General features: G+C 40.3%; 2 long non-coding RNA genes across 2 annotated transcripts; both read left to right on the forward strand.

Moving 5' to 3' along the window:
• The first annotated feature begins 12,229 nt into the window (after positions 1-12,229).
• Positions 12,230-12,892, forward strand: LOC136718803 (uncharacterized). The gene is made up of 3 exons (XR_010805323.1): positions 12,230-12,381; positions 12,473-12,662; positions 12,749-12,892. It is a non-coding gene; the product is annotated as an uncharacterized LOC136718803 (long non-coding RNA).
• A 14,266-nt stretch (positions 12,893-27,158) lies between these two features.
• Positions 27,159-33,981, forward strand: LOC136719184 (uncharacterized). Its single transcript, XR_010805373.1, has 5 exons — positions 27,159-27,244; positions 29,513-29,629; positions 30,629-30,790; positions 31,098-31,214; positions 32,060-33,981. It is a non-coding gene; the product is annotated as an uncharacterized LOC136719184 (long non-coding RNA).
• Positions 33,982-72,089: the final 38,108 nt, after the last annotated feature.

The following is a 72,089-nucleotide window of genomic DNA, read 5'->3' on the forward strand; positions in this document are numbered from 1 at the left end:
CTCGTTACAACCGAGGTATGCAGCAAAGCATTTGTGAAGCCACAACACGTACAACCTTGAGGCGGATGGGCTACAACAGCAGAAGACCCCACCGGGTACCACTCATCTCCACTACAAATAGGAAAAAGAGGCTACAATTTGCACAAGCTCACCAAAATTGGACAGTTGAAGACTGGAAACATGTTGCCTGGTCTGATGAGTCTCGATTTCTGTTGAGACATTCAGATGGTAGAGTCAGAATTTGGCGTAAACAGAATGAGAACATGGATCCATCATGCCTTGTTACCACTGTGCAGGCTGGTGGTGGTGGTGTAATGGTGTGGGGGATGTTTTCTTGGCACACTTTAGGCCCCTTAGTGCCAATTGGGCATCGTTTAAATGCCACGGCCTACCTGAGCATTGTTTCTGACCATGTCCATCCCTTTATGACCACCATGTACCCATCCTCTGATGGCTACATCCAGCAGGATAATGCACCATGTCACAAAGGTCGAATCATTTCAAATTGGTTTCTTGAACATGACAATGAGTTCACTGTACTAAACTGGCCCCCACAGTCACCAGATCTCAACCCAATAGAGCATCTTTGGGATGTGGTGGAATGGGAGCTTCGTGCCCTGGATGTGCATCCCACAAATCTCCATCAACTGCAAGATGCTATCCTATCAATATGGGCCAACATTTCTAAAGAATGCTTTCAGCACCTTGTTGAATCAATGCCACGTAGAATTAAGGCAGTTCTGAAGGCGAAAGGGGGTCAAACACAGTATTAGTATGGTGTTCCTAATAATCCTTTAGGTGAGTGTATGTACTATTTGATTATACAAAAGTTGGATAAAAACTGTGTGGGAAAAAGAACAATGTGCCAGGAATACCAGACAACAGTACACCTATTGAGCCACAGGAAGACCAAGTGACAAACAGTGGTGGTGTCAAACGACAGTTTCCATTAAAATTGGCTTGGGCATGTACTGTACACAAAGTACAAGGTTTAACAGTTGAAAAAGCTGTTGTATCATATATTTGCACCAGGACAAGCATATGTAGCATTAAGTCGGGTAACAGCGTTGAATGGTCTTACAATACAAGATTTCAAAGACTCAGCCATATATTGCAATGGAAAGGTTGAAACAGCCCTGACAATGATGCCAAAGTTCAATACACCAGTTGAAGGTGGCATACAATCAGATGTGTCATGTACAATAATAATGCAAAATATTCAGGGTCTTCAAGCACTTGTCCTGGATCTGGAGTCAGATAAGAGGATTATGAATGCTGATTTTATTTGTCTAACAGAAACCTGGTTAACAGCTGAGTGGCCACAAGAAGAACCAAAACTCAATGGATTTACATTTCACCACAAGCCAAGGTTACACTGCTATGATACCAGTGTGAAACTGTTTGCTGAAATGAAACAACAGTGCCATGGAGGAGTTGGTATGTATTGCAGAAATTATGCAGCATTCAATATTTCAAATCTCTCACTGCACAATTTAGAATGCTTAGTATTTAACATAGAGAATCAAAACTTGGCTGTAGCTATTATATACAGACCTCAGAGCTACACACTTGATGTATTTAGAAGAAACCTTGTACATTTGATTGAGAAAATGAACCAGCACCCAGGTGGGAAAATCATTATGGGAGACTTCAATGAAAACATACTTGTATCTTCATCTGTTCAAAAAGTTATGGAGTGCCATGGGTTCAAGCAGTATGTGAAAGGAACAACTACAGAAAGAGGAACACTCATTGACCATGTGTATGTTAAAGATATTGATAATGTTGCTGTTCAGGTGCTACCGACATATTTCAGTTTTCATGAGGCTATATCCGTCACATTGACTTAAGCAATTTGTGTGATAGAAACATCTGTCCGCAATATCAGGGGGGGTAGGGGTGTAAGCATAAAAGAGGACGGCACCCCAAATAAAGTTTTATTATAGTGGGGGTTCAGAACCAGAGCAGTGACGTTTGTTTGTTGGTATGGCATTCATATAACAGGCAAGAAACTTCTTTATTTCTTTGAATGTTGCTCTTTTTACCACATAAATTGTGATACAAATGCATGCCATATGTATTTATTCATTTTTTGCCTATTTAAGTTACTGTGAAGTGACTTTATATTGTATTTTATATTATTTTGCTTCTGATTGTATGTCTGGCATGAACTATGTCATCATATTTTTTATTTTATTGTTATAGTCCTATGTCCCTCTGTACTATGTCATTATATTATGTGATTTTATGTATGCACACTAACTGCAAAAACGATTTCCCCTCAGGGATAATAATAAAGTTAATCAAATCCTGTATATAAAATGAAAGCTCAATTTGAATATGTTAATATCTTGAAAATGTCACTTGCACTTCTCTGGTTCTGACCCCCTAATGGGTACCTATAGCAAATCCCAGGCCCGGTAGTATATACAGTATTGTTGACAGGAATGGGGTTTACATTTCCATTACTACCTATCCACACTGCAGATATCTGCATTGGTTTTACAACACCAAGTGATGTAATGTAACTCAGCTTCTTTGGTAACAGACAGCACCTAGGGAGAGACAGGAGCTAGATAGAGATGGTTATTTTTAGTGTAGCACAGCACAACATGTTTATTTTGTAAGTTTATGTATTGTTGTTTTTTTCTATTTTGGGTGATTTAGTTGTTTATATGGGGGAAGAATTGTATTCATGTTTTTAATTGTTTTGATACGCCTCAGTGAGTAGGTCTGTTTTTTCGAGTGTAGCTCGCACAGTAAATGTCTTATGTTCACCCTTTCAATTCTACTGTGTAGAGCCAGAAATTGTGCATAGTTGAGTATATAACATGTCACATGTCATTAGTTACGATTTCACTGAGAGTGAGAAGAGGACAAAGTCGTGCCTCCGTGTTGCATCATTATCAATTTAAACAGGAATTGATGCAGGATCCAGCCGATCTCAGTTTGAAATGAATTTCAATTGAAAGCAATAATCCACCGCTACAGATTCGGCAGTCATTGCTGTTGTACCACTGTTAATTTTCCTGTGTGTATTTAAATATCTTGTATTGCTGTGTGTTGTTCATTACATTTAATTATTCTTTTTTGTTACACTTTCGGTTTGTCTCCGGTATTTTTTTGACTATAGCTGAAATAATCCCTGACTCGTTTGTGTACTAAAACAAAGCAAGCAAATAAAAATAAACTGTAAACAGCTCACAACTGCTGCAGATTATACATTCGTAGTTACCTTCTAAACCTCATTTAGATGTTTATTTGATGTTTCATTTGGTTGTCACATCGATTAATGATGTGTGCGTTATATATACTTACACCTGGAAAAGCAAAGTATATCACTAAGGGGCAAATAGCAGCAATTCGTTATTACTATTGCGCCTGACCGAGTATGTCCCTTTTGTGGGGTATAGCTCACACAGGAAACGTCTTATGTTCACCCTTTCAACTCTACAGCAAAGATCAAGCGATTCTGCACAGTTTGGTATATAACATGTCACCATACGTTACGATTTCACTGAGAGAGAAGAGCACAAAGTCCTGACCCCCCGGGTTGCATCGTTAATATTAAATAGGAAGTCATTCACTCGTGGTGGCACTGGATCTCAGTTTGAAATTACTTTCAAATTAAAGCAATACCCAGGTCTAAAGATTGTGCCGTTTCATTGCCGTTTTACCACTGTTAAGCTTAATATATTATTTTAATAACATGTATTCGTGTGTTGTTAATCACATTATATTTTTAGTTTCACTTTCGATTTCTCTCTCGCTTGTCTTCCAGGTTTTTCTACAGTTTAAACAATCCCTCAATATAAACAAATCTCAGGTTACAGTATTTGTATCTGCATGCAGAAATGTCTCTGTGTTTAAACTAATACTTTACATTCTATTCGTGTTGAAGTCACTGATTGTGACTGAGTCTCTTGTTGTTACGATATACATGCCAAAGACCGAGTAGGTCTGTTTTTTCGGATGTATCTCGCACAGTATACGTCTCATGTTCACCCTTTCAATCCTACAGCAAAGCCCAAACGATTCTGCACAGATCAGTATATAATGTCACCATAAGTTATGATTTCACCGAGAGAGAAGAGCACAAAGTCGTGCCCCCCTGTGTTGCATCGGTAACATGATATAAACAGGAAGTCACGCACTCGTTGTGATCTCAGTTTGAAATTACTTTAATTTGAAATCAATAACCCACCACTACAGATTTAGCAACGTCATTGCTGTTGTACCACTGTTCATGTTCATGTATTTATTTTAATACCTTGCATTACAGTGTGTTGAGAATCATATTTAAGAATATTTTTTACTTACACTTTTGGTTTCTCCCCCTCTTTTCATTGGCCCACAGCACCCATGTTTTTCACTGGGGCAACTAGTCTTTAACACCCTTGGTAGGACTCTGTACTAGTGTCATGCATGCCAATTTGTGTCACAGTGGGTATAAGTGGCATGGATTAGAAGGCACCAAATCTGGAATCAGAGAATGCTACATGGCGGACAAAGTGTATGCCCGGGGAACTGATGAACAAGCGTAATAGTGGGGCATAAGATATGCATGTGTGTGAAGTGGTATATGCATGTGCCATTAGGTTTTGGAGAAGAAGATTGCTGTTGCATTTCACAATTTAGACTCCTATCACATTATTTAGCAACACTATGACACCAGTATGTTCAGTTTTCACTGCATTTGTAGGTATAAGTGGTTTCTACAACACTTGTGAGTTTCGTGAGTTTTCATGCATGTATAAGCGTTTTATGGACATTTGAAAGTTTCAAGTTTTCTGCATTGAAGATACAGAATGCAATTTCCAAGTTTGTCCACATGATGGAGGTAGAGGTCTACATAACGAATATCATTATATGGTTGATTTTCATTGGTGTATAGCAGTCATGTTTTTTGTACAATCAACTTAGCTTTTTCAACTTTGACAGATGTTTGTACTGGGGTTAATCACTGAAAATTTAAACACCTTAGGATTCACTCTTCTGTAGATATTCACTGCTGCATGTGACATGGCCTTCAGCATCAGTACCAGTGCGCCGTTTCACCGTTGGTGACAAAACTCACCACAATCAAGCATAACATTGTAACTGATTATTGTGCAAAGTTTGGTAAGTTTTTGAATATGGCTCATGTTTTTTTTTTTTGGGTCAAAGTTCATGCTTTTATAAATATGCGTATTTTGCAAATGGCGGCACCATGTGACCGACACGTGCAGTTTTCACTGCATTTGTAGGTATAAGTTGTGTCTACAAAATCTGGAAGGAGGGCGTTAATGTATCTTCAGGCTCACCCGTCTCATTAATTTGAGTGAGCAGCACTAGATGGAGTAAGAATAGGTTAATGCAGAGAGATTCCAATGTAAATGGCCAAATAAAATAGTGAAAAGTGAAATGCAAACAAGTATTAAAGTGTATTCATCCTTGTTAAGCATTAGGGCTTTCAGAAAAATAAATGTTAATATAAATATGACCGTGTGAGACATGGGGGGGGAGTGAGCTGTGACTGCCTGACTGTTTTTGGGGGGGCGCCACCCAGAAAGTTTGGGAACTGCTGATCTATGCCATCATCTCAGTTGGCACATACTTGTAAAAGTACTCATATGGGTTCAGGGGATGAGTTTTTTCAAATGATGAGATCTCAGTGTTGACTTTTGCAAATGTCACCATTTGATTTAAGCCGGCCTGGAGCTAGAACTGAGACTGGAGCCACTCCGGAGCCGGAGCCAGCAAACCTGGAGCATTGCCTACCCTACTGCACAGGACAACATAATTAGTGTTACGTTAACTGAGATGTTTACTACAAAATGGAACCTCGCAACAAGTTACAAGAATCAGGGCAGGATGCGCTAGGAAGGCATAAAAAGTATATCCAAGATTTTTGTAAATATAGGCCCGTTCAGTTCCATCCCCACCCTCTCCCCCCACACACAAATAAAATGCAAGGTGTGTAATGAACTGTAAAAATACAAACCTTTTGAAATTCCCCTTTAAAAATCAGGTTGTGGACACATAGTTGGATGCATTTGTAATCAAACCAGTTCAAGAAAATGGAATAACAAAGATGGAAAACAAGAACCACAAAATATATATATATATATATATATATATATATATATATATATATATACTCTTTTATTAGAGATTTGATTTTCCATTTGGTTTTTCTATTTATTGCCCCAAACTGGACAATCGATCGAACGAACAAGACAATCAAGGAAATCCAAAAGGCGTCATCAAAAGAGAAAGCATGGGTTGAATACACTTGGACTTGGAAAAAGGCAGGAGGCTGCTGTCTCCCTGCACAGTGAGGTCCAGAGCCTCCAGCAGCACAGCCTCGGGGATCGAGGAGAGAGACCAGCAGATGGGCCTGGCCTTGAAGGAGAGGAGCATGAGCAGGAGGTTGCTGTCTGCCTCCACAGTGAGGTCCAGATCTTCATCTTCTCCTCCTCCGTGAAGACCTCTGGCTGAGCCTCCAGCAGCACAGCCTCGGGGACGGAGGAGGGAGGCCACCAGATGGACCTGGCCTTGAAGGAGAGGACCATGCCCAGTTAACGGTGTCAGTATGGGCGCATTCTGTGGCTCCATCTTCTCCTGGACTTGTACTTGAGTGGAATAGCCAGGGGAGCCACAGTCAACATTTCCACATCTACAGGAAATTTAAAATCAATCTCCATGGGTTCTTCCTCCATTTCATCGATGTCCATGGGTACTTCTATAGCCATCTGGGCCTGTTTTTTTTTGGAATTGGCCAAAAAAGTCTTTAACTTTCTGTGTTACAAAAACTCTACACATCTTGGCGCTCTCTTTAGGTTCTCTGTATGGTCTGGTTAACAATGAGAAGGGTTGTCTCTCTCTGTATGGACTGGTTGACTATTAGAATACATGTGAAGCATTCTAAAGTTGTTGTCATGGATACCGCATGTGTCACAATACGCCATGTTACAGTAAGGCAGTGATGTCACTCTATTTCGCTCTGACCAATCATAATACAGGATTTGGACTTTTCCTATCTTCATCTATATGGCATATTAAAACTAAACTGATTTTAACAGGTTGGGCAATATTCATCATTTTCAATGTTCCCTTTTTTAATTGTGATTTTTTCCTTAAACACCCACATTTTCAGTTGATGCTGATACGGGAATGAATCAGCTTAAGTTCCAAGTCATGTTCAATCGTTACAGAGGAGAGACTATTCACTATAACCCACTGTATTACAACAACAGGGTATGGGCCTAATTTTAGACGAAAATACCAGCCTGAATCCCAGCCCAAGCCAGTTCCAAAATATCATAATGAGCCCATATAAATCTACACCCAATTCAGTTAAACCAGCAGAAAGTTTAATGGGGACTCTAACCCTAAATAAACGTGTGCCTTATTGTCATTAACAATGTTGTGCTGCAACGCCATTAAAGAGAAGGTTGTCAACCCATCCACCACTCCTTGGCAAGCTCTGTTGCTACTTTCTGATTATGTTTCTGGCTACATTTAAAATCAAAACATATTGATCATTTAATAATTGTTGACAAAGTGCTAAAATGTTTGTTTTCAACCTCCAAATAGGTGTCCAATGATTGATAAATATATAATTGAATGCTAAATGATTGTACCCTAATTGAAGTAGCTGTTTATGATCATGATTTTGCATACCATTGCATGAATGACTGCCTGACACATAATTTATTATATTTATGATTAACAATCAAATGATTCATTACTTAACTAGTTGCTATGAATAAAGGTGCCATCAGTTGTCTTCTTATGAATGACTTGTTTGTCATTGAGTCAGTGTTGCTGATGAAAAGTAGGCCCTTCATTACCAAACACCAAGTAACTAAAATAGAATACAATTATGAGTCATTAGCAAACTGTTAGTTAAACATTAAACTGTTGGTTATTTTAAAACTAACCTTCATCTGGGTGATCACAGGGATATGTGAATATTTGATCTGTTAACTGGTTGCTTATGTCAGTTTTATCACACGACTCGTTAGGCAGAGGAAAGCTGTTGCTATCAAACATTGTCTACTTAATAAGCTGAGTCAGTTTACTGGCGAAGGGATAGATCAAATAGGCCAATAGAAGGAAGGTTTGCAAAGTGATTTCATGCTCCCTTGTAAAAGTATTTTTAGAATGTTTAAAATACAAAAATACAGTAGTTTATTTTGATACATGGTATGGCTGCTGTATTTTGTAGTTTATTTTGATGCATGGTATGGCTGCTGTATTTTGTAGTTTATTTTGATACACTTAAAATTAAGGTATTTGGTATCTTATTTTAAAATACATTTTGATGTATCTTTGCCCATCCCTGTGTATATACATGTGCTAACATTTAAACAATAATTGTATGCCGTTACAGCAAAGCATGAAGCAGCTATACCCACATATTTCAGTTTACTATAGTTGTTTGATCATGCAGTATTCATTAGGAAAAACCATGAATAAGTCATGACTTTAAAATAATTGTCTGTAAACATGAAGTGCATGCACTGTAAAACCTGATAAGTTAATTGAACTCAAAAAAATTTGAAACTGATTACATCGAAAGTATTAAGTAACATTCAATGTTATACGTTAATGCAACATTCTTTATTAAGTAGCTTTAAACCGGTAACTTTAAGTGACACTAACTAATTATTTTAAATTAAAGAAGCATTCTTTATTAAGTTGCTTTTACTAAGTGATATTTATTGACACTTACTTAATTTGATCATTTAAAGAAGCCTTCTTGTATAGTAATTTTTAGTAGGTATTTCGTGTTCATAGTACAAATTAAGTACAGGTAAAACATTTTAATTACCTTTATCAAAAAGCATTTAATTTCTCATTAACAAATTGTCCACTTTGTTTAATTGTTTTTTAAATTAAATTAAGATGTACAAACTAATGCATTAAGTAACCAACTCAAAATTGCTATAAACATTTTGAAATAAAAAAACAGGTCAACACAATTTAAATGCAAGTTACTCTTTTCTTAAGTAAACATAAAACATTAACACGTGGAAGAACGTTATTGCATGAAATTGTCAAACCGCAAACCATGCCCTCATTCCCAAACGTGCATCTGCACTTTTGAGGTAATAAAATTTCTAGGTAGGCTACCAGAAAACTTTTAAAAAGTAGATCTACACACAACTGACGCAATGAGACTAATGCTGGGGTCACACTACACGATTTATACAATCCGACCCGCTTTTGTGAACAGTGGGCGGCTCACACTTAACGACTATTTTGCACTGAATTGATGTCTTTTGCGTCGTGAAGGAGCGCACACTGCACTGATCTGACATCCTCGTCGTGGATTGCGTCACAGCCTGCAGCCCCACATCTCGCAGAAACACGCGTGATCCGCACAGAGAAAAGGTCAACACACACGGACGGACATTTACAGGACACGTTCGTGAAGTGCAGATGTCCGCAGTTATAAGCACATCTGCGCTGCTCCACCAATGGGATCAGTGGATTTCTGCAGATCTGTGCAAAACTGCGGAAATCTGCGCAACAAAAACACGACCACAAACTGCTGCTAAAGCGGAGAGAAAAGAGTGAAGACATGGCCGTGAGAGCTTCACTGTGAGAGCTGCAGCTGCACTCACAGCTCTATCCATCCCACAGTGTGAGCATCGCATTGTAGGGATCGATATTTAGCGCAGACCTGGGTCAATTAGGCCGTGTGTCCACCAAAGCGTTTTCCGCAGCTGAAAGCGCCGGCTGCGAGGGTTCAGTGCTATGATACGGAATATCCGCCGGAGTCATGTGTTGAAGTGCCTGATGTCGCAGATAGTTTGTGTTGCTAACAAATACTGACTGTACAATGTCGGCACAAGATAGATGGAAGAAGCGCGTAGAGAGAGAGGACGGTCGGTGGTGTTTGTCCCGCCCCTCCTCCGCTGTGATTGGACGGCTGGGTAAAAAGTGACAGTGACGAGCACTGCGTTTTACCCAAAGTTGAACATTTGTCAACTCTCGGCAACCGGAAAGAAACGCGCAGCGCCGCGTCCTGCTGCCGGCGTTTTAAAAACGTGGCGCTCCCTTTGCAAACAATTGAAAAAATACGCCACCCCAGGGAAAAAACCCTTTGGTGGACACACTGCCTTACAAATACTAATTGGTATTTTAAAATATTATTTTCCCTGTATTACAGTATTTTTAAACAACCTGCGCCAAACAACCATTGGTATTTGAAGTATTTTAATAAATACGTATGGAAATCTTATTCTCCTGTCATGTTTAGTCTTCTGTTTCTTTTCTCTTCTTCAGTCAGCTCAGCTCTCATTGGCTGCTGATCACGTCACTCTCCACGATCGGCGCGTTTCGAGTCGTAAATATTAAACAAGTTTAATAAAATCGTAGCGGCTCCGATAAGCTTACGATCAGATCGGAGGGCAAGCGACGCATCAGCCCGTCTCACACTAAACGACTTATCGGCAGCGGGATGCACCGACCAGGCTACTTGTCATGACAGTGCCGATTTGTCGTGAGGGTCAAATCGGGCTTAAAATCGTGTAGTGTGACCCCACTTTGAGCTCAAACAAATCTAGGCTAAATACACTGACTTCAACTATTCATTTAGAGAGCAGACCAAATTGGCACAAATCACATTCAATTTTCAAATGCATGACATACATTAAAGGCTAAAACACTAAATACATTTGATGCAGAAAATTACATAACAATAGTAAAATATGGTGCTAAATAAACAAAACTCAACAGATTAGCCTGCCTAAAGAAAAAAATCAATATAATGGCAGTCAGTGCAGTCAGCATAAGGTTCAGAAAATGTCAGCATGCCACAGCGCGTTTCACCTAAAATTTCGTCACAAAGCAATCCCACAGCGAATTTAAGAGAGAAATGTCAGCTTTTTAGCAACAACTTGTAAATATAACTAAGTTGTACTGGCAAACTTTTCTCTGCATACTTTCCTGACAGGAGCAGAGCAAAGATGGTTGAACTCGCGGCTGGGTGGAGATGGAGCTCGTAGCGCGTGCGTGACGTCAGACGGGAAAATTAATTGAAGTGATTGAGCACTGTAAACTTAAAATGGAAAATTAGTACACATGACAAAGAAAATTTGAGGCGAATACACTTTTTAATTTTTTTGAGTGATTACAACCCATATATTTGATCAAACTTTAACTGTTCGGTCTTACAGTGTGTGATTAGCTTGTAAATAAGCTTGATTCATTAATCTTCAATGCTAGTGTTGCGAGTGTCGCACACCGACCGAATGATGAGTCGGAACTCTCTCTAAAAAGCTGTGGAAGTCTTGGAGATGAGTGCTCAGTAGGTAGGGGAGCTGTGCGTTGAGAGCCGGGGCAGTGAAGTGAGCGCAGCGGGGCGCGGCGGGCTTGCCGACAGACAGTGATGTGGCATCTGACAGTGATTGTGCGGCAGCAAAGCGAGAGCTCCACCAAAGAGCCCGACTGGCCCGCTGGGGTGGCTGAAATCCTCGTGCAGCCTGCTGCGCCAGGGCCAGCCCTGAGCCAATCAGGGCGCCGGATTATTTAAGGAGCGGAGCGCCGCTTCTCGGCACTTCGTTGCCGAGTTGCACAATGGAGAGGTGTGGGATGAGCGTGCGGGTCTGGAGTCTTGTCTGTCTGCTGATGGCGGCTGCGGTGGACGTGTCTATAGCCCAGGGTCAGAACTGCTCGGTTAGTGACAACGAGAAAATGGCGTGTGGCGCCCCTGCAATCAGTAGAGCCGACTGTGAAGCGAGTAACTGCTACTTTGATCAGAGAGGAAGACTACGGTGGCCCTGAAGTGCAGCTGCTGAAAAAATAAAACCGGGGCTGCAGCATTTTCTGAGGCAATTACGGAAAGGGAGGGTGCATTGTGAAATATTTGACTGATGCCATTGGACAGCAAGCAAGTCACGTCGGCCGAGCAGCTTCTCAGAAGAGACAACAGAATCTGAGAAACGGGCGCCAACTGCGCAGAGCGCGAAGTATCATATTAATATTGTTGTGATCTGCTCTCTATCCACTTTGTGGTGACATGTTAATAGATTTATAGGGCTGTCCTAAAATCTATTCGAAATTAATGAAAGCTTATGTATCACTAATTTAACTAAACATGTATATGCTCATGTACAATTACAGTACTCCGCCTATATGTAAACTCTAAGAAGTGAAGGTTTTAATAAGAACCTTTTTGGATTCCCAGGGTTGATACTGTGATCCTCCATGTGCCAGTACCCGACTGGGTCCAATGGCTGCCTGCTTCTCCTTCCAGGCTGACCTTCCTGTGCAAGTATTCGGGCAGTGAGCTTGTTCCTGTGGAGGCTGTAGTGTACACTGCAGCCCCGCCTCCTCCTTCAGTCGTGGCCCCTGGACCTCTCAGTGTGGAGCTCAGGATTGCAACGGGTACTGTGATGAGCCCTTGTACATGACCATGCTATGAACTGGTTTCCAATGCATGCTGGCTTCCTAAAGCTCTCTGTCATTCCTCCTGTAGAAGCTGTGTATGACACCTACTACGGTGATGGGGACTACCCCGTGACCAAGGTCCTGCGGGATCCTGTGTATGTTGAGGTTCGCATCCTGAATAGGACCGACCCCAACATTGTCCTGACTCTGGAAGACTGCTGAGCAACTTCCACCACCAGCCCGCTCGGCCAGCCCCAGTGGAGCCTGCTGGTTGCTGGGTAACTGGAGCCCTGTATCTCTTGCCGGCCAGCTTGTGTTGCTGGTTTAGGCAGACCTCTTGACCCATGTGTGGTGCTCTTTCCAGGTGTCCGTACAGAGATGACCAGTACCAGACCACCTTGGTTCCCGTGGCTGGCTCCTCAGGGCTGCCATACCCAATGCACTACAAGCGCTTCATCGTGCAGCTGTTCACTTTTGTGGATGCTGGCTCCCAGCTCCCTCTGAAGGAGAAGGTAAGGGTCTATTGGCCAAGGAATGCCATCTTTTGGAAATGCCGGTTTGCCTGGGTTCGTAGCTCTGTTTTGTGATTTTGGCTCTCACCCGCTTCAAAGGGATTTATTACCTCCAGGCCCTATTCCCCAGACATTTTCACAGCAGGGATTCCAAGCTATTTGTCCTATTGTAGGTGAGCCATACTCCCAAGACCATCACTTTGATGTAGAAGAGTTCATGGGCCGATGAGCTCAGGAATTCTGGTAACTTTGGGGGAGAAGTCTTCTTTAGGTCAAAGCTTCAGCTCAGGGCTAGAATGCTCTATTCACAATACACCCCCCCTTAACGCTACACTATTGTTTGTGTTGTTCCATCTGTCTTTGTACATCTCTGTGTTTTTGAACAGCTTAGCCAAAGTAGGACCACATGCTGTACTTTTATTTCCCAAATATTTTAATGGAGCACATAAGACAGCAGAACAAAAATGCATTCAAATAAAACACACACAATAAAAACAAAAACACTGCAAGATAATCTTGCAGCTGACATCTTTCAATCAACACAAAACATTTCTGCAGAATCATACCTATATCCGCTGGAATTTAAATCACCTTACTCGTTTAGTTCTTGTCATTTTACAGGTTGTATTTTCACAGTCTTAATTATTTCATAGGATTTTTATTTTATTTTATCCCGCATTTCCTAACCCTGTACTGCACTTGCTTTAGCTTTTATCTACATAATGCCATGATATTTTACATTACTGGTTCTGTTTAAACGTGAGTTTAAACCTGAGCTGCTGGATTGGTGGAACACAGAGTAATAGCTTTAAAACCCAGGTAGAACCTGAAAATACAGTTTATATCAAACGCATGCAGAACAAGAAAAAATGAATAAGAATTGAAAAACATCTCAAATTGAATTGGGATGATTTACTTTATTTCTGTCTTTACTTAAATGTTCATACTCATGTCAAATGCAAAATTACTCCGTCAAGATAATTACAAAACCTTTTTAAAAACATGTACACCTTTCTGCTAAATATGATAAAGTGGAGATTTTGCTATACACATTGGAGTGCTGAAAACAAGAACTGCAAAATTGTTAGATAGCTCACAGAGGCTCGCAGAGGAGCCCACGTGCACACCTCCAAAATCTCACCTATGTGTCACACATACAGTTAGGTCCATAAATATTTGGACAGTGACAATTGTCATCATTTTGGCTCTGTATGCCACCACAATGCATTTCAAAGGAAACAATCAAGATGTGCTTATTACTTTTGAGCCCCTAAAATTGGGGGGACCACATACACCCATTTTTATAATTCTTACACTGTTCATCCAATTTGGATGTAACTACCCTCAAATTAAAGCTGAAAGTCTGCACTTAAAGCACATCTTGATTATTTCCTTTCAAATCCATTGTGGTGGCATACAGAGCCAAAATGATGACACTTTGATACTGTATGTGTGACACGTAGGTGAGATTTTGGAGGTGTGCACATGGGCTTCTCTGCGAGCCTCTGTGAGCTATGGTTGCCCAGAAACCAAAACAGAAACAGAAACCCAGAGCACTTACTGATCGACTCTCTTTTGGGGATATCTATGTGGTATCCAGACCCTGTGCTTCTTCAAAAATAAAAGCTTTGTTTATTTCAAATCACATTCACTGGCCAACATTCATTTGAAGGAAACTTGCAATCAAAACTGACCTTGATTTCCCAGGATCCCCTCTTCTCCTGTATCAAACTAGAGGGTGGCATAGTCAGGCACAACCCATAGGGGGAGCTACATAAGACATAAGCATGTTGTATATTTTTACATCATGTGTGTGGATGACCTGACTTTGCTGTGTTGCTGTTGTTACTGGGACATATGGCAGTGTTGTGTGGTTGTAGAGTAAGAAGACAGGAAACAGTAGTTGCATTAAACACATCTCTGTTAAAGCAAGGCAGACATTTTAACTGACTTCAACTTTCCTAGCGGACTGAAACACGGCATATGATAATAGCAGCCTCTAGTGGATACTCCCTAATATGCAAACAAATTAAAGTGAACACAACAGGCAGTTTTGCAAATGATGCGGCAACCCTGTAAAATTATTTTTGCAAAATAGGTCAAATGCTCATCTGAAATGAACCAACACATTATATTAAAGGTTTATTGTGCAATGTTTAAAATGTAAAGTAAAGCTGTCTTATAAACTAAATTCCATAATACTGCAATTTCACTAGGGTAAAATACTGAATATACTCGACATTTGAAAGAATGCAGGTCATATATTCAGAAAATACAAATATTAAGATCAGCATGTGTATAGGCATGTTGTGTGTGTACAATTATTTTCTGGTTTGTATCTGTAATTAATTTAGAGCAATTTGCAGATTGTATTTTTCACTTTGACATTATGGACATTTTCTGTGTTGATCAGTGGCAAAAACTCCTGATTAAATCCATTCTGATTTCATGTTGTAACACAATGAAATGTGGAAAAGTCCCAGGGGGGGAATACTTTTTAGAGCCACTGTACCTCAATTGATAGATTGATAATTGAGTTCTGCAAGCCACAACTAATTTCATCCTGTGTGTTTTATTCCTATTTTAACCGTTTTAACAAACTATCTTCTGTTCACTGCCTCTCTGCTTGAGACCTGTTACATCCTCATATTTTGGAGAGAACCCAACATGTATTAACACAATTATGTTATCTAACCTGAGTGGTAACACTTAAAAATACGGTTTCATGACTATGCATTTATAAATGGTTTATAAGATATTAATAAACCATTAATAACTGCTTATAAAAGCATTATTAATGCATGTATAAAGGAATGTCTAAATAGGTTTATTATTACTCAATAAATAGTCATATATACCATTGAAATACTGCTTACAAATGTTGAATACAAAGCCATAACATATTGTAACCTTGGTTATAAAGTATGTGTTAAATGAGTTTATTGACTCTCAACACAGCTTTATAAAGATCATGCAGTACATGTTTAGGTATGAATGTATGTTGATGGGTGGGATAGTGCTGCAGTGGTTAGCAATGATGCCTCATAGTACTCCGGTTTCCTCCCGCTGTCCAAAAACATAGTGGCTAAGTAGATTTGCATTTCTAAATTACTTCTTGGATTGTCCTGCAATGGACTGGCATCCTGTCCAGGTTGTGGCCGCACCTTGCACCCTGTGTCTGCTGTGTGAGGCTGTGGCTTACCACATCCTTTTTAATTGGATGAAGTGGCTATGGATAATCTATGTTTGTTTCTCAAAATTACTGTGCATTACTATGGGTACAGTATCTGTTTTTGTCTTCAGAAGTATGGGGCTTGTCTCAGAAGTTATGATTACAATAATGTGTCCAAATGTACTGTAGCTCTCCATGACACAGCAGGGGGTGTACCGTACCTCACGGTGCAATACCATCAGAGTACTTTCATCAACATCCAGGGGTGGCAATGTTCAAAATATCCACAGGGCGTACAACTTCATAATATGGTTCTTTAACATCGAGTCTGAATAGCATACTAGTATGTGCTATTATTAGGTATGAGTTATTATAATTAATATATGAGTAATACACAATTTTGTGCACCCAGACTCCAAAGTGTAACATTATCCAGCTATACTGCATTTGTTCATCAGTTATAACCATGTATTAACATCAACAAATGAGTTATAACTACATATAAATGAGTTATAAACTAGTTTGTACACCCTAAACTGAATTGTAGCACTATCACCAGCTATACCAAATTAATCAGTTATAAATCATTTGTAAACAAAACCTACAACCTGGCTTGTATCGGAGGTTAATATTGTTTCAGCTTTTACACTGGTTTGTTTATTGTGTTATCCGACACCTTATCTTAATGTTTACATAAATCTGCTTGTGAACAATGATAAATACATAGGTGTGGCCCACTGGGCATTAGAAAGTAATGTGTTTATCACTTATAGGTATGAGGAAATGATTGCTGCTTTTCCCTTTTCCCCAGGTGGATTCAGAGTATAGTGATCATGTGGTGCAGCACATTTCTTATTTTGCCTGGGTTAGGCATAGTCCACAAAAGGACTGAATGTTAAAATTGTGTAAACCTTTTGTACAAAATATATTCTGTTATATATGATAAAGCAGAGATTTTGCTTCACACATTTGAGGGGTGGAAACAAGAATTGCAAAAATGTGAGGTATTAGTACCCTATACCCATGCCTATGCACTTCCAATGAAAGTGATTGTGACAGGACGTCGTCTGTCACTGCACGGCTGCTGCTGATGTGCACTTATTAGGTGCTCATGTTCTGCAGCTGCATTGTCCATTGCCTCGCAAACAGCCTGTGAGCTCACGGCTGCAGGCAATGAGCACTGAGGCGATTGTGACATCAGCACCAGCTGTGCTTCAGCTATTTAACCTCTCTCATTCCCCTGGTAGTAGCTGTCCAATGCAAAGGAGGACTGACCCTCGTGCCTTACAACTGCCCATTTGTTTTGTTGTTTCCTTCTGTTTGTGTTTATCTTGGTTTCCCTTTTTTTCTGTGGACTGTTTGCAAAGAAAGCCACTTGTGTTAAAACGCCAATCCCTCAATAAAGCCTGGACAACGCCGGTAACCAATGTTGTTGATAATCTCCTTTGGTGGCTGAACACTGCAGATGTTGCTGGTGGCACATCCCTTCATGACTATGGTTTGGCCACCATAAGTAACTGAGAGGAACAGAGAGAGTCATCAGAGGTGGAAACAAGTGAACTGCTGGGGGTTGTAAAGGCTCTGAGGCGGGGCCTGCTTTCACTGTCCGCAGCCGCCAGCACCTGAGAAACTGCACTAATGGGATTTTAGAAGGTCAGCAGAACTGGGCCCTGTTAGTACTGGGGACCAATCTGGATAGACAGTTTGTTGCTAGAAGTTTTTTTAGTGAATGTGTAGATTGTGCTTTGTCCTTTTGAGCAGAACTTATAAAGCAACGCTCACTACATCTGAAATGTATGTTGTGGAGAATTATTATTGTTGCTGTTATTATTATTTTATTATTTTATTATTATTTATTTCTTTGCAGACACCCTTATCTAGGGTGACTTATAAATCATTATTATATTACCATTGGAAAATCTGTAATGGTAAAGTCTACAGTTTTAAGCGTCTGACACCGTTTAACGATAGGTTGCAAATGCAACCATGGTTGTCTGAGAAAAGAAGCACTGCCCAAGGGGAAGGGGTTTTCAGTGCTCATTCCCTGGAACGTATCGAAGACATTTGTCTATCAAAGCTGCCATTGGCCCTTGTGCCTGTCACTCAAACAGGACCCTTCCACTTCCTGTTTGTATAAAAGGTGATGCTAGCTGCAACAGATGCTCTACTGATGGCAATAATAAATTAACTATATTCACAGCGGGGCACAAGAGTAAACTCAAAAGCCTCCCACTGAACACAGCAGCAGCGGTCCTGAGCACAGTTGGCATAGCTAGGGCGGGCCACAGACCTGCTGACAAAGGACCTAAGTACAATGACGGGGTACAGGTGTAAAAAACACATGCACTCCCGCCTACAGAATGAACTATATACAAGTCACAGTCTGGTAGGAAGGGAAAAAAAAATTCTGCGTCGCTTCTCTCAAGCATGCTCTGCAGGGGCAAACAAGGGTAGAAAGCCAGGAGCCAGATAGGCTACTGAGGCTCAACTGAAGCCAACACCGGATTCCCAATAGAAGGAACCGGTCCTGTCATGTCCAGCCTGTAGAACCAAACAAAGGCGTGCAACCCAAGACCCAACTCGCAGCCGCACAGATGTCTGCCAGTGGGGTGCCTTGAAAAAGGGCCCACGACGTGGCTACACCTTGAGTTGAGTGGGCATAGTGCGCTCCCAATAACACCTGAGAGCCCGTACCGGGCACAACAGGTGTATCCTACTCTCCTCCTCTGAAGAGAAGGTAGGAGGACGGAAAGCCATCAACTCAATAGGCCTGTTGATATGGAAAGGAGACAGCACTTTCGGGAGGAACGCAGGATTAGGGCAAAGCGTAAACCTGGAACAATCTCCCACAAAACGGACACACGCAGGGTCTACAGACAGGGCGTGTAACTCGCTCACGTGTTTTGCTGACGTGAATGCCAACAAAAACGTAATCTTCAGTAACGTTAATCTGAGGTCAACTGATTGCACGGGTAGGCTGCAGTCTGCACGCACCTTTCAGAAACTGCGCCACCAAAAAATGAGAGCCCGGAAGCTCACCATCAATCCTGACATGACATGAGGAGATGGCGACCAAATAAACCTTAAGCGTGGATGGGGACTTGACTTGGTCCAACAGCTCCTGCAGGAATTTGCAGAATGACACCTATATGGCAATTAACTGGGTCATGAGACTTCACCTGACACCAAGTTTGAAAGTCCTCATGCTGCCCTTGAGGGCGCACTTCGCGGATCACGTGTTTCTCCAAGAGAGCAGTGATTTTGAAGCAAACTGCCACACACTGCAACGGGTCACTCACTCGCGTCCACACCATGCCTCTGAAGGGGGGTGGATGGGTCTGGAACTGTAGGGAGTAACCAACTGTTATAATTTGGAGCACGCAGGAGTCCTTGGTGTGGAGGTGCCAATTGGAGAGTTGCTGGGGGGTGTATGGGTGGGCCAGAGGGTGGGGTAAAGTCGTCTCCACAAAAAGTTATTTGCTGGAGTTCAGCCACCATTTTTAAAATGCCAGCAGAGATGCGAGCAGTGAGGAGAGTTTTGATTAAAAAATTGCGAAATCAGCAGCAAACAGTGGTCTGTCGAGGAGAGAGACACTTTAGTAAAAATAAGGTCTCACCAGGTCAACTAACTAGTTACGAGTTTTCAAATGGCAGCAATTAGAGACGATTGAGCGCACCTTCCTTGATAGGAAAGATGTGCTACAGGTATATTATGATGATGGAGAGTTAATGCAAAGATATAGATTGGATAGAAACGTTGTTTGTTAATGAACTGGTCATTCACTGGTCCTTACGGGCAGTTTCTTACGCTACTGGCAGAAATACGGTGTTAAGCCAAATCCAGTGCCCCTACGAATCATGTGTCCCTGGTTGGTTTGCGCATGATTAATAATTTATGAATAAATTCATTTCCTTAGCACAGGGCGAATTACACAAAAGAAACATACATATTTTACAGTAAGAGAAGATCAGATATACAAGAAGCACTGTTCCAGTGATGCACTTTGTGCTCACACGCCAGCAGAGTGCTGACAATGTATTATTATGATGTATTTCTTAGCAGATGCCCTTATCCAGGGCTACTTTCAAAACATAAGCATTGTTGCGGTGTCTGGCAACAGGGACAATGCAACAATGATTTGGGACCATCATCACAGACTTCATCAATAAGCAGAATTTCCCATCAAACCATTAACATCACCTGAGATGGTCTGACAGTTTATTGATTTGCCCACGACTGCGCCGCAAATACAACCGCATTCATAATCAATAAGCTAGCCTATAGTCATTGTTTTTAAATGATAAAAGTAAAAAATACTCCACAAAATGAATGAAAATGTATCCACTCATAAAGTAGTATTTATGTATTTAAGTAGTATATATAATGAACTGTATGCACAGTGACGAATGCATGTTAACTCTAACTTATAATTTATTCAGTACAGTAAAAGTGTCTGAAATAGCGAATCAGTGTAAATCCCTTAATGCATCAATACAAATACATTAAAATAATTTAATTATCTTAGCATATTCGTATAGCTGTATTTTCGTTTCTGCTTGTCTACATGTGATCTCGCGTTTTTTGTTTTGTTTTTAAAAATGTATTTGTGCTGTGTGTAGATGCTGAATGAGTTTAATTTTGATGGTTAAATAGGGTTTCAAAGACAGTAGTAAAGCTTGCAAATTAAGGATGCAGTCCACCTCGGTGCTGATTATTATTGCCGTGTGTTTCTTGACTTCTACTCGGTGCTTGGGAACACCCACATCCAGTGACATCAGCATTTGGTTCCTAAACCGGTAGAAAAGGAGGCCGGTTCACAAAAAATTTAGCTGGTTCCCAGGCCGAGCACCAGCTCCGGCACCAGCATCAGCACCATGTCGGTGGAAAAGCGCTACCTGTGTCCTGGTGTAGACCTCGCCTGCCCATGCCTGTGAGGGGCCGTTGCCGGGTGGTCCCAGGTGGAGTGTAACTCCGCCAATAGATCAGGCAGCAGTGGGAGGGACCGTGTGGGCCATTGCGACCGCTCCCCTCTCTCTGGAGGGCGGGGAGGCGGGGTCCACTGGCCAGGGGATCTGCAGGGACTCCACAGCCCACTGGGCAACTGCCCAGAACTCAGCTTGGCATCCTGCCGAACTGAGAATGAGATCCTCACTTGTGGGGGGAGGAGGGAGGGAAGCCACATCCTCCCTCAAATCCGCCTCCAAATCAGACCATCCATGAGGGCTGAGGGGGATGACATAATTTCCCTATGTCGCCTGCTGACTGTCCTCCTCCGCTGAGTGGACAGACAGGCTCCCCTCTGACTCCATGTTGTGTGGTTTTATTATAATTTCATTTAATTAGGTGATTGGGAATTATTTTTTGTCTGTTGAACGCCACCAATCAGCATTTCGATGTGGACTTACCTGAACTCATTCCCCTGATTGCTTTCACCTGCGCCCTTGTTTCCCTTACTGCCTATATAGGCTGAGGGTCTCCTCTTATTTAGGAGAGCAACCTACTGAGTACAGATAGAGCATGCACTGAGCGCAGCTCGGGTACCAAACTTAAAACACATGGTTGAAGGGAAGTGGGCGACTGGAGACAGCAGGGGATAGGGAGAACGGCAAAAAAGCTCCCCTAAGAAGGATTATAAATAATTGCCAAAAAGAAACCCCTGGAGACACGCACAGAGACAAGGGAGAAGGATACTTGATCACTGGAGTCGATGGCAAGACTACAGAGCATTAAGTATCTCACTTTGCTTTCTGGGGGAATCGATTAAGCAAAGTAAGCATACACGGGGATAGATGAACTTGCTTTATTGAGACTTGATCCAGTTTTGACAGTTATAGATTCTTGCTGCATTTACCTGCACAGAGAGGGTCTCTTGTCTAGTTCTTGGAGTAGATCAGTACCAGTGAACAAAAAGAAGAGATGGTGATTAATTATATTTGGGCATTGTGCAATGTAGATTTGAATTAACAGTTGTTTCTTATCTGCAGCTTTGTTGGGGTTCCTGTTGGCCAACGGGGTCCCGGCTTTCCGCTTGTAGCATAAGGTACACTTATAAATTTCAATTAAAGAAGTGAATTTATAGTATCACCTTATCACGAATCCTGGAATCTTGTAGAACTCAATTTCTGTAATAATTGGACGCAGACACCAATTCCAAAGACATAAATTGTCAATTTTATTCAAAACAAAGTCTAAATGTAGCACTACACTAATTATACAAAAGGGAAAAACTAATGAAAATTCAACTCTAGATCAACAAATCAAAGACAAATCACTTCCGTGACCAAATCAAAGACCATGGGATCGCATATGATAACACAAATCGTTAAACAAAAAAGGTTATAAACACATTGACTACAATACCGGTTAGTAAGACGAAGGTGAGTCTCTCGTTAGTATTATTAGTCAGACATTAAATAACTACGCAGGTTAGTATTTATGTCAGGTAACTTCTCGTTATATATATATATATATATCAGTCTCATTTACGTTTAGGTGCCGAGAAAGATCCTATCATTACTTGTTACCACAATTTCCCTTAACTGATTATTATTCAATGATTAAGGATAGGCAGGGCCACCAATAATCTAATGTCTATTAACTTGTGTCAATTTCAGACTAAACAGTTAAACAGGAATGAGAAGATATTTCTCGGCGTTGACAGATTTTATTTCTAAAATTATCAACAAAACAGTTTAATGCAATACACATTTATATTTAAGAAAACTAAATGATATTACACATTCTAGAGTTATGAATCACAGATTAACATTTCTAATTGATTTCTCAAATGTCATGAATCATGAACTCCAAACTGTTAAACTTATCTGAACTTCGTCGCAGAGAGGCCTCTCTGGCTTCGGGCTCAGATAACAGCACACGGCACAAGGTCCGTGTGATTTGGAACAAAGGCAGTCCGGTTCAGCTTTGTCCAAGAACTTCCACTCAGTCGATGCACCTGGAAGTTGGGGTTTCGCGAAAGTAGAGTTGTTTCCAAACAGATTTTCCACTGGTTTGAAGGCTCCAAGGTTGTGCACAAAATCTTCTTTGTAAGCAGGGGTTCCACCGTAGTTACTTGAAGACGAAGTCTTTGAGGAAAGCAGGGCCCTGTTTGGTTCCAAGGGTCAAGTTTCTTAAGACTCAATAGCTCAATAGCTATTTTAATGACTGACACTTTCGTATTCAGTCGACTTCAGTCAATTGTCCAGCTGTAAAACTCCACTGATCAGGTGGGCACAGGCGGGCATGCAGTCTGTAAAGTTCTTTATTTAATAAAGTCCTTTAAAATAATTCTTCATATGGCTCAATCTCCTTCTCCCAGTTTAACTCTTCTGTTGCCGGCAAAGACTTGGTTGGTTTCTGGTTCCGGTTCGGGCAACAGAGCTACAGGTTGAGCTGTGACAGCGAGTTTCTGGTTCAGGTGAGAGAGAGAGAGAGAGAGAGAGAGCGTTCGCTGTCCTCGTCCTGTAGCCCTCAGTGTTTTCAGAACCTGTTCTTGATCTTGTAGTAATATATTACAGAAGAGTAGAACTATAATCACACTTTGACAGTGCTTCATTTTCTCAAACTGCTGTCCAACCATGCCAACCATATGCCGACGTCGGTCATCCTCCACCTCACCGACCTACTGCTGTCCAACCATGCCAACCAAAATCCGATGTCGGCTATACATCACCCCCCCCGACCAGACTGGTGTCCGACCATGCCAACCATAATCCGACGTCGGTTATACGTCAGCCCCCCAACCGCGACTGTTGTCCAACCACGCCAACCATATGCCGATGTCGGGCCAACGTCCTGTGCTATCTGGGTAACTTCTGACATGTGTGACAATAGTTAGCAATACATACGCCACCCTGTTGGTTCATCAATAACAGTCAGAATTGCTGCGACTATATTATTTTCAACCTTCGCCATTTTTAACAACCCTGTCTTAATCTTGTTGTGTTGTGGTTGCAAAAATGTGCCCCTATTCTGATTGGTTATGGCAGTTAGCTGACGCACTGTGTCCACACTGAAGGACTTGACACTGAATTGCCGGCAATTGTTTCAATGTGAATGGGGTTTAAGACACTCTCTCAGGTCTAGTACTGAATACTTAAGTCTTTTAATATGTTAATGAACGGGGTTGTCAGACCACAACTTAACACTGCTAGCTAGAAAGCTTAGGAAGAACAGGACCAGTTTATCTGCAACTCAGGATCCTCAACTCAGGACAACACAATAGTAATGTTTACTAGGAAAGTAAAGAGCAGGAAAGGTCAAAAGGACAGCCTGCCATGGTTTAACCCAGATTTATGTAAGCTAATGAAGAAGAGAGACTTTGCATTAAATAAGGCCCTGAAGTCCAAATTAGAACACGATAAACAAATATTTACATTACTAAGGAATAAGGTTGTTGCAGAGTTGAGGAATGCTAAGGCAACATTTTTCATCATATTATTGGGGAGGCCAAGGGCAATGCTAAACTAATATGGGAACAGATGAATAAGCTTACAGTGAAAGACCATAAAGCAAGAAAACAACCAGAACTGAACCTGAATGGTAATCTTACACAAGACCCAACTGAAATAGCAGAGACCATTAATAACTACTTTATTGACTCTGTTGCTAGTGTCGCACAGACTTTTTCACAAAGATCAAAGTACCAGTTGATGTAAATAGGCCAACTTTCAAAATAAGGGAGGTCTCTGAATCTAAGTTACTAGATATTATCAGTTCACTTAAATTCTCAAAAGGTAAATATTTTTATGGGATGGACTATTTTATGCTTAAAACACATAATGAGTCCCTGGGTCCCCCCATCACTAAGGCTATCAATAGTTTTATCTCCTAAGGGATTTTCCCAAGTGTCGGCTATAGTGACACCCATCTTTAAAGCTGGTGACCCCCAGGAAGTTTGCAATTACAGACCCATCAGTATCTTACCTATAGTGTCCAAAGTAGTGGAAAAGTTGGTGTGTGAGTAGCTTGTTTTCCATCTGAACAACACCCCTTTCACATTATATCCTATTCAGTTTGGCTTTAGAGATCATCATTTCACTGAGACAGCCAACTGCTTTTTTTTGGAAAATGTGAAGTCTCTAATGGATAGAGGTGGTGTTGTAGGGGCTGTGTTCCTTGACCTAAGGAAAGCCTTTGACACTGTCTGTCCTTATTGCCAAGCTGTCAAACAATAAGAAATGGCTAAATCTATCATGCCTTCAACTAAATGTGACAACAACAGTGTGCATATGTTTTTTACTAAAAGCCTTAGCACTATTTTGGAATCAAATATTTTTGTAGCAGGAGTAAAATTACAGGTGGTGCAGGAATTTAAATATATTGGCATTGTGATTGATATGAATGTATCTTTCAAATCACAAGTATAGAAAGTTGTGAACAGAGCTAAATTTAATCTGTCCAACTTCCGATTCATAAAAACTGTCTCTCAACTGAGGCAGCCAGAATTTACATGAATACCATGATCATTTCTCAAATGACAACCAGAGCCATAGCTAGGAGGGATTGTGTCATACCATTCAGAAAAAGTGCTTTTAGTCCAGGGGTTCCCAATGTCTGGTGATGGAGGGCCAATTTCCGGAGGTTGGGGTTTCGCAAAATTTCCACCCCAACTGACATATGGGCTGCCATGCCAGTCTCCACAGAGACCAGCACCACATTCCAATTGAAGATTTATTTTGTGAAACACAGACATTCAAGGTACTTTATATATTGCATAGACCAGGGCAACAAACCCAAATACAAACTATAGGCTGCTAACAGAAGTGTTACCCAGCTTCTTCCTCAGATTGATGATAAACAAGAAAAGGTGACTTAAAACTAACTTAATGACACTTAAGTAATCCTACCTCTGAACTAAACCATGAATAAGCCATGTTTGGTCTTAAAAGAAAGAGCATTAGCATTATTCACACATCCTAATTTATCCTACACTGACATGGGCATCAGACCAGCCCAGTTAACATTACCGAGAAAGAACACCTGGCTTGTTTGGTATCAACTGTAAGGTCATGCTTTGAGGGAATTGAAAATATAATTGACAGAACTAAAACTTGACAATATAGAGTTAGAAACTCTAGGTAACATTTGAACAATTTTTCACATTCCTCAAAGCCATCACACCCCCTACATATTCTGTAGGAATCAAGGGAGAGGAATGGCAAAGACTGCTTCGATTTGAATTTCAATTGTATTACCCCAAACCTGACCAATCAGAAGTTTGGAAGGAAAGAGATTAACATTTCTTTGTCTAAAATGTATAAAAACAGAAAGCTAAAACTAGCAATCGGGAGTGGTACAATTTGGAGTGGAACAATCTGGAAGTAGAAACCAAGGAGACAAAATCCAGGAAGACTGAACCAGACTTTGAACCAGAGCCAGAACTTGAAAAAAACTGAAAGCGACGGAATCTTCCAGCCCTCCCCGTTATGAAACGTCTGCATAACTGAATCTCAGTAAACCACACAGCTAGTATATTTCTTGTATTAGTCAGGTAAACCACAATTACATAAAACCTAGTTGTGTATGGGATCTAAATTGTAGGAACAGGCAGTGTAATCATAATACTTACTATTTTACATGTTCTGTGCCTCGAGTTAAAATTCGAGTATTGGACAGATCTTCTCTTTCTCGCACTCTTAATATTATACACCCTGCCTGTCTCTATTCTATCTTTGCAAATACATGTTGTCTATTTGCATTTTTAATAAACCTATATCTTGTATAAAATGAAACAGCCTCAAGGTAAAATCATGCAGATCAACCTCACCGCTAATCTGGATTCATATTAAAGTATTGTGCTAACGTGCGTATCAACATGTCTGGATTTCAGAGGAGTTGACCACTGTGGGTTGTATGTGTGGAGGTCACTATATAACAGGACTTTATTCAGCAATTATTATTTTTTCTGATATTTGATACCAGATTAACACGAAAACTCCAGTTTAAAGTCATTTAAAAGATGTCTAAAAGATGTTTCGAAAAAAGCATAAAGGGCTGCATCAACTCCCACAGTCGGAAATATTTGTTATCTACTTCCTGGTAGGATTTAGACTTCTTGCTGCTCTGGTTAACAGATGAGTTCATTTCTGAATAACGACTGGGTAATAACAGACATGGTACTTGCGCGGAATATGTGTGGGGCGTTGGGAGTGTTCTGTACAGTCCTTTGGTCTGGTAAGGAAACTCAGAGCGAGTTCAAATCGTTACAAAGAGATGTATTTTGATCTTTTTAGTTCAAACACTAAGCTGGTTTGATAGTACAATTGTGAATAAATACTCTTTTTTATTGGAATGTTTTCTTTTTTTGGTAGTTTTGTGTGTGCTTGGACGATGTACTTGTAAATATAGGGAAAAACTGTTTAATTCTTTATTCAATATATTTAACCATTATTTAATATGTATGTTATGACATACAGCACTCTGGAAACACTTTTCAAATAGTGTGAATCACTTATCATCACCCAATCCCTGTAAAGATTGTTTTATTATTATTATTATTATTATTATTATTATTATTATTATTATTATTATTATTATTGATTATCATGAAAAAGTATAATGTTGGATGCTATTTTCTTCTTCTAATAATAATAATAATAATAATAATAATAATCATAATAATAATCATAATCATAATCATAATAAAAACTTCAGAAGAACTACACTGTTCTAGATTGTTTACTGCGTACATGCTCATGCGTCCAAATTAGGAGAACACTGCTCCCTCGTCTGAATGTCTGTCACTAAATTCCTTGCAATGGAAATAATAATAAATAAATAAATAAATAAATACGGGCGTCTGCCAAGAAATAATAATAATAATAACAACAATAATAATAATAATAATAATAATAATAATAATAATAATAATAATAATAATAATAGTCTCAGCACACTGTGGTTCATCTTGCATTGGAATATTGTCAGTCCCGTTTTTATGAATTTAGACAGACCAGTTGATTCACGTTGCTGTGAGTTCTTTAATTTAAAATAATGTATTTGTAATACAAATATTAGAATTCATGTTTGTATTGTGTTATATTAAATCGAATGTCAATTAAACATTCGAACTTTTGTTTTTCGATTTGATGTTGTTCAATTTATGAACATCTTTTCAAAGGTTAATGTATGTAATTTCAGACCACGAATACACTTTTGCAATATTGTTTACATTGTATTTCTCAGAGACAAATGTCTTTTATTCCAAGCTGCGTGTGAAGGCGTGAGATTCAATAGGACAACTCCGTGGGCGACTCAGGAATTCCGCTTTCCTCCACTGCTGGTTCCGTTATGTATTCGTTCATTGTCTTCTTTTGCGATGGACTTTTTAAGTTCAGAAATCATATTTTATTAAATTCATTTGCCAAGTTCAAGAGCTTTTTTTAAAATATGATTTTCTAAACAACTGCATGAAACGTGATTTGTTTAATCATGATAACAATATGAAGAAGAAAGAAGTGGAGTTTAATACGTGAAGAGACTGCTGGACTCGACAAGGTGCAATTGTGAATATATTGGAAATTAAGTTCAATTACGATAAAGTTTGTCTATCATTTTCTTTATTCTAAAAAAACAAGAGAATGTTGAATTGGCAGCCTTGTACAGCAACGATCTGGTCCAACGTTTAACTATGTGGTGACTGAATGTTAAAGGCAGGGGAGGCGTTTACAGTAGGGGGGAACGAGATAGTTGCAACAAGGATTAGTTGTTACACCTTTAGTTTAGTTTAGTTTAGTCGTGGTCAGTTGTAAAACATGTTACATTTGACACCATACAAGAACATATTCATTAGATAGTCCGAGTGATGATATTATGATCTGAGTCCCCATTTGATTAGCATAGAATAATGCAATTCGTTCTGTAACACAATGCTGGACTTCAAGACAGAAAGCAAGTGGTATCCTTTTCAGATTGAACAGTTGTAAGTGTGTATGACAATATTTTAAATATTTTAAATGTAAAAAAAAGTCAAATAAAAAAACATATACATGTGTGTGTATATAGTCTCCAGGTGTAATTTACAATCACATACAGTAAAATGAAAAACACTTAATGGACTATGGAAAGCAAACGTATGAAAGAAGTGGGGGTACAAAGTGTATATGGAGCCTACGTAATATAATAAAGCATATACAGTTTGGATGTACTACCCTCAAATTAAAGAAGAACGCTTACACTTCAAGCTCATCTTGATTGTTTCCTTTCAAATCCATTATGGTGCCGTACAGAGTCAAAATGATGACACTTGTGTCACTGTCCAAATATTTATGGACCTAACTGAACATTTTTGTGTTGATCAGTGGCTCAAACTCCTGATTAAATCCATTCTGATTTCATGTTGTAACACAATGAAATATGGAGTCCAAGGGGGGTGAATACTTTTGAGAGCCTCTGTATAGGCTACACACCTACACAATAATAACAGTTTTTATTCTTCTACAGTTAACACAGAGACGTGTGATGAATGTATCGCCGACAACTGGGCAAGTTGCAATGGCACAGAGACTGTTTGTTTGCCCGAGGAGAAGTGTGTGTCTGTGGCTTCCAGAATTATCGAGGGTACGTCAGCTAACCCTTGCTGTAGAGCAGGGGTGGCCAACCCTGTTCCTGGAGAGTCGCAATACTGCAGGTTTTCCAGGTCTCTCTAAATTACCAATCAATGGATACCTTGAACACAGGGACTTTTTGCCTAATTAAGACCCACAATTGGTTTAATTAAGCAGTTACTACAGATCTGGATAGAACAAAAACCTGTAGCCCCTGTGGCTTTCCAGGACCACGGATAGCCACCCCTGCTGTAGAGTATACATGAAGTTTTAAACTGTCGCTTTCCAGAAATGAAGATTCGCAGCTGGTCAGAAAGCCCACACACCACTTGTTTCACCACCTATCTAATAATAAATAAATAGACTTTGGTAAATGGTAACTTTTGTCTGCAAGTAGAGTTTTGAAGCAGATTAAAAAACATCTGTGGGCCATTTCCTCTGCAACGTCAATTACACCTCCACCATGTGCAGGATGAATTATCCAATTATCTTAGGCCACTGTGTAGTCATGGCAATATACAGTTAGTTCCATAAATATTTGGACAGTGACACAATTGTCATCATTTTGGCTCTGTATGCCACCAAAATGGATTTGGGGGACCACATATCAAAATGGGTGTAATGCCTACACCATTCACCCAATTTGGATGTAACTACCTTCAAATTAAAGATGAAAGTCTACACTTAAAGCACATCTTGATCATTTCCTTTCAAAAGCCAAAATGATGACAATTGTGTCACTGTCCACATATTTATGGACCTAACTGTACATACACAGCTTCACCAATTAAAGGACTAACAACACATGCCATATTCTGCTGGCACCATAACACCCATTTCACATATATTATGATATTTTCATAAACAGTTAGATATAAACCCCTGAGGGAAGTATTCATCAGACTCCATTGTTTATTGCTCATTGGATGTTTTTGTGTAGTGCTTTCCTTTACATAGACAGAATTAGAGATGCTCTGAGGAAATGTTACACATCGGTTGCCTTTGCATTTAGTTGTTCCACTGGGCAGACAAGGCACTAGACGGAAAATCACCCCTGAAGTCCGAAGGGCCTGCAGTGAGCCCCACTTTACATCCTGTGACACATTAATCTCCTTCAACTTCAAATTTGCATCCCAGATGATTCAGAGGAGCTGCAATGGCAAGACAATCGGAGGTAAGTTCTTGCTCTTTGCTTTTGGCTCTAGCAGCAGAATATTGAATATCAGCTAGGCCCCAAGTAATTGCTGCAGATGAGTGTGAATGGATTGAAACTCTTCATGAAGGCAGCCCATTAACATTGAACTACTGACTTCCCTTCCTTAGCTGCACAGTGAGTGATGCCCTGTCTTTGCAAACTTGTGATTTTAGGGGTGACCTATACAACTAACAGGACAGGGGGCTCTCTGGTATTAAGGGTAGAGACCCCCTGCTGTAAAAGATTGCCAGGTCTGGTGATGCGATGGTCCACTTTGTTTTTACAGTAGCCTTGGAGGAAAGACCCAATGGTCGGCTCTGTTGGGGGTGCATTGCAGTGGAGTCTGAATGCACCAGAAAGGTGGAATGCAGGGGGGGCGAAGACTATTGCATTAAAGTGGTCGGTAAGTCACCGAGGGTGCTTTTGCGAGGCTTAAAAAAATGTAATGAATTGATCCCAGGCGTTTTCACTTTAAAATTTGAAATATTTGTATTTTCTTCATGTTTACCTTCCAAGTCTCCTAGATTGATTATCTCACTCAATACTACCCAAACAAGCACAACTGGACTAATACAATGTCTGCGTATCAGTCACCAAAGTATTGTTTTTACTCCTTACACTTGTAAGCAATGAGTGCATGATTTTCACTACACTCATTACTTCATCACAGTGTGCCTAGGTTTGTCAGTGGATTATTATTATTTTCTTCCATAAAGTAACCTCATTCAAATATAGCCAAATACACCCCCAAGACTACACCACCCCTTAATTGTAAAGAGGAAGGGGACCCTGGCCCTGAGTGGTGAGCTCAGTAATGCGAGTTCCATCACACAAGCCATTACAACTGAATGAAATGCAGGAGTCACACGGGCAGTCTAACATTGCCGAGTGGGATTATTACAAAACAGTCATCAATGCAAAAATGTAGATTATCAAGTTTACAATGTAATACAGTATGTGCATATACGTAGAGAGAGAAAGGGGGAGAGAGTCATGTATCAAGGTATATTCAAAGTGTATTCCTATATGTTTGAATAAAGAGATATGCTTTAGATAAGGTATTAAAGTTAATTAGAAAACAAAGAGATCTCCACAAACTTTCAAGACATATTTAACATCCGTTAACTGCACAGAATTGTTCAATTACACAGACAAATTACAACCTTCCTTATGCATTCCTGGATCTACAATTGTGGTGAGCAACACCTCCAAACAAGATATGATTGGTAATATATTTATTTTTCATAGATGACAACTATGCTGTGACCAAGATGGTCAGTAAGGGATGCGCAACTGAAAGTTTGTGCAAGCTGCCCTTGAACGGGACCAAGGCTTTGGGAACGGTGATTTTTGGAAAACGATACTGCTGCACAGGGAATCTCTGTAATGGCGCCTGGACAGGGGCTTGCCACTCTGCAGTGTTGTTTCTCTTCCTGCTGCCTCTTTGGATCTTTCTCTGAACACTCTACTGCACTCAGTGTACACACGTCCTCACTGTGTGGACTTCAGAGAACACCAAAAAGTCTGCTATAATAAAAATATTAAACAGTAACATAGCTTAAAGCACCCAGTGCAGACACTGAAACGGCCTTTTGGGTTGCTCGGTCTCATACCTGTGGTTTTACTGAATGTAGCACAATGACAGTATTATTGTTGTTGCGGGCAGCTATCAGCAACCCCCCCACCCAACAAAAGGACATAGCTCCTGTTCCACCCTCTAAATTATGCAATTATCAAGAACCACAGCACTGGATTTTTCCTACATCAACTGCAACCTTCCAGTACAAGATAGTTTTGGCATGGAGTAAAATACAGGCATTATATATATAACTACAATATTGTGGTTGGTCTTCTATAATTGTTGGCTGTAGATTTGTCTGTTCAGAAATAAAGTAATATTAAGCTCCTGTGATTATTTGCTTATTTGTTTTACACAGAGGGGCTTTTTGTCGGTTCACCCTGGACACCATAATTTATAGCCTACTTATAGAAGTATGGTAATTTATTCACAATCACTGCTCTTATACATATCCTTAGAAGGACTAGCAGGATGAATATGAGATGCAGACCAAGCAGAAATAATGTACGTATATGGTGATATCTTTCAAGTCAGCAATATTTTTCAAGTCAAGGAAACTATGGGGCATTGGAATGAAATGCAGCTGTTATTGGGGCACTGAGCAAGAGCGAGCACTGAGCAGTCAGAAAGAGTGAGCAGAGAGCAACAGCGAGCAGCAGCCACAGTCTCCTAACAAGCCGAACTGAACTATCAAACTGAACTATCAAACTGGCTTTAAACTTAAATTAGAAACATAAGTACAGTTTTTCTTTCTAGATAACCATTGTAGGCCAGGTGTCATAAACTTGGGAACAATTCTTGAGAAGACAACAATGTTTCTATAAAATAACTGCATGTATTGTTTTTTATGGTTGTTGTTGTTATAAAACTTAAACAAAAACTAAGGACCAAACTAAACAATGTCTTTGATAAATTACGATAATTGATGAAAATGGTGTAAAATAAATAAAGAAATAAATCCTAAAGCAGGATCAAAGTACTAATTTTCATGGCAGCTACAAAGCTACAGCCTTCTCTTTAACTTACTCCATTTGTCCTGCTTTTATACCCTTTGTTTCAATGGCCCCTCCCTCAGACCATACCATTTCCCACTCAGGGGAACTAAGAGGAAAAATAGGCCTACATTCAAAATCACATTTGTTATCAATGAAACAAACTCTGTTATAAAAATATAACAAAAACTAAATGTAGAAAATGGCCTCTTTAATAGCATCCTTGCCCTCACCAACATGGCTACCCACAAAAACAAAGTGAAATATTTTTTCCAACCTTATAAACCCTTTGTGCAATGCCATACATTTAAAACATGACATTTGGGTCTGTCTGTGCTTTGTTTTACCTCCTGTTATGAAGTACACAATAGCACTTAAACCATTCAAACAGTCACTGGTTTAAACAAAAGGATAAGCCTTGCTCCATCACAATAACCATGGCTTCCTTGGTTGCAGACTAAACTCTTGCCTGCCTACTGTGTAATATGTTCTGTTTAGTTTGCTCAGCTGATCTTCAAGATGACTTTACCTGTTTGTAAGAGAATTTCATATGTATGGTTTTTCAGTCAATCTAAATAAATAGTTTAACTGAAAACTAATAGGTCAATTGGTTTCTCTTTTAAGATTATTTTTAGAGGGAAGGCACGGTCAAGTCAATAATCATTTATTTGTGACAAAAATAGAAAACTGATATCATTCAATTATGTTACTGAACATAAGTAATATTAAGCCTCTGCTGGATTACAGAAAAGATAGGATATTACCCCCTATTCTCCTCTTCTCCGCACAGGGCAGCTTAGGTCAATTTGGTCAGGCTGGCAGTGGGTGTGTCTCTCTCACTTCCTCCTGCTCTTGTTCTTGTCCTTGTCTCCATTTCCTCTTTCTTCTTCTCCCCTTCTCTTTGTCCGTTCCTTCTTTTATAAGGTTTCTCTTTAACCAATCACATTTTGCCAACATCACAGCATGGTTTGGGTGTGTGATACAAATATATATCGATATGGCATTAAGAAACCTAATTCCTTATCCTCTTTGTGGTATTTGGCTAGGAGCCAATCAGAGGACAGGTATCCTGGACCTTGTACTCGTATCTCTAGTTTAACTGCTAGCAGGGTCCCTCGGAATCTAGGGAACTAGGTAAAAAGGGGAGATGTCTGTTTTCTGTACCAAACCGGACAGCATAGAATTTCCTATAGAAAAATACGTTCTAACAAATTATATCTTACATGTTCTAAAATAGAGTTGGTGGATAAGATATGTGTACTGGAGGAATATATTAAGTTACTGAGTAGTAAAGAGAAACTTCATGTTGACACTCAAAAAACCAGGGGAAAAAATTCAGAATGTAATATCTCTGGTCCACTAGCAGTTCTACATAGAGGGGATGAACCCTTTACCAGGCTATCCTCTCTAAACTGCTGGCTGGCATACTGGTGTGCCTCAAAAAACATGGCTTTATTAACACTTGGGTTTGTTGTGGGGAAAGACCCAAATTGGAGGGTATTTTTCATGTTATCACAACTATTTCTAGTTATGGCCAACTATTTTCAGCAATGACTTTAGGAGCACCACCCAGGCTGCAGTCCTGCTATATTAGTTTGTAGTCTCCTTACTCCCCTCATTCACATAATTATTTCTTTGACCCAGGGTGACTGTTGAGGGACATCATGAATTGTATAATTTGAAAAAATTAAACTGCCACTATAATACCAACCTATAGCCGTACAATAGTCTATAATTATCCCTGGAAATTGAAATAATCCACTAGGGGGCAGTACAAACCACAAATGTAATAACTACAAATGTAATGATCCTCTGCCCACAAATGTAATAACCACGAGGTCACAAACATAATAATGTATACCAAAATATGAAACCCATCTAACAATTTTCAATTATAATGTATTTAAAAGAAATTCCATGTATCACAATAAAGTAGTAAGAATGTACTTAATGATTGTGTAGTCATTGGTTTATGTGAAGGTGAGCATTTATATACCTGTGTATTTCAGGACATGTTTCAAACCTGTATGAGAAGGTAGAGGAGAATAATTCAGTAGAAAAGTAACCTGGATTATTTGTAATTCTATAATTTTGTATTCTACTTTCTTGAGACATTTCTGCTATGAAGTATGTAATAATTAAAGTCAAATGAGAGATCTCAGCCATCAATGACAATTTTCTGGGTACACAGTATGGAACATATCAGCAATGTCAGACACACACTTAAAAATAAAACAGAAATTAGGTCTATGGAGATATAAAATAAAGTAAAATGAAATGCTAGGTACACACATTTTTCAACAAAATGTATGTTGACATTTACTGACAGAGATGTTAGGACTGCATCCATATTATATTTAGTAGCCTAGTAACAGGTGAACATGTATTGATTGGCATGAAATTTAAAACCATATACATAAGCATAAACAATAGGCTTTACAAGCAAACACAGTGACGCATATCTCACAATAGATCCATAAACAGAAGATCATTAAAGTGGTTGAAAATAATGATTGAAAATAGTTTTCTGTCTTAGCAGATGCCCGTATCCAGTGCAACTTAGTTTACAAACGTAGCATTTTAAAGCATGACAAAAGTACAGTAATACAATCAACACAAAATACAATTGAAAGCATTACAACAGTATAGTTGTACAAGTTGTACCATAAATACAAAACACAAAATAATAAGCATGCATCTTAGTACAATGAGGTTGTCACGGTCTCAACTGCTATTCCTTCAGCTCAACACCAGAGGTCTCTCTCTCCCGAGTATTAATCCCTGTGCTTCTTTCTCTCAGTTCCCGGATCAATCAGTCACATTACATTCCTTTCATCCATGTGCACTTGTTCTGTCTTTCCCCTCTTCCCATTGGTCTTTCACCCTTTACCCAGTCGTCCCATTCCCTTCAACACAGTATATAAACCCCTTTGTCTCTTAAACTAATCGTGAAGTCTTGCATTCACTCCTGAATCATTTCTGAGCACTATTCCTTGTTTACCTACCGTGTTCTGACTCCTGTTTTCATAGCCTTGACCACCTCTTTTGGATCTCCCAGTTTAGCCTGTTTGCCCGATCGACCGACCCTGAACTGTTCCTGTTTTCTCTTCTGGATTTCCCCTCGGATTGTTTGCCTTTCTGCTTTTCTACCTAAGAGCCTGCACTTGGATCTATCCACCTTGCCCTCGAGGTCGTTACAGAGGTAACAAGGGACATAAGAGAAGTTGTAGTTAAAGAATAGAAGTACCAAAAATACATAAGTATTTAATTATACAAATATTTTATGAAAGGTTACTGTAACTGTATATTCATCCTCACTGTCTGAACAGGTGTGTCTCGAGTAATCGCCAGAAGATGGTCATGGACTGTGTGGACATGACCTCGGTAGGAAGGTCGTTTCAAAACTTTGGGGCAAGGGTTGAAAAGGTGCGGGCTCTGGAGGAAGGGGGGCAAAGAGGGGGCAAAGTTAGACTTCTGGTGTAGAAGGACCGGAGAGGTCTGGAGGGAGTGTAAGGCAAGATGAGAGTCTGTAGGTGGGTGATTCTCACGACATTCTCATTTCAGAGTGATCATCTTTGAGTTTTAAAAAAATGAAATTTCTCATTACCGCAATAACATTTCACAAGCACTATGCTATGAGTAAAAGTAGCTCTAAGCTAGCTATAGTAATGGACAAAAAAAAATAACAAAGTAAAGAATTCTATTTTCAAGTTTTTCTCATTACCGAAGTATTGTATACCTCAAGAATGCAATCGTAACATTTGAGATAATTCATGTTTAATTACCTTACCACATTTTGTTGAGTTCCTACAACAGCTTAACTCATAGTGTTAGTCTATATTCTTATTATTCTTATTCTTATTATTCTTATTCTTATTCTTACTATTTTTATTTCTTGGCAGACGCCCTTATCCAGGGCGACTTACAACATACTGTAAGTGCAAAACAAGTGCAAAAATACAGTTAAGTAAAGGCATCAAACATTACAAATTCAATTTACATAAAACATTCAATTCAAAATATAATACATTTTACAACTTCCAATTTACACAGACAAGTACAGTGAAGTGAGGTCATACATCCTGGACAGTAAAAGCTAAGTGCTGTCAAGATGTAGGGTCACAGTCAAGGGCTACAGGAAAGGGAACAAGGAGGAAAACAATGAAAAGCGCAAGAAGTATAATAAAACTCTGTGAAGCGCTATCTAACGGGGATTAAAAGGACTAATATTACAAGTACTGTCTGAAAAGATGTGTCTTGAGTAAGCGCTGAAAGAAGGTCAAGGACTCTGTTTTGACTTCAGTGGGCAGGTCGTTCCACCATTTAGGGGCCAGGGATGAGAAGGAGGAAGGAGGAAGTGGAGAGGAGGCAGAGTTAGTCTTCTGGCACCGGAAGAGCGCAGTGGTCTGGAGGGGATGTATGGAGAGACGAGTGTCTGAAGGTAACTTGGTGCAGTGTTGTCAAGACAGTGGTAAGTGAAGGTCAGTATCTTGAACTGAATGCATGCTCAGGCCCGTAGCCAGCCTAGTGGAAGGGGGGGTTCTTTTTTTCAAAAAGTTGACTTTTTTGCAGTTTTTCACCTCATTTTGTATTTAATTATGAGGTTCAAATGCTTAATTTTGGTGACTTTTTGTGTACTAATTTGAGCTGGATTAGCTTGTCTGCTGGTATCTTAACGAGCACGCTTTTTGATGCACCGAAAATATTTACTACAATGTTGTCAAATTGCTTACCAAGATCATGTACCACCTTTTTCAGTCCAAACACACACACACGTGAATGCAGCGCCGACACAGAGGAACACACATCACACATATTCAGGGTAATAACCTTCTGAATCGGTCACTGTAGCTAGCTAGTTCCACTGGACGGATAATGGTCAGAATTTGCTGTATTCTTCCTTGTAAAGGATGATATTAATGACCCGAACTATCCCTGTCTACGGGCATGGTGCAGGTATCAGGAGCCAGTGGAGGGAGCGAAGCAGTGGAGTAGTGTGTGCAAATCGTGGCAGAGAGAATACCAGATGAGCCGCAGAGTTCTGGATGAGCTGGAGTGGGTGGGTAGTAGTTGCAGGCAGGCAGGCCGGCCAGGAGGGAGTTGCAGTAGTCCAGGCAAGAGACGACCAGGGACTGGATGAGCAGCTGAATCGAGTAGTCGGTGAGGAAGGGACAGATTCGGCGTATGTTGCTCAGGAAGAATCTACAGGTGCGTGTTAGCATTGTGCTGGGTGTAGGAGAGCGCAGGATCGAGGGTTACTCCTAGATTTTTAGCAGAAGAAGAAGGAGAGAGTGTGGTGGATTCCAAGGGGATTGAGATGGAGAGGTCAGCAGAAGGTGATGAAAAGTGGGGGAAAAACAGGAGATCCAATTTGGAGAGGTTGAGCTTGAGGTGGTGTGAATGCATCCAGGCAGAGATAGCAGACAAGCAGGAAGCGATGTGAGAGGGGATGAGAGGGTCAGAAGAGGGAAAAAACATTAAGATCCGGGCATCATCAGCATAGAAGTGGTAGTAGAAACCATGGGATGCGATGAGGGGGCCCAGGGAGCGAGTGTAGTAAGAGAACAGGAGGGGGCCCAGGACGAAGCCTTGGGGTACACCTGTGAGGAGAGGTTGGGGGGTGGATGAGGAACTTCACCATGTCACTTTAGGAGGAGAACCAGGTGAGAGCTGTCCCAGAGATTCCAAGGTCAGCGAGGCAGGAGAGGAGGATGGAGTGATCGACTGTCAAATGCTACAGAGAGATCCAGGAGGATGAGGACTGAGGAGAGGGAGGCCGCCCAAGCACAGCTGTGGGAGTCAGTGACTGCCAGGAGAGCAGTCTCAGTGGAGTGAGCTGTGCCAAAGACAGATTGCAGAGGATCAAGGAGTGAGTGTTGGGACAGAAAGTCAGAGAGCTGACGGTGGACAGCCCGCTTGAGAGTCTTTGAGAGGGAGACAGGGCGGTAGTTCTGAGGAGAGATGGGGTCGGTTGTTCATAGTGGATTCGAAGAGTGATTGGAAGTAAGACTTCTTGGCTTAGGTGAGTGAGGAGGAGAATGTGGACAGTAGAGAGCGGTAGACTTCAAGGGCAGCTGGGAGTTTGGGCCTTTTCCACTTCTGTTCGGCAGCACGCAGACTAGTTTGAGTTGAGCGGAGAACATCAGAGATCCAAGACTGAGGAGGGAAGGGACGGACAGGACGAGACATGAGATTGACATAGAAAGTCAAGGAGGTGAGGGAGGAGAACAAAGAGGAGGTAGCACAGTTGACAGATAGATGGGAAAAACAGTCAATGGAAGGTAAGAGAGTTAGGGCAGTGGAAGTAAGGGTGGAGGGGGAGACAGAGCTGAGATTACAGCAGAAGGTGACAGAGGGAGTGGGTGGAGTGGGGAGGGAGGGGAGGGAAAGGGAGAAGGAGATGGTCTGAGAAGAAGTGGTGGTCTGAGATGTCCTTGGGTGTCACGGAGAGTGTTGAAGGGGAGCAGCCCCTAGAGAAGATGAGGTCTAGCTGGCAGCCTGCCTTGTGAGTGGGGGGAGACAGGGAGAGAGAGAAGTTAAAGGAATGAAGGAGAGGAAGAAGTCTGGCACAGTGGAAAGGGTTGGAGAGGTGGATGTTGAAGTCTCCCAGGAGGATGGTAGGTGAGGACAGCGAGGGGAGGGGAGAAGAAAGTCGAGTTTATCCAGGAAGGAGGCGAGTGGACCGGGGGGACGGTAGAGAACTAGAAGGAAGAGGTGAGAGGAAGAGGTGAGTTCCACTGCATGGAATTCAAAGCTGTGGGCCGTGAAAGAGGAGAGAAAGGGTGGGACAGAGAAGAGGAGAGAAGGGGAGAGCAGCTGCCCTCTTCCTCCTCCCTTCCCACTAAGACGAGGGGAGTGGGACAAAACAAACAGAGAGGATAAGGCAGTAGGGGTGGTAGAGTTGTCCAGGGAGATCCATGTCTCGGTGAGAGCGAGGAAATCCAGAGAGTGGTGTGAGGCGGAGATGAAGTCGGCTTTGTTTGGAAGCTGAGTGGCAATTCCACAGGCCTCCAGAGAGTGGAGTAGAAGGGAGGGAGGAGGAGGGGAGAGGAAGAGAGATGAGGTTACAGGGATTAGGGAAGCAATGGCTTGCAGGTGCACGCCGAGAAGACGGAGAGAGTAGGATGGGAATTGGAGAGATCGTCATGGCTTCTTGCTGTGTGGCATCTCCTCACAGTCTTCTCCTCGCTGGAGTTCCACAGCTAGAGTCCTTGCCCTTTGGAGATGGTGCCCTTCGGAAGGTGGCACTGAAGGCTGCTGGTGCTGACTGCTGGTGCAGAGGTCCAAGGGGCTGTTAAATACTTCACCTGTAACTAATTAGGACAGTACACACCTGTGACACAAGGCTGTCAGGATGGCCCTCCCTCCCACGCAGGACTGCTAATAGCACAATTAATGGCCACTATATTTTTCTGAACCAATGTAATGGGAAAAAAGTATTTGATCCCCTGCTGATTTTGTACGTTTGCCCACTGACAAAGAAATGATCAGTCTATAATTTTAATGGTAGGTGTATTTTAACAGTGAGAGACAGAATAACAACAAAAAAATCCAGAAAAACGCATTTCAAAAAAGTTATACATTGATTTGCTTGTTAATGAGGGAAATAAGTATTTGACCCCTTCAACTTAGTACTTGGTGGCAAAACCCTTGTTGGCAATCACAGAGGTCAGACGTTTCTTGTAGTTGGCCACCAGGTTTGCACACATCTCAGGAGGGATTTTGTCCCACTCCTCTTTGCAGATCCTCTCCAAGTCATTAAGGTTTCGAGGCTGACGTTATAAATTGATTTGCATGTTAATGAGGGAAATAAGTATTTGATCCCCTATCAATCAGCAAGATTTCTGACTCCCAGGTGTCTTTTATACAGGTAACGAGCTGAGATTAGGAGCACTCTCTTAAAGGGAGTGCTCCTAATCTCAGCTCGTTACCTGTATAAAAGACACCTGTCCACAGAAGCAATCAATCAATCAGATTCCAAACTCTCCAACATGGCCAAGACCAAAGAGCTGTCCAAGGATGTCAGGGACAAGATTGTAGACCTACAAAAGGCTGGAATGGGCTACAAGACCATCGCCAAGCAGCTTGGTGAGAAGGTGACAACAGTTGGTGCGATTATTCGCAAATGGAAGAAACACAAAATAACTGTCAGTCTCCCTCGGTCTGGGGCTCCATGCAAGATCTCACCTCGTGGAAATTCAATGATCATGAGAACGGTGAGGAATCAGCTCAGAACTACACGGGAAGATCTTGTTAATGATCTCAAGGCAGCTGGGACCATAGTCACCAAGAAAACAATTGGTAATACACTACGCCGTGAAGGACTGAAATCCTGCAGCACCCACAAGGTCCCCCTGCTCAAGAAAGCACATGTACAGGCCCGTCTGAAGTTTGCCAATGAACATCTGAATGATTCAGAGGAGAACTGGGTGAAAGTGTTGTGGTCAGATGAGACCAAAATCGAGCTCTTTGGCATCAACTCAACTCGCCGTGTTTGGAGGAGGAGGAATGACCCCAAGAACACCATCCCCACCATCAAACATGGAGGTGGAAACATTATGCTTTGGGGGTGTTTTTCTGCTAAGGGGACATGTACCGTCAAATCTTGGGTGAGAACCTCCTTCTCTCAGCCAGGGCATTGAAAATGGGTCGTGGATGGGTATTCCAGCATGACAATGACCCAAAACACACAGCCAAGGCAACAAAAGAGTGGCTCAAGAAGAAGCACATTAAGGTCCTGGAGTGGCCTAGCCAGTCTCCAGACCTTAATCCCATAGAAAATCTGTGGAGGGAGCTGAAGGTTCGAGTTGCCAAACGTCAACCTCAAAACCTTAATGACTTGGAGAGGATCTGCAAAGAGGAGTGGGACAAAATCCTTCCTGAGATGTGTGCAAACCTGGTGGCCAACTACAAGAAACGTCTGACCTCTGTGATTGCTAACAAGGGTTTTGCAAGTACTAAGTACTAAGTCGAAGGGGTCAAATACTTATTTCCCTCATTAACATGCAAATCAATGTATAACTTTTTTGAAATGTGTTTTTCTGGATTTTTTTGTTGTTATTCTGTCTCTCACTGTTAAAATACACCTACCATTAAAATTATAGACTGATCATTTCTTTGTCAGTTGGCAAACGTACAAAATCAGCAGGGGATCAAATACTTTTTCCCCCCACTGTATATTTCTGAACCAATGTATTTATTTCTGAACCAATATATATATTTCTAAACCAATATATATATTTCTGAACCGATCTATATATATCTGTACCAACATATCTGAACCAGTATATATTTCTGAACCAATGTATATATTTCTGAACTGATCTATATATTCCTTAACCAATCTATATATTTCTGAAACGATCTATATATATATTATATATATATTGTGCCGTTTTTGGTTTTGTAACCCGAGATGTCATATTTGTGTGGTAATAATGTTCCATTTTAAATCAGTATGCAATCTACAAAAAACAAAATTTAAGCAAATACAAAATATATATGTTGTTGTTTAATCTCTCGTACTATTGTTTGATAACGTTTGTCTATAAACTTGTTTTTACAAAAAAAGTTTTTTAAAAATACTAAAACTATTTGATGCACTATGGAAGAGCAATTAATCATCACTTGATAAATACGGATTGATACTGATGGGTATTTTGTAATTCTCCCCTTTTGTAAAATGTGAAATCATGTGTGTTGATTTTTTTTAACTAAAGTCTCTTTTTAGATTGACTCAGAGTTCCTAGTAGACAGAATTCATTTTAAAGGAGATAAGAAAAAATATCCAGACTTCATAAATAAACTCCAGCCAGATTAAGCAGTAAAAGTGTCCGAGTCACTTTCACAGATAATAAATATTTAGCTTACATAGGCTAGATAAAGTATTTAATTACCATTTCTGCCCTGCCCAGATCCCGGATCTCAGTTGTCAAATGACATGCTGCATTGCAAATCATCGTTCCATAACCCTGGCAATAATGCAGCAGAACAACAAATATTTAAAAATAAATAATAAACAAAACGCTATCTATCTGGATTCACCGGTTACAAAATCATCAAATAATTCGAGAAGATGAATCATAGTTAATGCATATTGCCACTGTTGTGTGATAGATATATCTTAATTTAGGGGAAACTCTCAATTCGAGCCAGTGCTGTTGTTGTTTACTATAGAAGCATACAATTGTATGTTGCACATGTCACTATATTGTGGTGCGTGTCTACCCCCCTTGGTTTTTATAAGCCCCCCACCCCCGATTAATTGGTTCTGGCACTGGGCCTGCAATGCTATGTGTAGCTGCTGAAAAAGGTTAGATCTATAGTAAACTAACAACAGGTACAGCTGCCTCCAGAATTATTCACATCCTTCATATACTGCAGTGGGTTTTAGCGACATAAATGCAAGTGCACATTCATTATCTGATGTGCAAAATGAATGACAACAGTACTATTTTCAGACATTCAAAATGTCCACCATACTTGCATAATTGTTTGAAAACGAGGTTCAAATGTATTCATACAATAAACATTCAAATTCAACTTTGGACTGAAATATTGTTTTATATCTGCATAGATTTATCAAAGAACCTAAAAGCTCACTGTACACTTTTATGTGATAAAAAACGAATTGGTAACACTTTACAATATGTCTATAATGTAATATTATCTAATATGTTAGTTAAAAGTCAGTAACTTCAGTAATGCATCAACAAAGGATGACAAGTATTTATTAATGGTAACTAATGGTAACTAATTAATTAGTTAAAACTAATTAATTAGAACTACTTAGTTAACATATTGAAAAGATATTGATATATTTACAAAAATATGAGCAGTGCTTATTGGTGTTTACTAATGCATAGGGGGCACTAGTAATACATTGCTAAGTCATGAACTGTTTGCACTATGTCAGGCACTACCAAACGTTTTTTTTTTTTTTCTCCCATCTCTCTACCTGAATAGTTTGTTAACCCTACTGCATTTTTACGGAATTGGAGAAACGTTAAAAACTTATTTCTGAAATCCTATCAATACTTTTGCAATATGTATGTTGAGCTGTAGCCTACATTAAATTACACTTACATTTAAAATAACTTAGAATACCCTATACATGTAGTTAAAAGCATTAAATACCAACCATGTGTAGCAATTGTAATTTGTTTTCCAACTGTGCCCCCCCAAACCATTTAGCTGCATGACGCCCCTGCTTATAACGATGATGATGATAATAATAACAACAACAGCACAGTGATCCATATGCTATGTATTAATTATTTGAATTGAGGCCATTCTCCATCACTTGTCTTCTTGAACAAACCACACCTCCTAGATATTGTGTCCTCATGAGCATTTATTAAGCCAGAATTCACTAGAGACAGAATGTTCAGGCCAGGTGAAAACATAGCTGGTTGAAATAATAACTTGTATATGTTAAGAAGGGGTGTGTCTAATACAATCTAGGTGCATTGTGGTAAACAATACAATTTGTTTTAAAAGAGAAAACTTGGAATATGAAATAAGGCAGGTTTTCCATTATATAGAGGGGAGAGAAGCACCACCGGAACTCCTTGCAACTCCCATAACGCACCGTTTCGACAAAGACATATGGTGTAATGTTAAATAGGTTGAGTTGATCTTGTTTAAATGGAGGATATTTGCTATGATATTTGTGTCTGAGCTGTGTTTCTGCATCTCAGTCCTACACCGCAGCCACCAAAAACAGCAGTCAACGAAGTATGAAAAACTATTCAGCAATGCAACCTGTTTTTATATTGTAATACATTTTCTATATATTTAATGGTGTTAAGAAATCCAAGAAAACACTTTCCCCATTTGCAGTTTAACAACACAGTTTTCCCAACCTTGGTAACAGTGGGGGTTGCAGGAACAGGTTGGGTTCAGTGAATATTTGGGCAGAATGATATCCAGAAGTCTCAGGCTTGAGGTGCACTAGGGAAGAGCAATTAATCATCACCTAGTTCATCAATAAATACTAATTGATACTGATGTGCATTTCGTGAAAATTCTCCCCTTTTGTAAAATGTGAAATCATGTATTTGTTTAATTTTTTAAACTAAAGTCTCTATTTAGAGTTCCTAGTAGACAGAATTCATTTTAAAGGAGATAAGAAAAAATATCCAGACTTTGTAAATAAACTCAGCCAGATATTAAGAGCAAAGATAGAGGAACCAGTGCCAGGTAATGACATGTCCTTTCTCGTCTATGAATAACAGGTCAGTGGTTGTGGCTCCTTGGGAGTGACGGAGTTGAAGGAAGGAGGTGAGAGGTTGGAAGAGGAGAGTGTGTAGTAGGGGTTGCACAGACTTAATGCTCTGCCATGACGCTTTAAGCTTGACATTGACTAGTCGCTGATCATGTAATTTTGACACTAAGAAAATGGCCGCCTTGCAGAAGACAACAGGTGAGGAGCCCGGTGGGTCATTGCAGCAAAGCAGCAGTGGTACAACAAGTGTGTGGAAATACTTAATTAAAGATGAAGCCTGTACAACTGTCACTTGCAAAATGTGCAAGTCCGTCCTGAAGTACAACAAAAGTATAAGTGCAATGCACATTCATCTGAAAAGGCATCCGCTAACGCTAGGTAAGGAACGATGCAAATCATCTCGACAGCAGTCAATTAGCGACTTCACCAAACATCCTGCTGTGACAGAGAAAAGACAGCAGCACATTTGCTGGTGAATTTAATTGTCAAAGACATTTAACCTTTAGCTGCAGTGCACGGAGAAGGTTTTAGAGAAATACTGCACTTTTTTGAACCTGGCTACGATGTCCCATCTTACAACACACTGTGGAACACTATCAAACACCAGTGCGACAGACTGCGTGAAAATATTGTGAAGGAGATGAGAGGTCAGAGTGTGTTGTTAACAACTGACTTGTGGACATCCTCCACCATGGAGCTGTACATTACGGTAACAGCTCACTACATCACCGACACATTGAAGCTAGGCCTGAGTGCTGTGTACATCTATGATGCCAGAGAGACATACTGCAATCAACATGTTTTGCACAGTCCACGATGATGCCAGTAACATGAACTTAGCCATGGAGCTATGTGAAATGTTTCTCAAAGATCTGGGGTGCACCGGCACACTCTACAGTGAGCAAAGACTGGTTTAGTCTTACCTGACATTGTGAAGGCTATTGATGCAGCAGGGAGAGTTGTCAGACACTTTCGCCACTCAGCATTGGCCACTTGTGCACTGAAGAAACGGCAGGAACAACTTGGCATAAGACCCAACAAACTCCAGACTGACATTCGTAATGCTCCAGTGGCTGTTTGAGCAAAGGATCGCGGTGCAATTTGTGCTCGCTGGTTTGTCACCAAACCAGCCGTCCAAAAGTCACTTGCCATGAGAGCATCACAGTGGGAGCTGCTGGAACAGCTGATTCCAGTGCTGCAACCTTTGGCCAAGGCCACTGATATAATGTGTGGTGAGTTGCATGTGGGGCTGTCTTTCATCTTTCCAGTCATTTTCAACATGATCAGCACCACCCTGCGTGTCGAAGCATCTGACCTGACAGCTGTACGTGCCTTTAAGAACACGGTTCGGTGGCAGTTGGAAACATGGTTCAAACCGGAGTCCGACGATCTGACAGAATCCAACCCCACTATGGCCTGGAGAGCCGCTTGCAGCAAAAGGTGGGTCCACTGAATGAAACTGCGCTAGCATAATTGATTTAAAATGGTGATCTGTTGTTGTTGTTATAATACACGCAGATGTGGTGAATTTATAGTCTAAATTATTTTCATCCTAGGTGAGGATGTACACAGCAAGGACACAGTTGATAACGAAGGTGAGCCAGTAACTGTGAAAAAGGCCTGACTTGAGCAAGATTTTGATAAGCTTTTTGGGCCACACTATCACAGTGGGATTAAAATGGGACACCACTCCACAGCAGCGGAAGAAGTCTGTGAATATTTATTAACAATAACACATATTCCCACCATGGAGAACCCCCTGCAGTGGTGGGCCCGCAACCAGGACAAATTTCCCTATTTGGCCAAACTTTGCAAAAGCTACTTGGCTGTACCAGCTACCACCACCCCAATCGAGATAATTTTTTCACTGACTGGGAATATCATCACCCGACAGCGGGCGAGCCTCCATCCAGCCCACATCGATGCCCTCATCTTACACGCAAACCAGGATCGAAAAGCAAAAATTGTGACTGAGCAGGACTGTGACAGTAGGCTTACAGCCTAGATCTTGCGTGAGTGTCATTATTATGTTGTGCCGACATGCATCAATCATTTTTCTTTTCCGCTAAAATGGGAGTTAGTGTTATTGTTGCAACATGTTATTGCAAATTGTGGCATGTTGCAAGCATTCCCATGTCTTGTGTTTTTATTAATTACGTCATCAGCGATTAGTCAACGTCGACTCGACTTAATCACATAACTATCGACTTCAAATAATCATGAGGATCAGTGGCGACCAGGGGGTTTGGATCAGAAACTGGGGGAAAGCCGCATGGGGGCTGCAAGGTTTGCCGCCGGGTGAACAGGGAGATGACCATACGGTGCAGTAGGGCAGGGCAGGAAAGAGTGGCACAGGGCTGCGTGGTTTGCTGTGGGGGGAACCGGGAGGTAACCATACAGTTCAGCAGGGGAGGGGTGGGAAAAAGCCGTGCAGGGCTTGGGGGGGAACCAAGGGGCAACCAAATGAGGCTACTAGTAGGGCAGGGAAAGAGACGCATGGGGCTGCAGGGGTGGCCAGGGGGCAACCAAATGAGGCTAGGGGTAGGGCAGGGAAAGAGCCACATGGGGCTGCAGGAAGGGCGCCTGCAAAAGAGGGGTTTGGGAGGGTGGGGCACGCCACCAGCACTGTGGGGCATGAGCTGGGGTCACGCAGAGCAAGGCAAGTGTCAGGGGTAGCGGGGGCCATGGAAAAGGAAACTGGGGCCTGGGGTGGGATGCAGCCCATGCTGAGCGGCGCTCCAGTCGGGACAGCAGACAGTATGGAGACAGGAGGGGGGACAGAGGAAAAGAACATAGCCATGGGAGAAGGCACTGGGCCCAGGGGGACATGTGGGGTGGAAGGCAGGTGGAAGCAAGAGTCAAGGAGGGAGGACAGGAACAAAGAAAGCATGGAAAAAGCGGTGGCAGGGGGCGGGGGGAGGACAGGAGTGAGGAAAGGGGGAATGGCGGAAGAGGGAGGAAGGGAAACCAGCAGGGTGGAAGACGGACCACAGGAGGGGGGTACGTATCATGGATACGCAATAGCAGGGCGTCCCAGCAGCCGCGGGGACTGCCAAGCGCAGATGGATTGTCGCAGACAAAGCTTCGAGAGATCGAGAAAAAGTTGCTGAGGATGGAGAACAAGAAGTTTTGAAGGAGACCGGAACTGAGTGGCAGTGGCAAGGAGCAGGAGACGGGCTAGAATCGCCAACCGGATCTGGAAGCAGAGCCATGCAGTGGGGAGGTGGGGAGAGTGGGGACAGGTGGCCGCAGTGGAGGAAGAGCAGGAGCTGCAGTGTGGCTAGCTGGAGAAGCAGCAGGAGCACCGAGTTCCAGGAGTCAGCAGCAGAAGGTGATGAGGATCCATTGCAAAGCAATTGGTCGGAGATGAGTCGAGGTGGAGCACAGGTATGTGGTGATCACTGAGTCGGGGGGGGCATAGCACTGGACGAAGCAGGGCAACAAGTTGATGCTACACAATGCAAAACAACGAAAGCTAATGGGGTGTGTTGATGACAGGGTATTTATACTCTTTGACCGGACGTGAGAGTGATGACATCGGAGTTGTCTTACTCCCGAAATTGATTTATAAATATAAATTGCCAGTGAACAATAAACAGGTTTTCTGTACTTTTCTGTGACCATTACAAAGGGTGTAATGTTACACTGAAGGCATAACAATAAATGTATTATTGACATTAATATTATACACTTGTTTTTAAAACAACGCAAAAAAACGAAATCCACAAAAGTAGTACATTTGCTGTTCATAGAAAACTATTTGACAGAAGCACAATTCATGTGTCAGTCTTGTCAATGCTAGTTAGTAAGAATATAAGTAAATAAGAAACATAATGGAAACATCTATTTCATACATTTAATATTAGCCTACAAAGCTTACATTTTATATTAAACTAAAATACCATTAGGAACCTCATGACCTCACTTTTTCACACTTGTTGAAAATGACATGAATTACATTCATTCAAACATTGTAAGAGTTTTCATTGGTGTTTCAGCAGAGCAGATTATTAGTTATGCATTAATCATTAATCACAGATCTTCAGAATTATTAGAATTAATTCAACAAATACTACATAATCATATAACTAGTAAGGAGATGTAGTATTTTAGAATTACTGTTCATTACTGTTGATTTTTAGTCAGTTTGCTTGGACTGTTAAAGTATAATTGTTTGTTGTGCTTTTGCTTTTACATCACTTTAACCCCCATATCTATACTTTACAACACGGCAGTCTAATATGCCCTGTACATTTTTACCTTTGGTAAAAGAGATTGAAATTTTTTCTCCTTCTCCTTTTTGACCTAGCTCCCCACATTCCCAGGGGCCCTGCTAGACCCTAGCTTAACTATGTGTCCAGAGTCTAAAAGATACCTGTCCTCTGATTGGCTCCTAGCCAAATACCCCAAAGAGGCCCAGAAGTTAGGTTTTCCTATTGCCATATTGATATATTTGTATCACGCACCAAACTCATGGTGGTGGCAAGATGTGATTGGTTAAAGGAAAACCTTATAAAAGGGGGGACAGACAAAGAGAAGGGGAGAATAGTTGGAATAGAAGAAGAATGAACAACACAAGAAGAAGAGCAGGAGGAAGAGAGAGAGAGAGAGACACACCCACTGCCTGCCTGACCAGACTGACTTAAACTGCCTTGTAAGGAGAAGAGGAGAAATCAGGCATTATCTGTTTCCTTCTGCAATCCAACAGAAGCTTACTATTACTTGTTTCCAGTAATATAATTGAATGATATTAGTTTTCTATGTTTGTCATAAATAAATTATTATTGCACACCTGTGATTTACCGCATCTTCCATCCACAAATAATTTTATTGAGGTATAAATTGGCCTATGAGTCCAACTCTTTATTAAATTGGCTGAAAAACCAAGCATAACGAAATCCTCTTAAAACTTTTAAAATGTAAATAACTCTGGGTATTAAATACCCTGATTGCATTTCCGTGGCAGGATCACAAAAATAAAACATATAATCACATCTACATAGAACTGACAAAATTAACATTTACATAATCCCTTTCTTGTTGATGTAATCCTTATTTTTATTTTTATTTTTAATTATTTTTATTTTTATCTGGTTTACAATGTGTTTCAATGAGTATTTTCCTCTTCTTTTCCCTGGTCTTCATATCTCTTCTACAGCTCTGCCTCCTCTCTGTCTGTTCTCCTCTGTCATCCTCATAGCCTCCTTTTAACTCTTTCTATAATTTTCAAGTTTCTGTCTCAACTGCTTTTCTCTCTTTCAGTTGTCTTCACACAACACCATAGCCTCTTCTATGCTCTTTCTCTCAGCTATTTTTTCTCTGCTCTTGTTTCTGGGTAGTAACCTCCTCTGTTCTCTTCCACCATTCTGTGTTTAAATTTTGCTGACTGATTAACTGAAGGACAAACTGACTCTCACATAGTGACTGACTTGTGTACTCACTAATCAACCAACTAGCACATTGACATTCAAAAGGAATTGCCTACAACTTGTCTGTGTGTCTGTTAGATTGTCGGTGTCAGTTAATTAATTTAAAAGCAGACAGAATGACAAGAAAAATAAAATAATCCACAACAATTGGGTACACTTCATGATGTTGGTTGAACTCTCTGAGGGAATCTCAATCCCAGTGTCCCCATTAGACCCCAACCTGGTCAGCAGAGGGAGACAAATTTAGCATAATATCAAACACTAACTGCTAACAACCATTAATCCTGATGAAGAAGGGAATTAACTATCAGTGCTCTGAAACATTTTTGCATTTCTAAAAGACCCCAATGCAGTCACAGAGACAATTGTTGACCACAGTTTCAAAGCCAGGCTTACCTGTCTGAAGAAGAGTGCATAATCTTCTTTGTCTCTGCCTCATTCGACAGCTGTGAAAACACACATTCAAGTAAACTCATAATTCTAATAAAATAAGGGCCTGTGTTGGGTTCATAACAATTCGTCCCTGTCAATTTGCCTTGTGACAATTGGTCCCTGAGACAATTCGCACCCACAACAATTGGTCCAGTGACAATTCACGACCATGACAATTCACCCCATCGTTCATTCTCCACATGAGCATTTGTAACCATGAGTGCATTCTAGAGCCAGATAACATATTATATGTAACTATATTAATATTGTAATGACCTGGGGGTTCTGGCCAAATTATGTATTTATTTATTTATTCAATTCTATTCTTAATTCATAAATGTATTTGAGACTAACTCAGGCCAGTTATATACAACCAATTAGAACAGTGGCTGCGACTTAAAACATGTTTCACATTAAAGCTTATATCTCCGCTGGCATAGTGGTTAAGGAACACGTTTGAAAGCAGGTCATTGTTCCAAGAGTTAAACAGTATCAGAGTAGAATTGAAAAAATAGCTGATTAATAAAGCTATTTCACAGCTTATCTTAATTAACAGGTTTGTGGCTACTACTTCTACTACTACTATTACTACTACTACTACTACTACTACTACTACTACTACTACTACTAATAATAATAATAATAATAATAATAATAATAATAATAATATCGATAATTTAGCCTTTCCACTACATCCTTGGCGATATAAGCTATAAAATCAAAATAATATCAAAATTGCACACCATGATACAGAAATAATCGTATATATATAAAGTTCATAACAGTTCATAAACAGAAGGGAAGGGGAATAGGTAATGATAGACACAATCCAAAAACACTAAGTAACATATATTTAAAACAGCTCCTCACTAATTTAATTTTAGTTTTTTGACAAAGCTAATGGGTGTTTTGTTTTTTGTTTTTTACTTAAGTGTTAAATTCAGTGCATGTTTAGATTCCCTATTATTAAAAAATATATATATTATAATAAATATTAAAATAATATTATAATATAATAATAAATCCAATAAAGTCTCTGTAAAAGACTTAGTAATTGCCTTATAATTGTTTGTTTTACTCTGATACAGTTTAACTCCAGGAAATTATTATATATATATATATATATATATATATATATATATATATATATATATGTATATACAGACGGGTGATGTTACTTACTGTGTCTCAGTAAGGTTTTGGGCCACCACGAGTCACCATAACAGCTTCAATGCACCTTGGCATTTTACAAGTCTCTGGAACTCTACTGGAGGGATGGAACCAGTGTTTGAATTGAGGGAGGTCTGGGTGGGTCCCGGACCCCTATAAGAGTTAAGGGACTGGCCATAAGAGAGAACATTTTGAACTTGGGGGATCCCATGCTTTTTCATTGAATACAATAAAAAAAAATGTCAAAATGAATGACAGATCACCATGGCAGAAGAAAGACTAGTGCACCTGTACATAAATAATTAATGGAGATGATATTGATGAATTCAGGCATCACAACAGGAGACTTTCATTCACATAGAAACTCCTATATCAGTAGCGGGGGCCAGCTTATTTCCAATGAAGAAGCATATTTCTAGCAGCGCACGAATCAAAAGTTGTGCATCCTCACACGTTTCAATTACAGAGCTCCGTTGAAATAGAGCCCCTTCATTTACAAGCACCAGAAACCATGTCTAGTTTCCCTGCATAATGTCAAGTGATATGTGATTTTTGCCTGATGTGTCCCATTGTGATACGTGGTTAGGAAGCAAAGATGTGTTTGAGTCAAAATCTGCCTGATTTCAGGGAGATTTTGAGCTAAGTTTCTCGACTCCACAATGAGTCAGAATTACGCATTTCAGTTCTACAATTTTCTAAATTTTATGGGGGATAACCCCCAGAAGCCCCACCATTAATTCATCATTCCACTTCACCTTCATTGTGCTGAAAGTTATTTTTGCTCATACAGAGTGTGTACATTAAGGTTAATGCAGGGCCTACCAATTAATACTTGTGAAATAACTCAGGGAAATACTTCATAGAAATATTTATCCTCATAAATAAGAATATAAAAAGGAAATATGTATCCATACGTTTATGGGACGGTTTGTTTGGTAATCTAATATATATTTATTAGTTAATTAATTGCTACACCTTACTTCATAGTGTTATCCACCCTATCCCCCGCCCCCACCATCATCCTTGGGGACCCCCCAAGACCTCTGACACAATTCATACACTGGATGAAACACCATTCTTCCATAAGTTATTCCCTCATTTGGTGTTTTGATGATGGTGGTCCAAAATCTCCCATAGGTGTTCAATTGGGTTGAGATCTGGTGACTGCGAAGGCCAGAGCATTTGATTCACATCATTTTCATACTCATCAAACCATTCAGCAGTGACCCCTCGTGCCCTGTGGATGGGGGCATTGTCATCCTGGAAGAGACCACTCCCATCAGGATAGAAATGTTCTACAATTGGATAAAGGTGATCACTCAGAATAACTTTGAAATGATTTGCAGTGACCCTTCCCTCTAAGGGGACAAGTGGACCCAAACCATGCCAGAAAAATGCCACCCACAGCATTACAGAGTCTCCGGACCGCCTCACTGTAGGGGTCAAGTAGTCAGGCATGTACTGTTCTCTTGGTGTCGCCACACATGCACTCGCCCACAGTCGAGAATATGGTGAAGGATGACTCATCTGACCATCACTTTTTTTTTTGCTGACACAGTCTGATCACGTCCTGCATTGACTTTCTCAGTCACCTGGGAAAGAGTTGCTCTTCTGATTTTGTCTTACATATCGCAGTAATGCACAAGCATCACGGCCATCGAATGTGCATTTTCGACAACAATTTCCAACCCTATTTACTGATGTCTTTCCCATAGATCTAAATGCAAATGTAAATTTAGTCACTGTTCCTAATGAAAGCTAGCCAGCTGAGTGAGTAGTCTTTTATGACAGGAGCTCCTGCCATTCATGCCCCAAAAATGACCCCTCTTTCAAAGTCACTTAGATCCTTTCCTCTTGCCATCTTGATACAAAATCAAGGTCAACTGGGTCTGCTCAGCATTTTTATACATGCCACAGAGCATGATAGGATTTTAATTGCTTAATTGTATCATGCAGTACACCTGTTTGGAGGCATCTGCATTTGTTATGTTCCTCAACCACTGGACAACAAAGATTTTGCCTCTTGGACACCTTTGGGTGTATCTTATAGGTTTCTGGCTGTTGATCATGAAAATCACCTTTAAATTAACCTCTCACGTACCATTTTATTTAAATCTGTTTTTGCGATTTCTTGTCATATTTGAAGTCTATTAATATTTAGAACAGAAGGATCACATGACAGACTGTCAGACTAATGTCTCTGGCGTCTCTGCTAAAAATAAGAAATCAATTGAATACCCAATTCTGCCTTCAGCCATGAGACCAGTGCCACATGATGACCATCTTCCAGTACCAGAGCCACCAGAGAAATGGAGCTTAAACGAAACAGATGAAGATGCTGCAATGCACCAGCTGGGCACGGACAGTGACATTGATCCAGATTTTGAACCATGCATGTCTGGTGAATCTCATCTAATAACACAGTCAGAATTAAATGACCTGGTCAGGGACTTAGGATTGTCAAAAGCAAAAGCAGAACTCGAGACTGCAATGATGGTGTTTGCTGTCAACAGGTATGTATTTAGAAGCCGCCAAGATGGTTTAACAAATAGTTTCGTACAGGTTGAAAACCTCGTTTTCTGTTGTAACATTGATGGGTTGTTTACATCTTTGGATTGTATGACCCACAAGAATTGCATGTCTTTATTGATTCATCAGTGTTAAGCCTCAAGGCTGTCTTGTTACAAAATGGCAATGTCCACCCTTCAATAACTGTTGGCTATGATGCAAACATGAAAGAAACATACTAAAACATGGAACATGGTTGTTGAAGCACATCCAGTACACCAAGTACAACTGGAACATCTGTGGAGATCTAGTAGTAGTGGCTCTGCTACTTGGAATGCAGCTCGGATATACCAAGTACTGTTGTTACATTTGCGAATGGGACACATCACATTACATTAAAAAAACTGGCCACTTTGTATGAATTTGGTTCCAGGACAGAAAAATGTGGCACATGAACCACTTGTTGACCCGACAAAGATATTTATGCCTCCTCTTCACATAAAACTGGGACAATTTACCAATTTTGTGAAAGCGATGAACAAGGTTTTCATTATTTGAGACAGATATTTCCAAGAATAACTGATGCCAAGATTAAAGAAGGCATTTTCTTTGATCCACAGATCAGACACCTCATCAATGACAAGCGGTACGAAGATCTGTTATTGGGTCCAAAGAAAATCGCTTGGAAAGCATTCAAGGATGTTGTTGAGAATTTTCTTGGCAACTACAGAGCACCAAACTACATTAAGCTGATTGACAAATTTCTTACAGCATACAAAACCATGAAGTGCAACATGTCACTGAAGATTAATTTCCTGCATTCATACTTGGACTTCATCCCCACAAATCTTGGTGCAGTCAGTGACGAATATGGTGAAAGGTTTCACCAGGACAATGCCACAATGGAAAAACGGTATCAGGGCAACTGGAATCAATCAATGCTGGCTGACTATTGTTGGACACTGCAACAAGATGGACCGGACACTGAGTACAAACAAAAATCAGGAGCAAAACACTTTTAGCCCTGTTGAACTTTTGCAGCTCATATTTGTGATCACTTTGAAGGGTTCATAATCACCTAACTTTTTTCAGGAAGCAAATCTATTGAAAGAATTTTTTGTCCAGGTTTTTACTTTTTGTCACCAATCTGTATATATATATATATATATATATATATATATACAGGGTTGGGGAATTACGGAATACAAGTAGAGGCGTTACGTAGTCAGATCACAGAATTTTGATCACTGTATTTGGTTACAGTTACTCCTGTCAGACGCGGAGCCCGTGGGATAAAATATGACGTGTGCGTCGCTTGGGTGCTGCGAGAAGTCGGGCTGAAGCAAGTGAATGGCGCTTTCTGGGGGGGGGGGCGGGAAAGCATAGGTTAAAGCAGTGTTTGTATGTCACCTGGGACTTGTGGGGCGCTGCGGTAGTTATTCATACACTACAATGGGGGTATCGTGAAGGCTCAATGCATATACAGGCGCAGCCCCCCCTCGCTACGATTGCGTAAAATGTTCTACTACTAGAAACTTGGATGAAACAATGGTACGTATTGCATTTCCATTGTGCTTTTGGTATTCCAATGCATATTTTACAACTTTTTTACTCATACAGTAGGCTATTATTTAAAATAGGATCAGGTATCTATGTGAGGACTACAGGAAAAAAAGTATTTAATGTTTCTCCAATGTAGCAAAAATGCAATAGGCTTAAATAATTTTGGTAGAGAGACTATTATTATTATTATTATTATTATTATTATTATTATTATTATTATTATTATTATTATTATTATTAATAGCCTACATAAATACATATTGTTTATTTTATTATCTCTCTACCTAAATATATATGCTCTAACTTTTTAATGTAGCCGGTCAATTCTGCCCCTGCATATAGCCCAATGAAATAGTAGTATAAGCAAAGTTGAAAGAGTGGCTCTTTGGTATTAGTATTACTTCCAAGGATATTGACCAAGCAATGTCTTGTGGATTAACACGCACATTGTACAGAAATGCAATGGCAAAATGCTTTGCTATATGGAATAAAGCTCACAGATCCCCATTGGCTGCAGAATCTGTAGAAGACATTGCTAACATGAAACTCAATGTTCCATGTATAACAAGGTGGAATTATGAATATCGCACTTTCCGAAGATCATATCCATAACAGAATCGCAGTTGCTGGAAGTTTGTGAACACCTGGGTGTAGCAAGATTGTAGGCCCTGACATTCCTGCAAGAGTACGCAGAAGTGCTTCAGCCACTGGCATACTCTCTTGACCTGTTTCAGGGAGAAAAGTAATGTTTTCTTGGCTATGTAATACCAACACTTCTCAATGTGAAGACTAAGCTGTCTAAAAAGAAGCCTCACATGAGTTTCTCAGCACACCTTATTGATGTAATCCTCAAGTCAATTGACAGTCATTTTGAAAAGCTACTGTGCAGTCAAGCAGCTAAAATGGCAACTGTCACTATTCCTAAATTCCGTCTGTTGTGGCTTTCCACGGAGCAGAAAGAAGAGATGAAGAGAATGTTGGTGGACGAGGAAGGGGGGCGACCTAGTGAAGTGCTTTCTGAAGCCCAGAGAAGTGATTCCGAAGAGTTGGAAGATAACTTCTTCACCATTACAAACACCCAAAATGAAGTCACCTCCAATGCAGAAGAAGTGAGAAAGTACCTACTTGACAAAGACAAGAATTTTGCTTCTCTGAAAAACTATGCAATAGTGAAACACCTATTCATGAAATGCAATACCACTTTGACATCAAGTGGTCCTGTAGAATGGCTATATAGTCATGGTGGATATCTTCTCACACCACATCGCAATCACATGACTGATTAACACTTTGAGCGAGTCCTTCTGTTGAGGTACAATCGTGATGTCTGTCCTTTGTCAATAGGTGATGATTGGCTTCAAAACTAAAACAAATTGGGTCATTAAAGATTTGGGTGGGTCGAGGACCGGCATGCAAACGGCCTGGCAGGAACTGGGATTGATACACCTGGTTTGAAATAAAATATTAGGTTGGAAGCTGTGATAGGTAAAATAATGTGTTGTTAGACAGTGAATAAGGATTTTTAAATTTGTTTTAATGGTTTTGCATAGGTGAAGATGTAATGTTTAGTTTAGTATATTTGGAAGAACAGTTATCTGTTTAATTTGGTTCTTTGTGAATGTAATTCAGTTAAAGTAGCTTGTAAAAAAATACAGTATAGTTCTAATGTATTTGAAAAGGACAACTTCATTTTAGGAAGAACAATTGTTTAATTTAGCTCTCTGATTTATCTGAAGACATTTAACAGTTTGTAATGGTTCTAACTTCTTTGGAATGACAACCTCATTTCAGTGAGAAAACGTTTTTATATAAAATCTCTGAACAATTTATCCCACAAAATTTTAAATGTCAAATCTTAATTACCATTTTAATTGTTTCTACTGTGGATAGAAATAAACAGTTTCAATCAGTAATTCATATTAGAATGTGTAGTACATTTTGTTTCACTTCTTGAATTCAACTGCTTTTGTTTTTCAACAAAGGGAAAAAAGTATTCTGATTACGTTACTGACTTGGAGTAATGTATTGGATTATGTTACAGATTATTTTCAAATCAAGGTAATCAGTATTCGGTAACAGAATACTTAAATACTAATTAAGAAAAACAATATAATATATATGTTTTTTTCTTAATTTTAAATTTAAATGTTGTGGACCAATGTGGAGTTGACAGGGATGAATTTCTTTTCCCATTTTAAATTTAATTTTTTACTTATTATCATATTATATATTATATTGGTGTAATATACATTCCCAGTTAACACATTTTTCTGGAAAAGTTGTGAAAAGTTTAGGTTGGTTGTATTGTATTGACATCGATCAACCATAACATTATGACCACCTGCCTAATACTGTGTAGGTCCCCCTTTTGCCGCCAAAACAGCCCTGACCCGTCAAGGCATGGACTCCACTAGACCTCTGAAGGTGTGCTGTGGTATCTGGCACCAAGACGTTAGCAGCAGATCCTTATGCTTGCCCATTTTTCTTGCATCTAACACATCAACTTTGAGGACAAAATGTTCACTTGCTGCCTAATATATCCCACCCACTGACAGGTGCCATGTCCACCTGTCAGTGGTCATAATGTTTTGGCTGATCGGTGTACATTGTTGAATGGCCCAAAACTTTCTACAGCTAATTAGGGATAAATCTGAATATTTCATTATCAGTCCCAAACAGTTAACTGAGCAAGTCTATGCTAATTTGGGTGCTTTTACCTACAATATAACATATTTTTCCAGGATCCTGGGTCAAATTTTTTAATAGTTTGAATTTTGAGTTACACACTAAATAACTGTTCAAACATGCTAATACCAGCTGAGAAATATATCTAGAACTAAGTTGTATTTGTCTTTATGTGAAACTGAGAAGGTAATTCATGCCTTTATTTAATCACGACTGGACAATAGATTGTGTTCATTTATAAACATAAACTTGTAATTCTCTATATTTTGTTAATTGTACTGTTGTAATTGTTAAGTGTTTCTCTTGAATGAGGTTTAATAAATGTTTTTCTATATATATTTTTATAATATTATAAAAACATTCCCTGTAATTTGTCTACCAAATTCTTGATAAAAATAGACAGTCACAAAAGTTGAAGAAACTCATCCATGATATACTGTAGCTGATGATTAAAAAAAAAGTAACTCCAGAAGGATCTAATTAACACTGAATGAAACCCACACAATAATGTGATCTTAATATACTGAATAATGGACCTTTGTCTGGGTTCCATTGTCCATATATTATATTCTGCCAAGTCAACATCCACGGGGTCCAAAAGAGTTACAAGGGGATGAGTGTTGAGTGTTGGCAAGTATTTATGTTAGATTTTGAAAAACAGATATATTACTTAATTACTTAATGAATCTAAAACTTGCAATCAGGTATCAAATGTTGTCATTATATATGGTCCATTTACTTATTTTGCCTTAATGATATTTTATATTCATGTTTTGCTTGTTTGTTTGTTTGCTTTTTGACAAAAACAAATATAAAAACTGTTGGTACCTATACATTAGTTCCAATTCTACCTCACCATAGAATCCTGTGTTGCTTTAGTTCCGGCAGCTAAGCAGCATCCTTGATCTCCTTCCTTCAGGCTCTCTTCTTGTTCTTGGGACATCCTGTTGGTGCAGCAGCTCTCCAGCATGCTCTTCTGCATGATCTCTGAATTCTCTGAACATTCAGGAGGGAAGTGAAGAATTCTACCACTTACTATATATTAGATAGTCTCTCATATAGGTCTCCTTCAGGTAAATTGTAAATTACTTATATGCAAATACACTCATAGCAGAAATTAATTCGTAATTGGCAAACAATTATATCATCAAATAGGTTGACAGTAGGTGGCACTATTGAATAAAAAGAAAGCTGAACCCTTTGAAATATTCAGAAGTGGTTGTTAGTATTTTGATTATGTTGGATAAGTAAGGAAATGCAAATTGTGGAAACAAATGAAGGGCAAGCAATTTATTTTTTAATATAGCCCATGGTATATCTATCTATCTATACAATTTATACATATATATTCTGTTTTTGAATATATAAAGACATAAGACTATAAATAACTACTATTACTGACTGATAATAATAATAATAATAATAATAATAATAATAATAATAATAATAATAATAATAATAATAATGGTTTTCTCTTCAAGGCAGAGGCATACACACATGTGCAGAGTTTCATGTGTGTACTGTGAAATGTGTAACTTGTCTGAAGCGGCGCGTAAGTTTTTTTTCATTGGCCCACAGCACCCATGTTTTTCACTGGGGCAACTCGCCTTTAACAACCTTGTTAGTACTCTGTAGTACTGTCATGCATACCAATTTGTGGCACAGTGGGTATAAGTGTCTTGGAGTAGAAGGCACCAAAGCTTGTATCAGAAAACGCAGCCTGGCGGACAAAGCGTGAGACAGAGCAACTTCTGATGAACAAGCGTAACAGTAGGCCATAAGGTTTACATGTGTATGAAGTGGCATATGCATGTGTCCGTTGGTTTTGGAGAAGAAGATTTTTGTAGCATTTCACAATTTAGATTCCTATCACAATATTTAGCAACACCATGACACCTGCATGTGAAGTTTTCACTGCATTTGTAGGTATAAGTGGTTTCTACAACACTTGTGAGTTTCGTGAGTTTTCATGCATGTATAAGCATTTTATGGACATTTGAATGTTTCAAGTTTTCTGCATTGAAGATACAGAATGCAATTTCCAAGTTTGTCCTCATGATAGAGGTAGAGGGCTACATAACGAATGTCAGTATTTGGTTGAGGCTGTCATTTTCATTGGTGTATAGCAGCCATGTTTTTTGTCCAATCAACTTGGCTTTTTCAGCGTTGACAGATGTTTGTACTAGTATTAATCACTGAAAATGTAAGCACCTTAGGATTCACTGTTCTGTAGATATTCACTGCTGCATGTGACATGGCCTTCAGCATCGGTACCAGTGCACCGTTTCACCGTTGGTGACAAAACTCACCACAATCAAGCATAACATTGTCATTTATTATTGTGCCAAGGTTGGTGAGTTTTTGAATATTGCTCATGGGTTTTTTTGGGGGTCAAAGTTCATGCTTTTATAAATACGCGTATTTTGCATATGTGCTCAGTCATTTGCTTGTGGCTGCCATGTTCTTGCACGCAGTCACTTGCTTTTTGTACATTTGATAGATTACAGTATCTATGTAATTCATGCACAGTTTCAGGGCACTGGGCTTTATCGTTCTGGAGTAGTAACCGTTTTCATATTCGCACAGGGATTCATGTTAAATCCAACATTACGGCTAAACCGAGTACCCCACAAACTTCATTTTCTGGTTTTCTCTTCAAGGCAGAGGCATACACACATGTGCAGAGTTTCATGTGTGTACTGCATTCCAGTGTCCAGGAAATGTGTAACTTGTCTGAAGCGGCGCATACTATTTTTTTCATTGGCCCACAGCACCCATGTTTTTCACTGGGGCAACTCGCCTTTATCAACTTTGGTAGTACTCTGTACTAGTGTCATGTATACCAATTTGTGGGTATAAGTGGCATGGAGTAGAAGGCACCAAAGCTTGTATCAGATAACGCAGCCTGGCGGACAAAGCGTGAGACAGAGCAACTTCTGATGAACAAGCGTAACAGTAGGCCATAAGGTATACATGTGTATGAAGTGGCATATGCATGTGTCCGTTGGTTTTGGAGAAGAAGATTTTTGTAGCATTTCACAATTTCGCCTCTAATCGCAACATGGCAGTGGCACCATGGCAGTGGCACCATGTGACCGACACGTGTAGATTTCACTGCATTTGTAGGTATAAGTTGTGTCTACAACACTTGCGAGTTTCGTGAGTTTTAATGCATGTATAATAATAAAATAAAATAATAATAATAATAAATATAGCTGCAAGCAGCAATGCAGGGGGCCAAGTACACATGTACACAGTACCATTTATTAATTTAATACACCTTATACAATTTAAACATTCCTCAAATTTGATTGGCTCATGGCAACCATTTCGTTTCATCAATCATATTGCCTTTAACAAATCTGATGGAGGATGTAGCCAAAGTCATGTGTACAAAATTCCACATCAATCATACCTGTGGTTTCAGAGAAGAAGACGTTTAGAAATTGTTCAAAATGTGTCACTTAAAGCAAACTGGCCACCAGCCCATCTCACATATGGATTCTATATTGCATATGGCAACACTATACACAGCTGTGTATCACTGTATCAAGTGTATTGTTTGTATAAGCTTTTGAAAATAACGGCAGATCAATTACAATAATAATACTATTGAGGCTTGCAGGTGATTCCAGTCAAGAAATGTATGGTTTCAGACTCCTAATCATATCAGATGACGGCACATTTTGACAAAATCGGTTTTCATGGTCAAGTACCCCCCCTTGTGGTCAAATATGTTAAAGTACAAGCCAATATTAATCTCAAAAAATCAACTACCCTGATTTGATTTAAATATATCATTTTGAATTAAATTAGTTATAATATGAATAGCTCTGTTATCATAATAAATGAGTAAACACTTTAATCTACAAGTCTCGTTTGTGTACATCAATATAAATCTTGTATAGCTTAGAACAGCTGCAGCTCACAGTTAACTTCCAAAACTCATTTAGTTGCTTACTGTGTTTCATTTTGTTGTAACATTGATTACTGATGTGCACTTTACATATAATTACGGATTGTAAAAGCAATGTTTTTCATTAAGGGGCAAATATCTCCAATTATTATTATTAAACGCCTCAGTGAGTAGGTCAGTTTTTTCGAGTGTAGCTCGCACAGTAAATGTCTTATGTTCACCCTTTCAATTCTACTGTGTAGAGCCTGAAATTGTGCATAGTTGAGTATATAACATGTCAGCGATTTCACTGAGAGAGAAGAGGACAAAGTCCCCAAAGTCCCCAAAGTCCTGCATTTGTTCATCAGTTATAACCATGTATTAACATCAACAAATGAGTTATAACTACATATAAATGAGTTATAAACTAGTTTGTACACCCTAAACTGAATTGTAGCACTATCACCAGCTATACCAAATTAATCAGTTATAAATCATTTGTAAACAAAACCTACAACCTGGCTTGTATCGGAGGTTAATATTGTTTCAGCTTTTACACTGGTTTGTTTATTGTGTTATCCGACACCTTATCTTAATGTTTACATAAATCTGCTTGTGAACAATGATAAATACATAGGTGTGGCCCACTGGGCATTAGAAAGTAATGTGTTTATCACTTATAGGTATGAGGAAATGATTGCTGCTTTTCCCTTTTCCCCAGGTGGATTCAGAGTATAGTGATCATGTGGTGCAGCACATTTCTTATTTTGCCTGGGTTAGGCATAGTCCACAAAAGGACTGAATGTTAAAATTGTGTAAACCTTTTGTACAAAATATATTCTGTTATATATGATAAAGCAGAGATTTTGCTTCACACATTTGAGGGGTGGAAACAAGAATTGCAAAAATGTGAGGTATTAGTACCCTATACCCATGCCTATGCACTTCCAATGAAAGTGATTGTGACAGGACGTCGTCTGTCACTGCACGGCTGCTGCTGATGTGCACTTATTAGGTGCTCATGTTCTGCAGCTGCATTGTCCATTGCCTCGCAAACAGCCTGTGAGCTCACGGCTGCAGGCAATGAGCACTGAGGCGATTGTGACATCAGCACCAGCTGTGCTTCAGCTATTTAACCTCTCTCATTCCCCTGGTAGTAGCTGTCCAATGCAAAGGAGGACTGACCCTCGTGCCTTACAACTGCCCATTTGTTTTGTTGTTTCCTTCTGTTTGTGTTTATCTTGGTTTCCCTTTTTTTCTGTGGACTGTTTGCAAAGAAAGCCACTTGTGTTAAAACGCCAATCCCTCAATAAAGCCTGGACAACGCCGGTAACCAATGTTGTTGATAATCTCCTTTGGTGGCTGAACACTGCAGATGTTGCTGGTGGCACATCCCTTCATGACTATGGTTTGGCCACCATAAGTAACTGAGAGGAACAGAGAGAGTCATCAGAGGTGGAAACAAGTGAACTGCTGGGGGTTGTAAAGGCTCTGAGGCGGGGCCTGCTTTCACTGTCCGCAGCCGCCAGCACCTGAGAAACTGCACTAATGGGATTTTAGAAGGTCAGCAGAACTGGGCCCTGTTAGTACTGGGGACCAATCTGGATAGACAGTTTGTTGCTAGAAGTTTTTTTAGTGAATGTGTAGATTGTGCTTTGTCCTTTTGAGCAGAACTTATAAAGCAACGCTCACTACATCTGAAATGTATGTTGTGGAGAATTATTATTGTTGCTGTTATTATTATTTTATTATTTTATTATTATTTATTTCTTTGCAGACACCCTTATCTAGGGTGACTTATAAATCATTATTATATTACCATTGGAAAATCTGTAATGGTAAAGTCTACAGTTTTAAGCGTCTGACACCGTTTAACGATAGGTTGCAAATGCAACCATGGTTGTCTGAGAAAAGAAGCACTGCCCAAGGGGAAGGGGTTTTCAGTGCTCATTCCCTGGAACGTATCGAAGACATTTGTCTATCAAAGCTGCCATTGGCCCTTGTGCCTGTCACTCAAACAGGACCCTTCCACTTCCTGTTTGTATAAAAGGTGATGCTAGCTGCAACAGATGCTCTACTGATGGCAATAATAAATTAACTATATTCACAGCGGGGCACAAGAGTAAACTCAAAAGCCTCCCACTGAACACAGCAGCAGCGGTCCTGAGCACAGTTGGCATAGCTAGGGCGGGCCACAGACCTGCTGACAAAGGACCTAAGTACAATGACGGGGTACAGGTGTAAAAAACACATGCACTCCCGCCTACAGAATGAACTATATACAAGTCACAGTCTGGTAGGAAGGGAAAAAAAAATTCTGCGTCGCTTCTCTCAAGCATGCTCTGCAGGGGCAAACAAGGGTAGAAAGCCAGGAGCCAGATAGGCTACTGAGGCTCAACTGAAGCCAACACCGGATTCCCAATAGAAGGAACCGGTCCTGTCATGTCCAGCCTGTAGAACCAAACAAAGGCGTGCAACCCAAGACCCAACTCGCAGCCGCACAGATGTCTGCCAGTGGGGTGCCTTGAAAAAGGGCCCACGACGTGGCTACACCTTGAGTTGAGTGGGCATAGTGCGCTCCCAATAACACCTGAGAGCCCGTACCGGGCACAACAGGTGTATCCTACTCTCCTCCTCTGAAGAGAAGGTAGGAGGACGGAAAGCCATCAACTCAATAGGCCTGTTGATATGGAAAGGAGACAGCACTTTCGGGAGGAACGCAGGATTAGGGCAAAGCGTAAACCTGGAACAATCTCCCACAAAACGGACACACGCAGGGTCTACAGACAGGGCGTGTAACTCGCTCACGTGTTTTGCTGACGTGAATGCCAACAAAAACGTAATCTTCAGTAACGTTAATCTGAGGTCAACTGATTGCACGGGTAGGCTGCAGTCTGCACGCACCTTTCAGAAACTGCGCCACCAAAAAATGAGAGCCCGGAAGCTCACCATCAATCCTGACATGACATGAGGAGATGGCGACCAAATAAACCTTAAGCGTGGATGGGGACTTGACTTGGTCCAACAGCTCCTGCAGGAATTTGCAGAATGACACCTATATGGCAATTAACTGGGTCATGAGACTTCACCTGACACCAAGTTTGAAAGTCCTCATGCTGCCCTTGAGGGCGCACTTCGCGGATCACGTGTTTCTCCAAGAGAGCAGTGATTTTGAAGCAAACTGCCACACACTGCAACGGGTCACTCACTCGCGTCCACACCATGCCTCTGAAGGGGGGTGGATGGGTCTGGAACTGTAGGGAGTAACCAACTGTTATAATTTGGAGCACGCAGGAGTCCTTGGTGTGGAGGTGCCAATTGGAGAGTTGCTGGGGGGTGTATGGGTGGGCCAGAGGGTGGGGTAAAGTCGTCTCCACAAAAAGTTATTTGCTGGAGTTCAGCCACCATTTTTAAAATGCCAGCAGAGATGCGAGCAGTGAGGAGAGTTTTGATTAAAAAATTGCGAAATCAGCAGCAAACAGTGGTCTGTCGAGGAGAGAGACACTTTAGTAAAAATAAGGTCTCACCAGGTCAACTAACTAGTTACGAGTTTTCAAATGGCAGCAATTAGAGACGATTGAGCGCACCTTCCTTGATAGGAAAGATGTGCTACAGGTATATTATGATGATGGAGAGTTAATGCAAAGATATAGATTGGATAGAAACGTTGTTTGTTAATGAACTGGTCATTCACTGGTCCTTACGGGCAGTTTCTTACGCTACTGGCAGAAATACGGTGTTAAGCCAAATCCAGTGCCCCTACGAATCATGTGTCCCTGGTTGGTTTGCGCATGATTAATAATTTATGAATAAATTCATTTCCTTAGCACAGGGCGAATTACACAAAAGAAACATACATATTTTACAGTAAGAGAAGATCAGATATACAAGAAGCACTGTTCCAGTGATGCACTTTGTGCTCACACGCCAGCAGAGTGCTGACAATGTATTATTATGATGTATTTCTTAGCAGATGCCCTTATCCAGGGCTACTTTCAAAACATAAGCATTGTTGCGGTGTCTGGCAACAGGGACAATGCAACAATGATTTGGGACCATCATCACAGACTTCATCAATAAGCAGAATTTCCCATCAAACCATTAACATCACCTGAGATGGTCTGACAGTTTATTGATTTGCCCACGACTGCGCCGCAAATACAACCGCATTCATAATCAATAAGCTAGCCTATAGTCATTGTTTTTAAATGATAAAAGTAAAAAATACTCCACAAAATGAATGAAAATGTATCCACTCATAAAGTAGTATTTATGTATTTAAGTAGTATATATAATGAACTGTATGCACAGTGACGAATGCATGTTAACTCTAACTTATAATTTATTCAGTACAGTAAAAGTGTCTGAAATAGCGAATCAGTGTAAATCCCTTAATGCATCAATACAAATACATTAAAATAATTTAATTATCTTAGCATATTCGTATAGCTGTATTTTCGTTTCTGCTTGTCTACATGTGATCTCGCGTTTTTTGTTTTGTTTTTAAAAATGTATTTGTGCTGTGTGTAGATGCTGAATGAGTTTAATTTTGATGGTTAAATAGGGTTTCAAAGACAGTAGTAAAGCTTGCAAATTAAGGATGCAGTCCACCTCGGTGCTGATTATTATTGCCGTGTGTTTCTTGACTTCTACTCGGTGCTTGGGAACACCCACATCCAGTGACATCAGCATTTGGTTCCTAAACCGGTAGAAAAGGAGGCCGGTTCACAAAAAATTTAGCTGGTTCCCAGGCCGAGCACCAGCTCCGGCACCAGCATCAGCACCATGTCGGTGGAAAAGCGCTACCTGTGTCCTGGTGTAGACCTCGCCTGCCCATGCCTGTGAGGGGCCGTTGCCGGGTGGTCCCAGGTGGAGTGTAACTCCGCCAATAGATCAGGCAGCAGTGGGAGGGACCGTGTGGGCCATTGCGACCGCTCCCCTCTCTCTGGAGGGCGGGGAGGCGGGGTCCACTGGCCAGGGGATCTGCAGGGACTCCACAGCCCACTGGGCAACTGCCCAGAACTCAGCTTGGCATCCTGCCGAACTGAGAATGAGATCCTCACTTGTGGGGGGAGGAGGGAGGGAAGCCACATCCTCCCTCAAATCCGCCTCCAAATCAGACCATCCATGAGGGCTGAGGGGGATGACATAATTTCCCTATGTCGCCTGCTGACTGTCCTCCTCCGCTGAGTGGACAGACAGGCTCCCCTCTGACTCCATGTTGTGTGGTTTTATTATAATTTCATTTAATTAGGTGATTGGGAATTATTTTTTGTCTGTTGAACGCCACCAATCAGCATTTCGATGTGGACTTACCTGAACTCATTCCCCTGATTGCTTTCACCTGCGCCCTTGTTTCCCTTACTGCCTATATAGGCTGAGGGTCTCCTCTTATTTAGGAGAGCAACCTACTGAGTACAGATAGAGCATGCACTGAGCGCAGCTCGGGTACCAAACTTAAAACACATGGTTGAAGGGAAGTGGGCGACTGGAGACAGCAGGGGATAGGGAGAACGGCAAAAAAGCTCCCCTAAGAAGGATTATAAATAATTGCCAAAAAGAAACCCCTGGAGACACGCACAGAGACAAGGGAGAAGGATACTTGATCACTGGAGTCGATGGCAAGACTACAGAGCATTAAGTATCTCACTTTGCTTTCTGGGGGAATCGATTAAGCAAAGTAAGCATACACGGGGATAGATGAACTTGCTTTATTGAGACTTGATCCAGTTTTGACAGTTATAGATTCTTGCTGCATTTACCTGCACAGAGAGGGTCTCTTGTCTAGTTCTTGGAGTAGATCAGTACCAGTGAACAAAAAGAAGAGATGGTGATTAATTATATTTGGGCATTGTGCAATGTAGATTTGAATTAACAGTTGTTTCTTATCTGCAGCTTTGTTGGGGTTCCTGTTGGCCAACGGGGTCCCGGCTTTCCGCTTGTAGCATAAGGTACACTTATAAATTTCAATTAAAGAAGTGAATTTATAGTATCACCTTATCACGAATCCTGGAATCTTGTAGAACTCAATTTCTGTAATAATTGGACGCAGACACCAATTCCAAAGACATAAATTGTCAATTTTATTCAAAACAAAGTCTAAATGTAGCACTACACTAATTATACAAAAGGGAAAAACTAATGAAAATTCAACTCTAGATCAACAAATCAAAGACAAATCACTTCCGTGACCAAATCAAAGACCATGGGATCGCATATGATAACACAAATCGTTAAACAAAAAAGGTTATAAACACATTGACTACAATACCGGTTAGTAAGACGAAGGTGAGTCTCTCGTTAGTATTATTAGTCAGACATTAAATAACTACGCAGGTTAGTATTTATGTCAGGTAACTTCTCGTTATATATATATATATATATCAGTCTCATTTACGTTTAGGTGCCGAGAAAGATCCTATCATTACTTGTTACCACAATTTCCCTTAACTGATTATTATTCAATGATTAAGGATAGGCAGGGCCACCAATAATCTAATGTCTATTAACTTGTGTCAATTTCAGACTAAACAGTTAAACAGGAATGAGAAGATATTTCTCGGCGTTGACAGATTTTATTTCTAAAATTATCAACAAAACAGTTTAATGCAATACACATTTATATTTAAGAAAACTAAATGATATTACACATTCTAGAGTTATGAATCACAGATTAACATTTCTAATTGATTTCTCAAATGTCATGAATCATGAACTCCAAACTGTTAAACTTATCTGAACTTCGTCGCAGAGAGGCCTCTCTGGCTTCGGGCTCAGATAACAGCACACGGCACAAGGTCCGTGTGATTTGGAACAAAGGCAGTCCGGTTCAGCTTTGTCCAAGAACTTCCACTCAGTCGATGCACCTGGAAGTTGGGGTTTCGCGAAAGTAGAGTTGTTTCCAAACAGATTTTCCACTGGTTTGAAGGCTCCAAGGTTGTGCACAAAATCTTCTTTGTAAGCAGGGGTTCCACCGTAGTTACTTGAAGACGAAGTCTTTGAGGAAAGCAGGGCCCTGTTTGGTTCCAAGGGTCAAGTTTCTTAAGACTCAATAGCTCAATAGCTATTTTAATGACTGACACTTTCGTATTCAGTCGACTTCAGTCAATTGTCCAGCTGTAAAACTCCACTGATCAGGTGGGCACAGGCGGGCATGCAGTCTGTAAAGTTCTTTATTTAATAAAGTCCTTTAAAATAATTCTTCATATGGCTCAATCTCCTTCTCCCAGTTTAACTCTTCTGTTGCCGGCAAAGACTTGGTTGGTTTCTGGTTCCGGTTCGGGCAACAGAGCTACAGGTTGAGCTGTGACAGCGAGTTTCTGGTTCAGGTGAGAGAGAGAGAGAGAGAGAGAGAGCGTTCGCTGTCCTCGTCCTGTAGCCCTCAGTGTTTTCAGAACCTGTTCTTGATCTTGTAGTAATATATTACAGAAGAGTAGAACTATAATCACACTTTGACAGTGCTTCATTTTCTCAAACTGCTGTCCAACCATGCCAACCATATGCCGACGTCGGTCATCCTCCACCTCACCGACCTACTGCTGTCCAACCATGCCAACCAAAATCCGATGTCGGCTATACATCACCCCCCCCGACCAGACTGGTGTCCGACCATGCCAACCATAATCCGACGTCGGTTATACGTCAGCCCCCCAACCGCGACTGTTGTCCAACCACGCCAACCATATGCCGACGTCGGGCCAACGTCCTGTGCTATCTGGGTAACTTCTGACATGTGTGACAATAGTTAGCAATACATACGCCACCCTGTTGGTTCATCAATAACAGTCAGAATTGCTGCGACTATATTATTTTCAACCTTCGCCATTTTTAACAACCCTGTCTTAATCTTGTTGTGTTGTGGTTGCAAAAATGTGCCCCTATTCTGATTGGTTATGGCAGTTAGCTGACGCACTGTGTCCACACTGAAGGACTTGACACTGAATTGCCGGCAATTGTTTCAATGTGAATGGGGTTTAAGACACTCTCTCAGGTCTAGTACTGAATACTTAAGTCTTTTAATATGTTAATGAACGGGGTTGTCAGACCACAACTTAACACTGCTAGCTAGAAAGCTTAGGAAGAACAGGACCAGTTTATCTGCAACTCAGGATCCTCAACTCAGGACAACACAATAGTAATGTTTACTAGGAAAGTAAAGAGCAGGAAAGGTCAAAAGGACAGCCTGCCATGGTTTAACCCAGATTTATGTAAGCTAATGAAGAAGAGAGACTTTGCATTAAATAAGGCCCTGAAGTCCAAATTAGAACACGATAAACAAATATTTACATTACTAAGGAATAAGGTTGTTGCAGAGTTGAGGAATGCTAAGGCAACATTTTTCATCATATTATTGGGGAGGCCAAGGGCAATGCTAAACTAATATGGGAACAGATGAATAAGCTTACAGTGAAAGACCATAAAGCAAGAAAACAACCAGAACTGAACCTGAATGGTAATCTTACACAAGACCCAACTGAAATAGCAGAGACCATTAATAACTACTTTATTGACTCTGTTGCTAGTGTCGCACAGACTTTTTCACAAAGATCAAAGTACCAGTTGATGTAAATAGGCCAACTTTCAAAATAAGGGAGGTCTCTGAATCTAAGTTACTAGATATTATCAGTTCACTTAAATTCTCAAAAGGTAAATATTTTTATGGGATGGACTATTTTATGCTTAAAACACATAATGAGTCCCTGGGTCCCCCCATCACTAAGGCTATCAATAGTTTTATCTCCTAAGGGATTTTCCCAAGTGTCGGCTATAGTGACACCCATCTTTAAAGCTGGTGACCCC

The sequence above is a fragment of the Amia ocellicauda genome, chromosome 23 (assembly GCF_036373705.1).
Source record: "Amia ocellicauda isolate fAmiCal2 chromosome 23, fAmiCal2.hap1, whole genome shotgun sequence".
NCBI lineage: Eukaryota > Metazoa > Chordata > Actinopteri > Amiiformes > Amiidae > Amia > Amia ocellicauda.